General features: G+C 45.0%; 7 protein-coding genes and 1 pseudogene across 9 annotated transcripts; 3 read left to right on the top strand and 5 right to left on the bottom strand.

Moving 5' to 3' along the window:
* Window positions 1–22,729: 22,729 nt before the first annotated feature.
* LOC118515232 (crossover junction endonuclease MUS81-like) lies at window positions 22,730–30,641 on the bottom strand. 3 transcript variants are annotated; one of them, XR_004906992.1, is made up of 5 exons: window positions 29,514–30,641; window positions 29,021–29,425; window positions 26,071–26,326; window positions 24,196–24,530; window positions 22,730–24,130 (listed from the first exon to the last, which is right to left on the bottom strand). XR_004906992.1 is itself a non-coding variant. In XM_036061917.1 (2 exons), the coding sequence occupies exons 1-2, from the start codon at window positions 30,516–30,518 to the stop codon at window positions 29,042–29,044; spliced, it is 1,389 nt and encodes a 462-aa protein (XP_035917810.1). In that variant the 5' UTR covers window positions 30,519–30,641; the 3' UTR covers window positions 28,963–29,041. The 3 variants fall into 3 exon arrangements, 1 of the variants encoding a protein (XP_035917810.1); XR_004906993.1 differs by lacking the exon at window positions 26,071–26,326; XM_036061917.1 differs by lacking the exons at window positions 22,730–24,130; window positions 24,196–24,530; window positions 26,071–26,326 and having other exon boundaries at window positions 28,963–29,425.
* On the top strand, window positions 23,650–24,612 carry LOC118515236 (hypertrehalosaemic prohormone-like). The gene is made up of 3 exons (XM_036061921.1): window positions 23,650–23,901; window positions 24,012–24,146; window positions 24,219–24,612. The coding sequence occupies exons 1-3, from the start codon at window positions 23,833–23,835 to the stop codon at window positions 24,255–24,257; spliced, it is 243 nt and encodes an 80-aa protein (XP_035917814.1). The 5' UTR covers window positions 23,650–23,832; the 3' UTR covers window positions 24,258–24,612.
* On the top strand, window positions 26,935–29,482 carry LOC118515234 (venom protease-like). The gene is made up of 4 exons (XM_036061919.1): window positions 26,935–27,272; window positions 27,347–27,580; window positions 27,691–27,958; window positions 28,403–29,482. The coding sequence occupies exons 1-4, from the start codon at window positions 27,155–27,157 to the stop codon at window positions 28,989–28,991; spliced, it is 1,209 nt and encodes a 402-aa protein (XP_035917812.1). The 5' UTR covers window positions 26,935–27,154; the 3' UTR covers window positions 28,992–29,482.
* A 266-nt stretch (window positions 30,642–30,907) lies between the features above and the next one.
* Window positions 30,908–31,876, top strand: LOC118515235 (proteasome subunit beta type-2-like). The gene is made up of 2 exons (XM_036061920.1): window positions 30,908–31,115; window positions 31,217–31,876. The coding sequence occupies exons 1-2, from the start codon at window positions 31,025–31,027 to the stop codon at window positions 31,741–31,743; spliced, it is 618 nt and encodes a 205-aa protein (XP_035917813.1). The 5' UTR covers window positions 30,908–31,024; the 3' UTR covers window positions 31,744–31,876.
* Window positions 31,877–31,950: 74 nt separating this feature from the next.
* LOC118515233 (minor histocompatibility antigen H13-like) lies at window positions 31,951–34,555 on the bottom strand. The gene is given in 3 exon segments (XM_036061918.1): window positions 31,951–32,948; window positions 33,028–34,034; window positions 34,036–34,555. Coding segments are annotated over 3 exon segments (1,230 nt in total). The 5' UTR covers window positions 34,132–34,555; the 3' UTR covers window positions 31,951–32,821.
* Window positions 34,556–35,063: 508 nt separating this feature from the next.
* LOC118515229 (SET and MYND domain-containing protein DDB_G0284059-like) lies at window positions 35,064–37,744 on the bottom strand. The gene is made up of 4 exons (XM_036061915.1): window positions 37,302–37,744; window positions 36,843–37,038; window positions 36,185–36,769; window positions 35,064–36,095 (listed from the first exon to the last, which is right to left on the bottom strand). The coding sequence occupies exons 1-4, from the start codon at window positions 37,600–37,602 to the stop codon at window positions 35,222–35,224; spliced, it is 1,956 nt and encodes a 651-aa protein (XP_035917808.1). The 5' UTR covers window positions 37,603–37,744; the 3' UTR covers window positions 35,064–35,221.
* A 194-nt stretch (window positions 37,745–37,938) lies between these two features.
* LOC118515231 (SET and MYND domain-containing protein 4-like) lies at window positions 37,939–40,722 on the bottom strand. The gene is made up of 6 exons (XM_036061916.1): window positions 40,352–40,722; window positions 39,378–40,137; window positions 39,164–39,316; window positions 38,927–39,100; window positions 38,509–38,848; window positions 37,939–38,430 (listed from the first exon to the last, which is right to left on the bottom strand). Exons 1-6 carry the CDS (start codon window positions 40,656–40,658, stop codon window positions 38,215–38,217), a joined length of 1,950 nt encoding a protein of 649 aa, XP_035917809.1. The 5' UTR covers window positions 40,659–40,722; the 3' UTR covers window positions 37,939–38,214.
* Window positions 40,723–48,067: 7,345 nt separating this feature from the next.
* On the bottom strand, window positions 48,068–54,115 carry LOC118515237 (annotated as a pseudogene).
* Window positions 54,116–57,666: the final 3,551 nt, after the last annotated feature.

Raw genomic sequence — 57,666 nt, 5'->3', positions numbered from 1 at the left:
GGTGTTTGTGTTGTTGCGTGCTCCATGTGGTCTAATTTGGAACCGGCATAGATTTGTTCCTTTTGAAACCCCCATGTCGGAAGATCTTCATCTCAATGGGCCACCATCGTTAATGTCACCGACTGGCTGTTCGGAACCAATCGGTTCCAGAGATCGTATGGATCGACAACGCACACCACACACACACGCCCAGGAAGATATATTTAGACTGACACTTCATCCATTAGTATTAACAGGTTCCAGCTGAAACCGTAACGAGCACCACGCGCGTTGGGCCTAAAATACATCAGATTGATCGCACGTGTTTATTGCCCGTGCGTCTCGGGAACGATCGCTAGCTTAGAGCTTGGGTAGGAATTTGTACTGGAGCATAGTCAACAGCAATATTTATTGTACATGCAGCGAAACCTATCGTGGAAAAGCAATGCACGTGGCGTCAGTGTAGTTTGCCACAGGTTTAAATAATATCGTATAGTAGGATTAAAAATGTAGTGCTAAAAATGTGTAAAACTCCAAAACAGGTAATACCGTATTAAACATTTAAAGTGTGTGGAGAGTGTGCGTGTGTGGTGTGTATATAAGCAATCAGCATAGTGTGTCAGTGTGATGAACATGTTGCCTCAAATAAAAGATGTACTATTTTCCATAGCAGCGTGCGTGTGCTTGTATTTTTACCATTGCAAATGGTGAGAAAGAATCCGCGGCGCGACCTCCCTTTTTTCGATCTTTCTTGTCTCTCGTGTTGCTTTCCAACTGACAGATCGTTGGGAGCCCTACAAAGTTTCCAACATACACCTGGAAGTAGTAAATAAAAAATCAATAGGTGACAATTTTGGGTTTAAGCTTCAAACCAGAGCTCTGCGCATTCGTTAAAATTAACGAAGAATATTTTCAGGATAATTTAATATAGACAATTTACACAAAACAAGACGTCTAAATCAAAGCCTTCGTTCCGGCAATCACTCAGAAGCGGCAAACAGAGGATGTGAAAATATATTACTGATGGTTGGGTTTTATCAGATTTCTGTAAAAGGTCAGTTGATCAGAGTTTCAGTGAATTCTGTGTAAATAAAGTACAAATTAAAAAAACCGGATCAATTAAAAACGATCCAACGATATCCAAACGCTTAATCTGAGAAGATACGATGCAAAGCAAACGCTTAAAATGTGAAGCGTTTCACAAAGCTTTTTCAGAAAGCTTTCAGCATTAAAGTATGCTTGAGCTTTTGCTGTGCACAGTTTGATGTTGTGGACATGGCTTGGAATGTAATGTTTTATGGAAGTTGAATTAACTGAAAATGTTCAACAATTATAGATGTTTTGTTTTTTACTTAAAAATAATTGATATTCAAGCAAACGGGAAGCAACATATCGGATAACAATATTTTATGAATTGAATAAATTAAACTTACTTACTAAGCTTTCTATTAACACACACACACAGTTTGTAATAAAACACTCCATGATTAAAGTCACTCATTATCTCACTATCACTGTATTGCCCCTTCTTTATTATAAAGATTATTGCGCTTAAACAAATTCAACCATCATAATGCAGCATCAAGTGGATTTGGTTGGAGTGTAATTAAAATCGCAAAAAAAAGAGATTGCCTTGGCATGGGCCATCGTTGAGCAGTGGATGAAGATTTTGCACAAATTTTGTGCATTCGTCGACGCGAAGCAAAAATCGCAAAAAATCGGAAGGAACAAAACGCAAACAGTGGATGTGGCACAGTTCCATCCCGGACGGCTGGCTGGTGGGCTGGCTGTCTGCCTGGAGCTTAAGCGTTTACGATTGTGAACGCATTTTTATTCATAATAATTCCAATCCTATCCCTGGCTTCCTCCCCATTTCTTCCAACGAACCGAATGCTCTTTGTGCTTTCGAGAAAGCGTGGAAATTTAACAGCACTCTACCAGTGCAGCACAACACAATGCGAGAACACTTGCAGCGTGCGCATAATTGTAGGATCCTCGCCGGCGCGCTCTCTCTCTCTCCTCGGTAACCCGGGCAGGCTCAGTGGGAAACGATGACAAATAATGGAAGCCGCAAGGATTATTTGCCTGTCAAAGGACGTACAAACTTGCGACGAAGCTCAAAAACTGTGAACCATTTTTAGTTCCACCGATGGATCGGGATGAGTTGAGTGGGAACGCCGAGACGAAATTGGATTATATGAGTATGGGGCGAAAAATTAATTATCGTTAATTGAAACGACATTGTCCGTCCGGAGGTGTTTGGGGGAAGTTTTGAATGTGCAAAAGATGAAATTGTAGAGATAAAAGGGAAATAATAATAATAAAAAAAATCACACAAACAAGTTACCACCTCAGCGGCCCTTGTCTGAATAACACCTTCAGCTGCTCCTCCTCCTGCTCTTACTGACGCTGAACTTGGAAGTGTGGGAAAAGTTTTTGCTCCATAGGAAAGTGTAGTTTGTGGGGAATTTGTGGAGACGTACATCCCGATTCCGGCACTCGAAAGCGAGGCAATTCTTTGGCACTTGTAATGCGATAACCTCGGGTCGTTGGACGATTGATTCTTTGGGTGAAATCGTTTTGTGGTTTACTGAGTGAAGGAAGCTCGGGCATTTGGCTTCAACAGACCGACTAAAGAATAGTCTTCTACATGCCGAGATGAAGAAAATCGTTGCAAATTGAATAGGTAAATAATAATTATAGTACATCTTCAAGGCATCAAGTAATTCAAAGTTATCAATTTCCAAGAGGCTTTTGCTTTAGCTTGCTTGGCCCGAACCTTGAGAGGCGTGCTGTTTATGGTTTCTTTGACTTGATTTTTTTATTATTTATAATTTCAGTATTACGGCAAGACGCCGTATTGTCATTGACTTGATTTAAACGTATCTGAAAAATCAGTCTTACATACCGAGAGAAACGGTGGAAATTGGATTCGAAACCGAGTCCGGCCTTGTGATGACTAGATTTCCTTTGGAACACTGGACATCCAAGAATCTTCTTACACAAAAAAATGTAATCGCTTCTCTTGTAAAATAAATGTTGAATTTTGGCAGCTCTTTCATAATTCAGAGGATCAATTGATACTTCTTCTTAGTTTAAGAATCATTCAATAAGGTCCTCCGTAGGGGTTTGTTCAAAATTATTGTATCGGTCTTACAATATTGCTGAGATTAGCTGAGTGTCGGTTTGATCGATCGTCGAAGAGATATTGCCTGTAAGCAGATTTGCAAGTGGATTACTTCTACTCAGACATGAGTTTAAGTTTACATTTGAGCATCTTATCCAAGATATGCTTTAGTATTAAGAATTGTGTCCTGAACCCTTCATCAAACTTTACAACGATTAAGCCGCCAAGCGATCGGCTCACCATATTCGATTTTCTCACTAAACTGTTACCTTTAAAGCGTCATACAATATTGTAGGAATAGTCGTTATCTGTCGGACTGAAACAATTGCCAACAATGTAACGTTTCATCTGTACCCAAAAAAAAAAAAATGATATAACAGACAATGGACATTTGGTGGCATTTGGTGACGTTAGGACATTTTCTAACTTTTATTTAGCGCATAAATTTTACCTAGAGAGAATATACAGTCCTTTATACAACTATACAAACACATTTTTTTAAGAATAAAAGAAGAACTAGTAGAGTTAACTAACATGAAGTACTAGTAAGTAGACCAGAATCACAAAAACACACAAAAGTATAATTTGACACATATTATAACAATTTATTTTGGCACCTTCAAAATTGCTCCACATAACATTAAAATTAAAATTCCTCCATAGCCATTGTCAAGAAGTGTTCCTAGCCGACTTGTGCAGTGGGTTTATTTTTGCTACATTTTTCCAATAATTTGTAACATTTTACCTTTCTCAAAAACAGACTGCCTTATTTTTACACTAAGTTTTCGATTTTCTATTCGACCCATGTAAAGCTATGTATGTCCTATATTTTTCATTTTCGCTTCGCTTATAAATTTCTATCTCCACTTATGCGTGTCGCTTCTTCAATACAAATACGCTGTTTAAAAGGTTATCAAACAAGACTTATTTCATAAAAAAATGGAATGAATACATTCTATATCAAAATAGTAAAAATCAAAATATGAAAAAAATGTGTCTTTTCTAGAATATCTGTATGGCAACAGGGAGCCAAAAACGTTTAGTAAATTACTTCAAAAATATATTTACGGTAATAAAAGTTGTCTTAAGCTACTAGTATTTTTAAACGATTGTTAAAGCCATTACTATAATGGAGGAAAATATTTACCGCAGGGGGTGCTACATGTTATATGTAGCAATTTTGCAGGTGTTCGTATAGTAGTGTTAAGGACTGTATAAAGTGTGTATGAGTATAATGGGTGTTTTCTAGCCGAATGAACTATGAACTATGGCAAAAATAATTATGTAACACCTACACATCCTAGTACATCAACTACTAATGAATGTAATGAAGCATAACCAAAAATGCATTTATTTTTTTCTCTTATTTGAAGTTCTTTTTGATCGCTTAACGTTAGCTTACAGTTACCAATTATTAGAGGAAAAAAATACAAGCTTCAATACTTCACATATGAATCGAATAAATAGTAATGTTAATTGAATACCAGTTACGAAATAATAGAAAAACTCTTTTAAACCCACGCGAAAAAAGAAAAAACAACCCACACAAGAAAGCCTTCATCAAACACCACTTGCGGCACATTAAATAACAATCTTAAAGAGCACGTGTTTTACTACTACATTTCCACACACTCTGTTGCAATCAAGTGTAAGGCGCTCCTCATTCATGCAGCTCTCCACACAAAAAAAAAACACGAAAACGATCCCTGAGGTTTCATTTATGGCGAAAGTTAGCCCTGCAGTAAAACGTTCCCACCGTTCCCACCAACTGGCAGCATGTCTCCATTAGCATCGGGGCTGCACGGCTAACAAACGGCGCTAAAGTTCTCCCGCTTCAAGAGCCGGCGATGCCGAACGACGGTAGCCAGTTTGGGTAGAACGAAAAGTAAAATACACCAAAATGCATATGAACTGCATCATGGCGTGCCTGGCCGTGCTGCAACGGTGCAAAGATAGTATCGGCGAACCGATGCACAGTGTAACTTTGCACCGCGCACCCACCGTTGGCGTCCGCAAAGATGAAAGTGCAAAGTTTCGCGAGTGGTGATGCGGCAGCCAGCAGTAAACCTCAGCCAGTCGCGGCGCACACCAATCCCACCGCCGGGCCAGGGCAAAAGTTGCCGTCGAAACGTCAAATCAAGTGCTCTTCATCTTGGCATTCTGTATCTCTCTAACACGCGCTGTGTATGTGTGCGCTGGTGAGTTGCAACGGAAAACGTCAAATGGAATCAGGATTTTTGTGCTAGTGCTGCTGTTGTACACAGCCCCTATCCCGCGTGGTTTTTCATGTTTGTCAACATTTATTGTTTGCACGTGACGGGTTTTGCGCCCCATCGTGACATTCGCAATCTGCTCCATCGGTGCAGCGCCCCCGTTCGATGACTGCATTTGGCAAAAGCGGACGACGACGAGATCGGTGACGCGAATGTTTTACGGCACACTCCTGACACCGCTTCCCGATGGGGTTTTAAGTAATCTTTTAATAATTAATTGCTTGTCCTGATGGTTTCGCTGTTCCGGTTGGAGGGGGTAAGTTCTAAAACTCGAAACGACTAAACCCACTGTACTGGCACTGTGCTGGATCGTACACTTCTTCGGTACGAAATGGAATTGAGGGAGGTGCTTTTGCTTCACAGTTTAAAGGTTAAACATTATTTTTTGCTATTAGCACAAACAATACATAAATCAAGAGCGATTCTGGTACTTCTTATCCGTAAAGCGATCTCGGTTGTTTTCTACGCATTCAACGATGTTTGGTGGCTCTAACACTAGGTGGACTTAGCGGCAAAGGTAGGCTTTGCTAGAGATTTTGAAGGACTCCCTTAAATATTCTGCAAAGACACTTGTTGCAGCAGCCACAAATGATGATCTAGCTGTTGCAGGTGCATGCGCCACAGCATGACTAAAAGCAGGATTAGGTCCTCACGCAGCCCAAGGGTTTAAAGTAACCAGCGCAACATTTGAAGTTCGGATTCGCTCACATGAGCGACGATCTACTCAATCAAGACGCGTCCCGACTTTATGAAGCGGCGAAAGTTCATGAGATATCGCTTGAGATGATTTTGCGTAGATTGTGAATAAGGTTTGTGCCTCCGAGAGGACTGAGAAACAATTCAATTACTAATTGTGGTATAATTGTGGTATGACCTACAGATGAGGCTGACGAACGAAGCGAAGTTACGCATGACGATGAGCTCGCAGTTGAATGGCTATCTCGAATCCTTGATGATACCAACAGCGGACCTCAATGATAAAGGGATTCCTGATCTCACATGAAGGATTTCTGATGCGGTATTGGTATCTCTGCTCGCGGGTTTCGTAATATTTGAGTATAAATACTTGATCCCTGATTCTGCTCGGGGATCACAGGAACATTATTCTTTCAGCTACAATCCCTACATTTGGAATTCGCGCCATCGGATTCCGGAATCGTGATATCTTGTGGAAAAAATAGAGTTCTCAGGATTCAAAAGCAGCGATTCTGAGATCCCAAATGAAAGAAATCAGACATCATTAATCAGTGATTCGAAGGTGGAATTCAACAGAATATTCCGAAAGCAGAAATCCCGGGAACTGCCTGGATCTTAGGATCCCCATATCAGAAATCCACGATACGAGAGCATTGTTCTGGGATCACAGATGAAGGATGTGGGATCTCAAATCCGGCTCAAATTTTGCAGCAAATTTTAGTGTAAATGTTAGTTATTTAATTCCAAAAATGTTAACCTCATTTTCATGTTTTCAGTTCATTCGATTTTTGTATTACACACTGGTCCCAGTACTCGATCGAAATGACCACATACATTCTGTTGGAGCACTTGTGTTGCACAACTGCAGCCCGTTAGCTTTAAGTTAGCATTTCTCTTACAGCAACGGGAGGCAAATCAACAACAAGCAAGCAGCAGGGCCACGATAATAGATGTGGAAACCTTTCACCACGACGATTGTTGCTCAAAATATGCGCCATCGAAAAGCGATTAATTCATAAACGACGCCAAAATGCAGCTAAATACCGACGCAGTACGAGCAAACCCATTATGAACCCCGTGTCCAATGGAGAATGTTGCTTTGTTATGCATTTCCCGCCAATCCATGCACCGCACCCGGCCGAACAGCAGCAGCACGATCCCGGCTCGAATCGACTCGTGTGTAACCCATAGTAACGATTGGTTTGCTTGTGGTGAGTTGTGTTTGTACAATTAATATTCCACAAACATTTGAATAGTTGTCGATCGAATGCGAAGGTTGCGGGAAGATGGGAGTGCGAGACGAAATTCGAAACTTGTTCAATTAAACTCATACCGAGCGGTATTAATAAATTATTTTCACGTCTCCGCAAATCAATTTTCACAACTTCCCGCCCCCCTCCCAAACCGGTGTCCCGTTTTTTGTCCCGACGACCGGCTAAACAACCGGTTAGCAGTAAGGTACCTGGACTCAGTTATCCTGCCCGTAGTGTAAAGCGTTTGCCTGGTCTGTGTTTGAACAATTGAATGCAGCAAAATTGCTCGGTCAAGTGGTGCAGTGCAATGCATCGACAAGCGAATGTAACAAAGCGCATCGGTTCGGCCGTAGAGCGGCACATGGTTCCGTGCAGTCAAACGTCGACTGTGGAAGCTATTTGCCCTTAATTTAGGCGGTGTTTTACCAGTATTACAACATCGTGTACAGGCTGCCCCGTGTAAACCAACAGCGAAGTCGTGTTGATGCGTGTGCATTTAAATTGCAATTTTATCAGTTGATTTGAAGCCAGCTATAAGGCAATTTTTGCTTTCCCAAAGCTTTCACCATTCAATATTGTAACTTATTTAAACCCTAACAGGGATTAGCTTCGTTCGGTCGTCGCCATCACCGCATGTAATCGCATGTAAACTCATCGACGCACCGAACGCATTGTTACAATCAATCCCATCCAATTCCATTCCATTACACCGCGGTCGCAATTCCACCATTCCGGCAGCGACAAATGTAGTCGCTTCCACGTGTGGTCTCGGTGGTTCGGCCTTGAACGATGCACCGGCTCGCTCTGATCTGTCCGGCTAGGGACTGTAGCAGTTTGTCGCACCATCGCACACCACACACAGGATTTATCCCCATTTGCATCCTTGCTGGTGGCGAACAGACCCAACACGACGGAAGGTTGCTAAATCAAGCTGCGGTAAACGTGCAGATACGCGCTGTAAACTGTACCGTTTTGCAAAGCTTCCAGACTGCTTTCCAACTGTTGATGACAGACGGAAGGTAGCGGACAAATATTTGCAATGGATAAACAAGCATCCTCATCACAACACACACACACACACACACACACCAAAGGGCCAAAGTAACAATGGGCCGGATTTAATCCAGCAGTAGTAACAAAGCGCCAGAGCGCAAAATGGTACAGGGAGGAAACCGGGGGAAATGCTTGATGTGAGTAATAAAGGGATGCAAATGAACACAAACATGTAAATAATGGTGTAGTAGAAAGGAAAAAAAGATACCGGCGATTGTCTTCATACGCTTTGATTGGCTAAATGGCTTATACTAATGTAAAATGGAACGATGGATTATTGTTTACAGAAACGTGACAGCTGTACACGACAATACACGGTTTAATTCTAATTCACCAACAATTTTTTGGTATTATATTTTATCTGAGTTATAGAGTTATAAGCTGAGTCTAAATGTTAACCCAAAGCTAGATTAAGTTGATAGGGCGGTTCGGTGGCCGAGCCGACAGCGAACCGCAGAACCGAAGTTCGAATCCCATCCAGACCGCCTGTCTTTCCAATCGATAGGCCGACTACTTTGCTACGGGTAAATTGAGACAAAGAAAGCCAGAAATAGCAGGTCGAGACTGGTCGATGTTTTAGTGCCAAGGAGAAGGAGTTTTCTTGCTTGCTTGCCAATCCGTGATCTGGTGAATACATTAAGGCTCTCACTTCATCCCAATATGGACATGTTGGCTCCACCGCTTATGTGGACGAACTAAAGACTTTACTGGTTAAGTCATCCGGTGTCATTATCCCGACATGATAAGCTCACCAGAGCCTAGTGAGTCTAATTCGATACATACAGAAGACCAAATATCTTTCTAAGTTCCATAGTCTGGAACGCGTCTAGTGAGTTATGAAATATGGCCGACGTGGTTCAGTTGCAGAAGAAGCAAGTCATTGCTGGTCAGTCAACACCTTTTGAGGTTGTAGAGCCCTTAGAAGAAGAAAAATACGACTGGTTGGTTTGCAAGACTTCGATGACTCGAATGTAGCAAATTTTGTTATGGACGGCTTCAAAGATGTGATTACTCCTGAGTAAGCATTGCGTATTAACTAAAAAAAAAACAAAAGTTATGAAAACCACGAGAGTAAAGGTTGGTTATAAGTTCCGAGGATTTATTTTAATCATACAACAATTTAGGAAGCACAATTTTAGACACTCATCCAGACCCCTAGTAATGAGAACTGACTATCCAATTCGATTGTATTGAGAAGTTTAGTTAGCCATTAGATAGCCTGCGTGACTTGGAACGATGTTAAGCCAAGATGAAGAAGAAGAATCAACATATTCGAATTGCGGACCATTGGTAATAAACAATGACCTCTTTCTTCTTCTTTCATGGCCTAACGGCCGCTTAGGCCAGCCATTTCTGGCTTATTACACTTATTGTAACCGCATGGTTGGATAGTCAGTCCTCACTATAGAGGAGCGGCCCAGATGAGACTTTAACCCCAGTCCTGCCATGTGAAAACCAGCACCGCTGTCGCATCAACCACCGGGCCACCACGGTAATAAACGAAGACATCTTTTTTGTTAGAATTTACTCAAATGTTTTTTATGTCATCATTAGCTTAGCATTTTAAAATAACAACAAACATTTTTAAAATTATTGCACAATTTGAATTTAAGACACACAATAAACCAACCAAACCACCTTTAAAGAAACCTCACGGTGCGTTACCGTTGAATGCCACACAAAAACACACTCACACACACAGAAACCCGAACAGTGAAGCTGTACAATTGCATTTGCAATGATTTGTGTTTGCTAAATTTAATTCCAGCTCAACGAACTGCTAAACGTTAGCTACCTACCTACCACAACCACCACCACCACCATGCTGCCCAGGCGCACACGGTGTCGTTACACGACAGCTTCCGGCTGTCTCCCCGGTTACTGCGGGACATCCGTTCGAAGCTCCCGTTTTTGTTTTGCTGAACCACCGATCGTAGGCGACTTCATCCGGTTGAACGATTTTGTCTACTACTACATCATATTTACAGTGTGTGAGGGTATAGAGCGCCCAACGGTGGGACACTCGCCATAAAACAATTCACTAACTGGAGGGGTTTGACAGTTTTGTTGCACTTCTTCTATCATCTGCCTGCCAGTAGTGTACACTAACTTTTCCCCGGTGCACGGTCAGCATTTTTCATACACCATTTAACATTCCTGCCAAAAGGATCGTTCGCTTCAAAGCGGCAACATCTCTCACCTTTTCGCAGTGCAAAGCGGACGTCGATTTATTTATTGTGCTCAACCTGAGTGGGCCACTGTGTCCGTTCTGTTTGCTTCATCATCCGGTCTAATGCTCTCGCCGTGTGGGAGGCCCTCTGGGGATCTCTACCGGTGCAATAGCAGGAAAACTCTGGATGCATTTCTTCATACCACCCCAGTAGCAATCACCTGCCACATCCTCGAGGAAGGCAGGACAAACATTGCACCACTGCCCGTCCATAACCCTCAGGTAATACGGGGAAAGGGATAAAAAATTAAATGAGCCAAAGAAAAGGGCGCACAGATTCCCATTTCCACGCGCCATTGCACCGGGCATCTGCAGTGTGTTTGTGGTGCATCCATTCTTTTCTCGAGCAATCGAAAGATTCATCCAAGATTTGCATATCAAAAGCGGCGAATAGCTGAAGAATGGCGGGAAAGTGCACCGACATGAACCAAACAAAAAAGGCAACGTGACAACGTCACTTGAAGTTGGTAGCTCATTTCCATTCTTAATGCAACTACTTAGTGGAAAAGTTAGCTACCTCGGCAAGTTCGCCGCCGCTCGCTGCCCGAACACGGACACAGAAATGGTGAAAGAAATGGGGTCAGCCAGTAGAAACAAAAGCAGTTTTCCTTCTTCTTTTTTCCTTCCCCCGGGCGCTTGTATCACTCGAGGAAATCCATCCGAACATCCTTCCTTCTTTTTATCCCTTCCATTTGCTGCCTTTCTGTCTTTAAGTTAATTTACCTGACCCAAGCGAGCGGATACAACGGACATTTTTTTTTGCTGTTGGTTGTTTTGTGTTTGCTAGAAGGTTTTCCCTTTCGCGAGGAATAATGTTATCGCTAACACCCCCGGATCGCAGTGCAGACGCGCCCTGCTGCTGGCTAGTGTTTGCTTAAATGATTAAAATCCGTCAAACGACGAGTTGAAGGGAAAACTAACTTCCCACTATAAATTTGCTCCCTGCATCCAGTGAGGCATCCCCGGTGTGATGAACATGGTGGTGGTGATCTGCAATGCACCATCCCCATTGTGGGTAAGTGAGTGGATGCCTTTTTTATGCAAAATTGGCTTCACTCGGGTCACCTTTACTTTTTCACACCGCTTTTGAGATGAAAAATGATAAGCCTTTTTTTAAACTTGTAACACCGGTAGACCTCAGCTGACCTAATCATTAGCAAGCGGCTGCTGTTCTGGGAAAATCTTTAACGCTTGTTAGCTTATTTCTTGGAAGGATTGTGCCAACCTCCCCAGTGGCAACCTGTTGCACTTCACTTGCTGTGCACCATCCTATATTTCCATTTCCATGAAATATCAGCCCCTTTTTCATTCCATCCCTAGGGCGAGGAGGCATTCCGGGATCGATCCGCAACCGTTTAGTGCAGGCACAAAACAATAACAAAAAGTCGGTGCTTTCTGTCGAACTACAAGTATGCAAAACAAGTAGTGCACACAAGCGAGCTTGTACTGTAATAATTAGAAACAATCCTTCCTAGAACTTGCTGGGAAGTTTCACATCCAACGCATTATAACTGTTATGTTGTTTTCATTCGTGTATGAGTTGAGTTGTTTGATGGGGATGGGGATTAACATTACACAACAATTAACTCAATGCAATGGTGGTGTAATGGATGGTTCAGTGAAGTAGATTAAGTAGGAAAAAGTGTGTTCTTCTTCTTCTTCCTTAGCACTACAACCTCGAGAGGTCTCGGCCTGCCATTTCTGGCTTTCTGTGTCTTGAGTTTACCCGTAGTAGCAAGTACTCAGCCCTGCGTGCGGGGAGGCGGTCTGGATAGGATTTGAACCCCGGTCCTGCCGTGTGAAGACCGGCGCCGCTGTCGCCTTGGCGGCCAAGGCCCCTATATGTTCGCTATCTCGGTTATTAACTATTGGCAGAATTTGTTGATTTTTATTGAATTTTTGTCCTAATCCGGTAGTTGCTACAACCGATACAAAAATAGGAAAACAAATTATGAATTTACCGATGTTGGAAATAAAACCAAGTACGAAGTGTAATATTTTGATCAGTATTTTTGGTTTGTTGGCAGGATAATAGGATATGGAATATCTATTTTTAAACAATACGTCCCTAGCAATGAAAAATGTGTGGGTCCCTGATCGAGAGGCTCGCTCGGTAATGTTCCGCAAGTACATTACCTTCGAAATGAGTCTGTACATGGTTCGAGTCTTTTGCATACCTTCAGGCGGTTTCAAAGCAAAAATACATCAGTAAGCCTTCTGAAGTAAATGAGGCGAACGGTATTTGAACCCCTTTGCCGAACCCCCTCATTTTCGTCCATTCTCTCCAACTCACCAACCGGCATCCCCCATCCCCGGGATTGTTTGTGTTTTTTCGCCAAATATCATCCAATTCAACAACCGTGAGTCCACCGCCATCACCTTTCACCATCAACGATGAAATGAAAATGAAAATCAAACACCCCACTAGCCATGTCTGTCGCTTTCTGCTTATTGACACATGACACATACATCCCCTGTTGGAGCCCTGTTGGAGCCCTGTTCGTCACCATTTGTTTGCCCTGTCACCTTTAAGCAGTAAGCTGTTCAGATGTGTGTCCCCAGCATCACCTTCTGATGCTCCCTCCCAACTTAGCCCATCATTACGATGATGGAAGGGGGTGTGTCCCCAGCGTGGGACACAAGATGGAAAATGTTTGGTGCAAATTGAATAACAGCAGCACGTTAAATTATTTAACCCCCCCAGATGGCACCAACCGGCCTTAATTTCTTCGCCCACCGGTGACTATGCGACGGGTAAAGTCCTTCCTCGTTTAAAGCGATACCGAGATTCGGTGCTTGTTGAGTGAGTGAGGTCATCGATTTTATTTTAACCTGCCTTCGTTGAAGGCCATTTTGTTGAGAGGACAACATTAGCACGTGGTGTTTTTCATCCTTCACACCGATAATGGTCACACGAACGCCACAAATCGGAGGACACACGGGTTGCTCATTCTTTCACCGGCCAGGAAAAGCTTCATAGTCAAGCGAGACACCTTTTACCAGCGGGCACTTAAAGTTTTGCCATTTCGTACGATCCGCTCACTGTCGATAAGCATTGGGCTGGCTAAGTGTACGTCCGAACGTCCGAACGATGAGCAAGGAGGTTTACAAGTTTTACAGACATTTGCGGTCGATAACTTTTCCACCTTGGGGAGCGGGAGGTTATTGACATGTCACTTGGTGTAATAACTGTTGGGTGGCAACTTTAACCATCATCGTTGTGGTTGAATAATAATTAAAGCAAAAAGGTGCACCGGGCTCCGGGATTATACGAGTCGGAATCGGCGAGTGATCCTATCGCACCGCTTTATCACAAACAGATGTAAAACACAAATTAACACTTGTTTTAGAGCTGTGAGTAATACGCACCCAGCATCCGGGGTACTGGCCACTGTCTCACTTCTAAAACCTCACCGGCCAGCGGATGTTAATTTGTCTTTACCGGGTTACCGAACTGAATCATTTTCGCATTAGCACTTAATGATCCGCATTACCAGCTGATTGCTCATTAAATTTCCGGGTGCGCCCGCTCGTACACCTCAGCCCCCTGTGTTGGCTTTACGTGAGGTACGTGGGAGCATTCGGAAGGGATTGGTTGTGCAAATAAGTGGATTAAAGCAGAAATCTGTACGCATCCGAAATTAATTATTCTGATGATGTTGTACGGTGCGATTTTTTTCTGATGATGCGACTGGATACATTATTTAATCGTTTGATTATTTAGACAGGGCAATACGTTTACAGTTGGATAGAGTAAAAAATAGAAAGGTGGTTTATAATTATGAGCTGTGTTTGTTGGAATGTTTGTTTATGCGAAAGAGGTGTCAGTGGCGCACGGTATTTTGTGGCTTGAATATTGTAACTTAGTGTCTATAGTATATTCCCATTTCTACCGATCTTACTATAACATACTAAAGAAAGAAGTCGAATTCTTATACTTACTTTGCTTAGCTGCTATTTATAGTATCTATAATGTATGAAACAATCTATATAGAAGTCCTTAAATCCCTGCGTCCATCATATGAGAAGCCAAGTGAGCCTACTGACAAAGTCGTTACTGCCGATAGCAACTTAAAATGGCGAAAATGTTCAGGAAAATAGTTGAACCTCATGCTAGTGGAGCTATCTGACTGGGCAAACATCCTGGCCACAGACGGATACGATCAAGAAGAAACTCCGTCAGCGACCCGTTCTGCACGAGGCTTAGAGGAGATCTGGAAGAATCATGACTTCGTATGAGGTCTACGACTTACAGCTCAGCTCTGAGTTCTTTATACAATAAGAACCATAACTTGTGAGTGATAGATGCTTTGGGTCTGACGCTGTATTTGAAAGAAACTTCAAAGGATTGAAGTACGAGGACCCGAAAAACCATGGGTCCTGGACCAGGATGAGAAAGGGACGATTCTCGTCGAGGAACATTTTCAGCAGCTGAAAACAGATCTTGAGTCACACCAGCATCATGGTGGTTCGACGAAAATGTGTAGGAATTGTAGTTATTAAACCATTTACAAAACGTTCTTATTTAAACGGTTTCTTATTAAAACACTCGTAATAAAAAGCACTGAGGTGGTGTGTTGAGATTGATACGCACAAGATTGAGTGCCAAACACTTCTTCTTTCTCGGCCTAACGATCTCTTTGGTCATGCCTGCCATTTCTGGCTTACTTGACTTGATGATACCGCATAGCCAGTCCTCACCATTGGGAAACGGCTCAGATGAGACTTGAACCGCGATCCTGTCGTGCGAAGACCGGCATCGCAGTCACATTTACCACCAGGCCGCCCGAATGCTAAGCATAAATACAATTAATAATCTAACCAGCAAAGTTCAATCACAAGCTCAAAACGGTTCAATTAAAGATACATTCAAGACCCATTACGACCACTTGATGTTATTCACATAAAGAGTGGAGATAATTAAACCGCCCGGTACTGACAGGCATGCTGTTTTTTTCAGTTACATACTTTACATAAACCATTTTTTGTTGTTCAATAAAAACCATCTCGTACACGAAAAAAAAGAAGTAAAATCCTGCCATTACGATGCTTTGAAAATATTCACTCTCGTTCCCACTGGAACCCGATCCCAACCAGTGTCGAGAGTGTGAATAATGGTGAAAGGGGATCATCATCAGCATCATCGCCGCCGCATCACGCATCACGAAACATCAAAGCAATCCATTCCACCATGCTGCTCCCTCAGGTTGCCTTTTCACGTGTGTGCCAGGACGGTTTAGCCACATTTATTGATCAAATCGATCATCGACACACACATACCCACACTTCAGTACAAACATGGCAACCCGAAACGCTCGCGATCGTAAAAAAGAAATTTAAGGTAGGATAGGCGTGTTTTCCTAAATCGCGTCGCCAAGGGAACCGCCATCGGATGGGTCCATTTTCCACCCGGTACGTTTGAGCGACAGCGTACACAATCGGTTAATATATCGCTCCACGGCGAATCCTCGTGGCTCGGCAATGGCCACTATGAAATGAATTCACGGTACAGCGACCAATTCATCGATCTCATCCGACAGGTATACACACCACACATCATCATCATCGTTATCATCATTGGTCACCAACAATCAAAACGGCCCCAAAATCCCGGAGCGTGTATGTGTGTGTGGTGGAAATTTCAATCGAACGAAACTCAACACCCAAAACTCAGAACGCAGAACATCTTCTCATGGTGCGGAGAGGATGAAAACAACGTTCGACCCTGGATAGCGAAACATAAATATCAATTTTCTCTAGTCCCTCAAGGGAACCACGGGTACGAGCGCGGACAGGATTGCAATTTTCAACCGTGAGCCGCAAACTCGTCATCATCCCGACCATCATCGTCATCGGGTCACACGGGATGCTCAGCTGGCTTTGGACGGTCGCTAAATTTGCCGAATCCATCGTCACGCTTGCCGGAGCTGGCGGATCGGTGTTCAGAATTAAATCGATTATTTCAATCATCATCTGGCAAAGAACGCGTGGGGGAATGGTTTTAACAACTCTCTCACTCAACGGATGGAACGAGCGGATGCAAAGGGAAGGTCCGGAATGACTGGATGAAAAATCACTACAGTTTTCCGGCCAGAACGAGCTTTCAATTTTTAGCCATAACAGCTCCAGCAGGTTGACCAACAGAGATAGAGTGAGTAAAAAATCATCATGTCGTGGGTTTCGGTTGTAGTAACTATCCCGTTATCCGGGACTAAGGGAACCTAAACTCCTAGAATGTGTTAACATGGATAACCCTTTCTGATGGCGATTGAATTGTAATACTTGTAATGTTATCTCTTTTATAAAAAAATCACATTTGATAAAAGGATACAGACGGAAAGCATCATCTGTGGACAGGTAGCATTAACTCCGGATGTTGTTTCTAGAGCTCTGTTTAGGTTCGACCGTTCTGCAAACAGCTTTGCGATCTCTAGTCTGATGTTAAAGTCCTCTGTCCCCCTAGCGATCGAGGCTTGAACATTAATAATTTTAAAAATCTTTTTTTACGGTAAAGTCATCATTCAAGCCTGGGGAATTTCTTGGACCTTATTTACCCCCAGCTGGATAGTCAGCCTAACGGCAAGTTTAACCGCTCGACTTCGCTGTCTCCAGCAGCGGGGGCATCCTTGTCTGAATAGCCCCTGAATAACTTTCTTCTTTCTAGAAGTGGGTATCCCTTTTAGAAACCACATCTTTCTAAGGGCTTTTGGCGTCTAAGCCGTCGTCTGCCACTTGATCTCATTCAAGAAACCTCGTCTACCAAGAGATGTTTAAGTCTCATGTGCCGAGAAACAAAAACTAAAATAGGGATCTCCTCGACTATGGTTCATCTACTAAGATATCTCATACGAACTTGAAGGGACTTTATCTACTGAAAGACATCGAAGTTAAAAAGCCAGCTAAGCTTCCTCATCTGCCAAAAAACCTTGACGCCAAGGGGTCCAACACCCTTGCCTTATAAGGAAAACTTACAAACCGAACCTTAAAGGTTTCAAGAGCCATACGAAGAGGCTCTCCCGCCAGAGAGCTCTGGTCAGGCTAACCACTGATCAGTCAGTCAATCCACTGTCTGGACTACTAACACAAAACGAAACTACAGTTCTTTAAAGTGACTAAAACCTCGCAAAATGCTCTCCATACTTACAAGGATCATATAATGGATTTTCATCCCGTTCATTCAACAGCTACCGGTATACTCCCGGAACCTTTCGAAGGCATTTGTAGCTGCTTGTTAAGAGCGGAACTCGCTTTTAGTTTCTCATGCCATCAATAATTGATCATACACGATGTGCTACTCTACTGCTACTTTGCCTATATTCCGAACCAACCGGTCCAGCTTCGAGTGTAAGTCAAAGCATAAAAACACTAAGGTCCATGACATTGCTTTCCCCTTTTTTTCTCGTCTTGCTTTTCTCCGATTTTTTTTCCTCCGAAGCATCCACCGTTGTCCTTGGTTCGCTATTGTTTGTTTCTTTTGTTTACATTTCATTGCACCGCACTCCACACAGCGAAGGATTTGACCGTGGCTTGGTGACGGGCTCGCAATAAAACGAAGCACAAGATTAAGATACAAACATCCTTCGAACCCGCCGCCCAAGGGCCGTATTGGGATCGAATATTGATTTCTGTTTCGTCCCGTACGGTAACTTAACATTTTATTAATGGCTTTTTATTAGCGTCTGTTCGGTACCGGTTGATGCCTCACCAGAATCACGAAGCAACGAACAAACAGCCAAAAGTATCGATGAACTCCACTGACTCTCCAAGCAGCGTCCCGGGTGATCTCTTCCGGTGTTTTTTTCATTCTTTTTTTCTTCCTTTTGTTCCTCTTCGTCGATTTCTATGTAGTAATTTTCCATACAATTTGCTTTAGATTGCATTGCATTATGACCCTTTCAACGAACCGAGTATCGCGCCGCCGCAGGGGATACTTCAAATGATTTTCACCAGAATGATTTCATATTCTGCGAGCAAACAAGTTAGGTTTGTTTTTTTGTCTGCTATCGTGCTGCTGTAACGGGTCCAAACAAAAAAAAGGGACACATAAAATGATGACCAATCTATGCCAAAAAATATTAACCCCCGGTACGTAAAACGGAGAAAGGCATGAAAAAAACCACTCACCGATAGAAACCGAAATTCAAACAGATACCGATACAAAAGTAGTAGCAGAGCAAAACGGAACAGACAAACAAAACGAAACGAAAAAATCCTTTCGACGACATGCTTTAAAATTCCAATAACGGATGAACTTTTGCGAAGCTCAAGAACCACTTCGCAGAAGCGAAACAAGTTTCGTGCTTTGGAAACGGTGTTTACCACGACATTTTAAGAGGCGATGATAATGTAAGGATGCTGGCTGGTTCCAAACACACAGGTGTGGAAAATTCCAGTAAAAGTTCTGTTTTTTTTTTGTTGGTTCTGTGTTGTCGTTTTATTTCCTTTCGTACAAACTACCAGGCGCCTCCACCAGGCCTCCATACCGGGGAATGCTTTTTTTCATTCGATAAAATATGCAAATTGATTACGTTCGGAAAAAAACACTCGATGATGCGCATACGGTAGTAGTTTCTCTCTCCCTCTCTCTCTCTCTCTCTCTATTTCCGATTTCTATTTCCCAAGTGTCGTTTCGCAGAAATTGCCTTAAACCATCAATTAAACATATCACATTCCATTTCCATCTCATTGAACCGTGCGGGCACGATATGCGTGATTCACACGCATCGTAACGCATTTCGAGGTAATAAATAACAAGCCGAACCTTTGCTGGACAATTGAAATTCTTCCCAGTTTTTTCACCCCCAGCCCCAAATTCCTTGGAAATCCCCTCTTTTAGCTCAGTGATAAATCGGAATTTCATGGCTGCACGAGACCGATTAATTAGTTGGATTTTACTTGTCCTCCACCGTAACAAATACCTTATCACCGCTCCCCGACTAAGCCGTGCATTAATATTCCACTCGAAAAGTAGCGTTTCTTAAGCTCTTCATTAAGTCGTCGGCCGTTATTGGCGCCACGGATGTACCTACTGTCGAAACCGCAACGTGTTGTTGCATGGCTGAGGAATGATTGAATCCGGAGACGGAATGTGGAGGGATGGGAGCGACGGGATGAGGATGCATTAAGTAGCTAAAGTATTATGCAACCTGTTCAAAAATCGTTTGGCCAATCGGTCCGGGAGCGCCGGAACAACGGAACGGGCGAGATATTTATGAGGCAATTTGAAGTACATCATCATCCCATTAGCATCAATTTTACGACCGAAAAACGATCGGGGCAGTAAGGAATTGACTAAAACGACCCGGGACACTTTTGATCTGGCGTGGCCGACAGTAGGGAAGGATGCGACACATGCCCACGCTCTCTATTGGAAACGAGTTGGAAACAGAGACGTGAGCAAAGACTCGAGTCACGTGGTGGTAGTTCCTGGTCGAGACTTTGCAGCAACTTGCACAACTGCGCTTTAAAGTCCCACCCACCGACACTCTTAAAGCTCACCGCCCGTACTCCTATTGAATTACTAATCCCTTGACAGACCCGGAAAGAGTAGTAAAGCTTTCCATCGTTAATTAATCCCTTACCACAAGCAAAAAAGCGGCCAGCTGCAATTGTACTGATGTTTAAAGTAAGCCGATGAGCAACAAGCATGTGAGAAGAATGCATCCCCAGTGCCTGGCTAGAAGCTGCATATGGAAGAAATAAACCTATCGTGCATCAAAATGGGGATGGGAACATGCAAACAGAACTAAACCGCACTAAAACCCAGCTTGTTTTTACGAAAAGAAAAAACCGTAAAGTACAGATTACCTTCGGTGTGGGGGGTTTTTGCTGCAACCATAAGCAGGCAGCAAAACTTCAAGCAACATCAGCACCCTAGCTTGCTGGTGCGCTTTTCCGCCAACTAATCGAATCCACGAACCAACCTGTGTCTGCGGCCGTGACGTTAATATGCGACTTTATAACGAAATCCGACAGCTGCCGATTGGGGATGTTGGGCATGAAAAATTCATAGACCGACCGAACACTCCTCGGTTCGGGTTTCTCAGCAGACGCGCGGCATCCTCCCCGGCACGACACACACCTCGGTGAGGGACCGGGACGTCAGCATAAAGTTTGATTGTAAGCATGGATTGGCGCAAAGACTCGACGGTTGAAACAACAAAGTACCGTAGCTACTTCCATTTCAGTTCCATTTCCTTGTTTGTGCCCGCGATTTAGTTTAGCCGTGCCTTCCGCATCCGCCGGAGAACTGTGTATGTGTGTACATCGAAGGAGTTGGTCTATCATCGACTCTGAGGAGGCGTCGAGAGACAGCCAGAGCGATATCCGCCGGCATTCTTCCTGACAGTCAATGTTGGTAAAGCGCAACCAGGCGGGCAATTGTTGCTTTGCATACCGTTACCCTGTTTACCGGCGCGAACCGATGTGCAAAGCCAAGGGGTTTCACTTTCCACCGCCTGTCCAATGGCAACGGTAGGAGAACACTCGTTTTCTTATGGCGAAAACATCCCCATATCCGTGTCAGCGTGCTCACGCTGCTAAGCGCGGACTCTACACCCGGTGATGTTGGGAAGGCAGGGCGAAGGAGCATCTGTTGTTTTCTATCCATTTCGCTATCAGCTGACCGGGCAGTAGGGATGAACCTTCGGTTTGGAATGAACAAAACGGGGCACACAATTTCGTTCCGAATCCTTTCCGTTCGGACCGTTCACTGGGCAGAGTTCGGGTGAACCGAGAGGATATGGTTGTAGTGGTGCAACAAATTACCAGTGTATTGGTTGGTCCCCTCTGTGAAGTGAATCAAACGTTTGCGAAAGGAGGGAGATTCTTGATTTCCCCCCTTGCGCATGCGTTTGATTCGATGATATATTTTTGAATTCCATGTTCGAAAACTTTTAAAATGTCCCCTAAAAACATCGCCAATAGGGATGTTTTTATAATTCCATTGGAGTAGAGATATTTTGCGTAGGGCTATTTATGGTGAGTCCGGATACTGTTTCAAGCAGTTGATCGCGGGACGAAGTGGACTTAATCCTATGGTCGTTATGTGCGGCAACGCGGAAGGAGTTATCCTTTTTCTGGAGTTATGCTGGATTTGTTGGAAGAAAATCGACTCTACGGCAGATCCTATAGAAATGTCGAGGGCATCAGATCCCCAGGCATTCACCACCTGTTCATTGACTTCAAGACCTTTGACGATACCATAGATCGTACCAAAACTATAGAACACCATGCAACAGTACGGAGTCCTTGGGATGATCCGTAGAAATCGTTCCAATATCATCGAGGACCGAAAAAGGGGATTGAACCCTTCATTTTGGTGCTCAACATTGCTTTGGCAGGTGTGTTTTGCGAACCGTAAACTTCGACTTCCGGGACTCAATTTTCAGACGATCTCTACATTACCTTGGCTTCGCTAATCGCCACTATTAAAACGCAAGTATCTACTGAAACGCGAGGGTCATATGGTTGGATTGAGGCTCAATACGACGAAGGCAGAGTACCTACTAGGCGGAGGCTCTGACCGTGAAAAAGCCCGCCTTGGACGCAGTTGACGGTGATGAACTCGAGGTGATAGATGAAACTCCCGCGATCCAGTAACCCAAAATTGCTAGATGTATCGCACACTGACGCGTAGGGAATTCACTCTACGGGCATCAGTTTCGAATTATGCTGACAGAGGACGCCAATGCGCCTGCGATGGGGCACGTGACGTGGGGCATGCAAGCCCCACTAGGAAGTTGCAGGCTTGTTGGCTGGATTAATGGGAGTCGAATCGGAGGCGGAGATCAGAAGTAGTCGTGGTAAGAGGCCAGCAGCCCTGGAACGGATTTTTCTGGAAAAGGATTGGCGAGCTGCCCATGTCTAATAGACGTCCTCTACCCTAAGTAGACCAAAAGGGAAAAGAAGATAATCCGACTCTGACTGTGACAGCACGAGCAGCAATACAACTTATTTGTCAAGATTTTAGAGCGAGGAGAAGAAAATTATAGGTTAGAAGATGCGATTAGGAATTTCTCAATTTATTCTTATATTTATCAAACTCAAAATATATTTTCCCTTCATAAGAAACGACCCGGTGGTAGTGTAATAAAAAAAAAACGGATATCACAACTTATTTTGTTTTATATATTTTAACAATGATTTTCATTCCCGTTATGTTTTAACATTAAAAAATATATATAATACTTTAAAAAAACACTTGAACGAACAATTCAATTGAAGGAAAGTCTTATACATTCTCTCTCACAAACGCATTTCATTTATGCTTCATGCATAATGTATCTTAGACTTCTATTGCCAAATGATCGTACCATAAATCACAGTTCTACATATTTAGCTTGATCTATAAATAAAGAAATTCGCTCCCAAATGGCTGTCAAACAGATCCTCCGCATTATAAGAGCGTTAAAATTTTATATTTTTGCTTAACATTATTTAACACATCATTTAAATGGGCCTAAAGAAATCATTTTCTTTTCTCTAAATAAATACGAATTACAATTCTTGGAGAATACGGCCAGCAAAAAATCTTTAACTTGGAATATCAGGCTATTGCTTTGCGTTGCATAAACATCATGCATGTAGATTTTTACCTATGTTTGTGGGACTTAAACAAATCGTACCGATTACATATTGATTTACAACATCTAAAGCATCAGCTTCGATGCTTCACTCTGGGATACATGACGAGTAGCAACGCAACTCTGGGAAGCAAAAGCGTTCGATGAAAGCATTGATAATTTAAAAAAAGAACTAAATATCGAACAACCTCCCAGCATCACCACATTCGTACGAATCGCGACTAAGTACGTAAGGACACCGTGCAACTGGAAGCTGGATAGATCTTTAATTACTCCCGCTCAATCATAGGAGCCAGTTTTTTCCTTCCTAACATCCTTGTCCTATGTCCGGGGAGCGAATAAGCATTGCATTGGCTTCGGAAACCGTACAAGGACTGGCTGGCTGGCTGGCTGGCTGGCTGGCTGGCTGGCTAGGCGTTTTGGTATAAAAAAGCACACCGAGCGACCAGGCAGAATTCAGACACGCCGCATCATTCAATCGGAACACGTTACCGCAAGCACAGCCACGCAGCCATTCAATCCGAGCGCCCACCACCACCGGGGTACACCGAGCGTCCAGTTGCAGCGCGGGCAAGCAAACATTAAAAAGCAAATAACAAAATTCTAATTAATCTACCGCCGAGATCTCGCAAACGATATGGATACCGTGAAGCTGTTGGGCGTCCTTCTGATTTGCGCCTCTTTGATGTTCATCTGCGAAGCACAGGTAAGCACAGATGGATGTTTACCGCGCGACCCGAAAACCCTCGGCGATGGAGCGAAGTACGCGACCGTGCCCTTAAAGATGAGGCTAATGGAATACCGTTCGTTCCACAGCTGACCTTCACGCCGGCCTGGGGCAAGCGTTCGCCAGGCGCGATGGGAATTAATCCGCTCGGCAGTAGCTTCGGGCAGCAGGACGCGTGCAAAACACCGGTTGACTCGCTGCTCGTCATCTACCGAATGATTCAGGTTGGTTCAAGCCCGCGTTGGTTGGAAAATTCGTTGCACAGCTACTTACTTAACCGTTCCTATCCGACACAGGCCGAAGCTCAGAAGATTGTTGACTGCAGCCAGAAGTAGACGGTTCCACCATGCAGTTACGTCGCGGTTGAAGGGGATGCGATTGTGTCCCATCTTACACGGTTCCGGATTCCTCTTGCCACTCCAATTTCGTTGTTCGAATACGACAACGAAAGGCTCACCATCACCGGCAGTTTTCTGGCAGGAAGGATGCAGATTTTCCTTATCCCTTCGATTCGATTCGTTCGGTCAAGAAACCATCTCTTGTACGAAGGACTTCACCATCAGTTCAGCCTTTGATGTTACGAATGTAAATAGAGGTCGTCTCGCGTGCTGCTCCATCACCGGCGCGGAAGGATTCAATGTGACAAAACCACCACCAACAACAAAATAAACAATATGGCATAAGTTATAACGATGGTACAGAAATGCACCACTGAAGGGGGGTGTGGACAAAAACAAAATGAGAAATCTAAAATAGGATTATTTTACATTTTCTTCACGTGATCAGAGGGAACCATGAATCAATGCAACGGAAAAGGTAGCGAGCGGAGACAAACTTGAAACGATTGCTTGAAGCAAACAACCGGCAATCAAGTGTCTGCAAACGCTGCAAACCATTTTCTAGCTTGACTCGAACGATTCCAAACTTCATCATTCCACGTTACAACTAGTGGTCTCAGATTGAAAACTATGAGAATCACACTGAGAAATCGTACCGATATTTAAGCGATACGAAAACGTCGTCGCTTCCAACTAGTGGAATGCCGACCATTTTCGATCGCTCTCAGTCAAGCGCTTTCTTTTCTCTTCATCGACCACCGCTAAGCACGATCTGGATAAGGGAGCATCAGTTGGATAAGGAAAAAGAATGGGTTGGACTGTTGTACACTGGTGATTACACCACACCGTCTAAGATTCCGATAAGACGGATAAGACGATTAAGACACCGATAAGAATTAAGAAAAATTAATGACGCCAGTTACACACACGGAATAACAGCCGAAAAGAGCAAGAGAAAGGGAGAGATGAGTTCCCCACACGAAATTTTTGGCAAGATGGAAACACAATATAGATACATATGCTCGTCTACTTTTCACAAATAAGCGATAACTTTATATAATATTGTATTATTCAATGACTCTTTACCTTATGGATTTTGTAATCGAGATGAGATCTGATATAACAGGCTCTAATAGAGGTAAACGTTAATAAAGTTAATTACAATGCCAAAAAGAAAGGTCTTTGGAATGTCAGAATTCGATATGGCCGTATACACAAGTTACATCGCCGGTCAGATAACTAACTGATAAGAGCCTCGGAATGGCAAATGGTGATCTACGATTTAGGAACGAAAACCCGACTCGAGTGTGGTAAAAGATACACAGGAAATGATTTACTATCGCCATCGCGAAAATTATTGGCAATTCATACATTAAGTCGCTGTACGTGTAACCGAAAATTGGAAAAATGATAAAGCAAAGGCGTCGAATTTGAACTACTCTCTCGCAGGAGTGTTAAAACATCCCGCGTTTGTCTCTTTAGCAGGTTAGTCACGCTTGCTTCACCTGCTGTGGCCATGAGTTCACTCACAGAGACTCTAAAAAATAAATGGACCATACATGTTGTCTGACGTGACGGTCTAGGCCGCTCTTATTGCAGTCCCTCTAATGCGTATTGGAAGAATGCACGAACTTCTAAGGAGCTTTATCCATGAAATCCAAGATGATTCATGGGTACATTTTTTTCACATAACACTGGGCCTTCTGAATTTATACACCTAATTTTTCAACTAGTTTTCGGTAAGATATTGTGTGATTTTTTTTAACGCTAGAACAATCGATCTAATTAAAAACGAGAACCTACTACTTACTTATCTTGTCCTGTTTCAATTATCCTCGATACCGCACACGGTCCAACGCACCGTCGTCTGGCAATCGATTATCCCGGCCGTTCTGGCCGACGCATCAATGCCTTCACTCCATCTCAGTTTGTGCCTACCTATTAAGGGCTGAATCGTCCGGTGTCATTTTCATAACATGACCAGCCCACCAGGGCCTGGCGAGTTTAATTCGGTGCACGACCGTACAGCACTTAGAGCTCGTCTTTGCAGCGGCTTCACCATTATCCTTCATCGAGAATCATATTTGTAATAAAGTATAAATTGCAACAAATTTTCTTCAAAGTAAAAAAAAACCGTGTTAGCTCAAAAACAATAAATTTCATTAGAGATTAGCCAAGGGGAGCAATTTATTCATGATAATCATATAGTTTCAAATCATCTATATGTTTTAAATAAAAAACAACAACAAAAATAAAGCTTCAAGAACGAATAGAATACACGCGTAGGCCGTAACCTCTTGAACTCTTTTTCATTATCGCACAACTGAAATAATACAATGCAGGGCACGATCACGAACAACAAGCATGGAACCACCAGCTGTATGGACAGAACACCACCTGTACATGTACTTTAAAACTAAATCAACGTTCATCCAATGTAATCGTGAGCGCCATAAATCACCCCAAACATGTTTTAAGGGAAGTACGAAAACCGGCATACCAACAAGAACCGGACAACTCGTCTGAATCCACTCAAAAGAACAAAGACTCCACCTCACATCAAGACTGCGCCGTGCGTAAGGTGCATGGCAAGTGCAAAACCTGTTCTTTCCTCAATTCCTCTATCTAAACGAGCGACGAATAACGAAACTGGCCCCAAACAGAAATACGAAACGCCGGGAGGAGGGTTGAGAGTTCTGAATCCACCCAGCTACAGCTTTCAACAAGCGAATTTGAACTGGCGGATGAGTGTGGACCGCACGTTTCTATCAAATGATTGTTTGCTGCGTGAGAACAGTAAAGCCATGTTGTGCTCACCGCTACACGCAGCCCCAATCGAAGTGATCGCGATCGCGAATCGGGCGCATTCGTAGCGCTGAACTGGAGCAGTGAAGATGGGTTCCCGCATCGACGTACGTTTCCGGCATCGCGATGATGCGTCATCGCCGGCGCTTCTTTCGATCGTGTTGCTACTGTTTGCCATCGGAGGTGTGGTGCGTGCAGATTTAGAAGGTAAGCTCGTGGCTAGTAGAATAACCCACGAGAATTGGAAGCATAATGGTTTTATCCACCTTACGGCTTGACAGTCGGTGACAAGTGCACAGTGCAGCGTACGAACGAACCTGGTATCTGCCGACTCGTTTCCGAGTGTGCGCCCGTAATTGATGATATTCGCAATCGACGGGGAAATCCTACCAAGTGTGGCTTCATCGATCGTGTACAGATTGTTTGCTGTCCGCAGGCGGATACCACCACATCCGTAGCATCGACGACTCCCCAACCCGCAACGACACGCAACAATCATCAACGGGTCGCGGAAAGTACGTTGAAGGTTTTTTTTTTTGTTTTATAATATCCAAAAGAAGAAACTGTTTTGTTCACATATCTGGCTTTGTTCTCGACCCGGCCTTTGGGGGATGTTTCACCACAGAGTGCGCAGAATACGGACAGGCGGTATTTTCAAAGGAATACGTTAACACGCTAACCGCAGCCGAGCCAAAGCTGCAAACGCTTGATAAATGTGGCCACACGGCAGTGGAGCTGATAGTGGACGGTGAGCTGGCAAAAGCGCGTGAGTTCCCCCATATGGCACTGATTGGTTTCGGCGAGACACCCGATATACGGTATCTGTGCGGAGGATCGCTCGTATCCGACCGGTTCGTGCTGACGGCAGGGCACTGCCTAACGTCCAGCAATTTGTAAGTATTAGTTATTTGTGATTTGCTTATTTTAGGACTTTTCTAATATGAAAGTAGTATAAAAACTTTCCATTTCAAGGCCCCCGATGGCACGGGTCGGTTCATGAATCGGTAGTCCAGTAATGGCTGAATTGTTTTTCAAATCTCATCCAGTTTGATGCGATTAATTGGTTTGATTGTAATGCAGTGTTAAGGGACGCAAGAAGATCAAACTTGTTGTTGCAAGCAAATTGATCTGACCTTCGGAGCAATGGTTCGGGAGAATATTGCGAGCTCCAAATAGTGATTCGTTGTTGCCTAAACATTTGATAATTAATCAAGCTATTTTGTGGGCAAATATTGTGAGTGACGCGTTGTCAATTTGATAAATAATTTATAGAGATTTTCGATTCCTTGCTCTTAATCTTGAGCTTTTCCTTTCCCTTAAACCCGTTTCAATTTCAGTGGACCAGCCACCATTATACGGCTGGGCGAGTTATCGTTGAGCTCATCGACGGATGAAGCCTTCCCGGAGGATTATGACGTCGCCGAACGCATTCCCCATCCCGAGTACAAGCAAACGTCACACTACAACGATATTGCTCTGATCAAGCTTAACCGTAAGGTGATCTTCAGCCCCTACATACGTCCCATCTGCCTGCCAGTGGAAGAAATCTTCACGCAGCAGCGTGCCATTGCGACGGGTTGGGGTGCGATCGGGTTCGGTCTGGAGCAAAGCAGTGCACTGCTCAAGGTGACGCTGGACAGGTTCCGGTTCGACGAGTGTGCAGAGCTGTTCGAACCGACCCGTAAACTGCGCACCGGACTGAACGCCACCACGCAGATGTGTGCCGGGTCGCGCAATTCCACCAAAGACACCTGCCAGGGTGATTCCGGTGGACCGTTGCAGGTGTACAACGATGCTAACGTGTACTGCACCTACACCGTGATCGGCATTACCTCGTTCGGGCAAAACTGTGGATTGGCCGGTGTACCGGCAGTGTACACAACCGTCTACCCGTATCTTTCGTGGATAGAGAATTTGATTTTTTAAAGCAAATCCGTAACGTAAATGCACAGTACCTTTGCTTAGGGCAGCACGCGCTAGGAAGTGTTGTACCGTTCGCTCATCATTAGCTGGTAGATGATTTTGCTCAGCTTCTCTCCAATCATCCGGTTCGTCGGTCCGTACGGTAGGTTTAGCAGGCGCTGGCGTTCGGTCTCGCTGGGGCACCGCTCGTACGCCCGGAACAGTCGCTGCGGGGTCGGGTACTTATCCACGATCGCGTTCACCTTCTCGATCGTCAGCAGCTTTATCTGCAGCAGCTGCTTCATGAAAACGTCCTGAACGGTGCTGTCGCGCGTTTTCGCCGATTGTTTGTAGAAGTAATCAAACGATAGTAGCGGGACCGTTTGGCTGGAAAAGCGGAAAGCGTCGCGCGGATCATCCGAAGCGGGTCGATCGGTAACGTTCAGGTATAGTTTATCCTATAGGAATAAGCATGTAACGCAAGCTGTTTGTTAATACTACACGACAAAAAAGCAGTCCAACGCGTGTCCGTCTCTGATTACTTACCTTGAGATAATTGTTCAGAAAGTTCGTCATCACCGAAAGGTAGAGCACGGTGTGATGATGGTTTTCCGTGTACTTTACCGTAAACCCCTGAACGTAGGTGTTGAGCGCCGCCTGCGTTAGCGTTGCCTCCGGTACACCGACCTGTCGATTGTTTCCCAAATGCTCGATCAGGTAGATCACGTTTGGCAGTCCGCACTGCTTTAGACGAAACTTTTGCTCGTGAAACCGCCCGTCCTTGATGCTGCTTGCCAGATCATCTATCCGCTTGCGCTCCAGTATGTACGGCAGCAGAAACTCGCGTCCGTCGTCGGCTTTTACGATCCACGCAAAATCACCCACGGTTAGCCGGCGGACTTCATGTGCGACGGAGTGCTGTGCCAGCTGTTGCAGTGTTCGATCGAGACTGCTCTTCGATTTGCCAATCGTTTCACACGTGTCTACCAGCAGAATCGCTTTCGGGTGCGATATACGAACAAAATCCCCATCTCCTAAGCTAACAGCAGCAACAGGTACGTGATCAAATATGGAATCGTTTGGCATTGCTTCTTCTATCGGTTCTACTTCCTGCGCTGGTTCTTCTGCATTTATACGACAAGCTTCAGTTAGCTCACGGTAGTATTCCGCCTGTTCGTCGTTCAAGATTGCCTCGATGGCGCCACTGTGATCCGTCGTTACACGCCCGCCGCTGGCAAGGTATGCTTTCAGCCGTCGATCGAGGTTGTCACAGATTGTTTTGCCGAAATCCATCAGCACAATACAGTCCCGTCCCGATGCCAGCGGAAGCGGATACCGGCGTAAGGAGTTGAGTGCTTTCTGGAGCGCTATTTTACCCATCGTGTTTTTTTCCTCCGCTTTGGCAATCATCTCTTCCAGCCACACTTCGAACAGCGGGTTCGGACGCTTCAAACGAACGCCTATTCGTCGAAGATTTGCGTTCTGTGTGGTGCATTGTTCGATGGTTTCACCTTCCCTTACTAACTTCACACTGTATTTGGCTGGTGACATGGCGTACACAATTTTAAATTGATTTTATTTGCAACAAACTTAGAACCGGATACTTGTTTGCTTGAAGCCGGTATTCGTTTTGGCGGTTCAATCAACACAGCTGATATGCGAGCGTCATCAAACAAGATGCATACAATCATGAATCGGTGAGATATCACCCTCATTTTTGTGTTGTTTATTCCATGTAGTTTGCAGTTATTTCTTCCTTCGACTATCAATAACACTTTTCTTAATATAAATAAATTTAAAAAATATATAAGCCAATAAAAGTCTTTTAATATCATAAAAAAGCTGGATTGCTTGGGCCAACTTTCAACATGCCAGCCCACCCCGATATGTTGAAGTATATACACCTTGGTCAGCATCGGCAACGAAACGTCAAGCGAATGACAATAAATTTCTTGTTTGTCATTCTCACGGTCTCATCGGCATCTTCACCGAAACAACTGAACGCCTGTAAACTTAATTTCATTGCGAAGAGATCTTGCACAGTGTTGTTTTAAAACATGGAAGCTTTAATGGGAATTCGCGGTCCGGATTTCGTGATGCTGGCCGCCGATTGCACGCACGCCCATTCCATCATGGTGCTGAAGGACGGTAAGTACCGAGCGAACTGACCGCCGCCGATCAAAACATATCCGCTCGTCATTCTTCCTAACCTCTGTCTGTCCGTCTATTTCTATATCATACTACTGTAGACGAAGACAAGATCTTGAAGGTGTCCGATAACCTGATGATGGCCACCATGGGCGAGGCGGGCGATCGTGTACAGTTCACCGAGTACATTAGCAAAAACATACTGCTGTACCGAATGCGCAACGGGTACGAGCTAGGGCCGAAAGCGGCGGCACACTTTACTCGCCGCAATTTGGCCGACTATCTGCGCTCCCGCACACCGTACCATGTCAACATTCTGGTCGGTGGTTACGATGAGGTGGATGGTCCACAGCTGCACTACATCGACTATTTGGCCAACTCGCTGCCGGTTAAGCATGCGGCACACGGTTACGGTGGCATGTTTGTGAACAGTATCTTCGACCGGTACCATCACGACAAAATCACGCAGAAGGAAGCGTACGAAATTTTCCGCAAAGGGGTGACCGAGATTCACAAGCGGTTGATTTTGAACCTGCCCAACTTTAAGGTGGCCGTGATAGATAAGGAAGGCGTAAAGTATCTTGACGATATTACGCCGGAATCGCTGAAGCAGGCTTCCGCTGCCTAGGTGACACAAACACACTGCGCGACCGTTTGCCTTCTCGGGGGCGTTCTATGTTCGGTGTGGGGGGAAGGATTTTTGTCTTGTATTCGGAATAAAACCAATCTACATAAAAGTTTATAAAATGTATCAATCCAAATTGTTCGCATATAATAGAAATAGTGTGTTCTTTCTTTTCAATCGTGCACCAACAGGTCATCTTCACAAAGCATCCTCCGAGAGATTAAAATACTTTATTGGAACCGCAAATTGTGAATGTTTCCTCCAGAGGTTGCGCTGCCCTCAATTTACATTTATAGTATTTTACATCCCACTGCTGCACTGCTGGTGGGGTGGGCATTCCCATTTGGCCCACCCCCGGTCTCCTAGTGGCGCTGTATCAAAATTTGCCTATGATTTTTTTTTTCTAGCACGACTTCGCCAATCGAATTTGGATGCCAGTTTTCATCCACTCCTCCCATGTGGGGGGATTGTTGTTTCAATTCGACGGTTCACTTCTCAGTCAAATAATATAGGATTTTCAGTCAAATAGGTTCCTCCGCCTCCGAGCTGGCTGTATGTCTGTGTACTGTGGAAAACTTTATCGCTTGCTAGAAACGCGCCCGTGTAAGTAACTTAGTAAGTTTGTGCTGTTGGCGTTTTATTGTTATTGCACACGAACTATTGCTGCTGCCGGGCAGTAGTAGTGGTAATAGGTGTCGCGTAGATAAATGAAACAAAACCTAAATACCGACACTAGTAATAATTTACATCCCAGAATCACTGCACAAAAGGGTGGACAGAAAGCCCATCAAATGTCTAACAAAATGGTCCTAAAGGCTGCGGGCTTTGCACACGCAATTCCTCTTCTTCCGATAAGTTTGAAAAGTTGCATTTGTATACGAATGGAGCTGGTTTTTCTTCAAACTTGTACGGTGATTGTAGATTTTACGGTCTTAACTCTCACTTGCACTATAACAGAGGATACTTATAGCATCTAAAGAAGGTCACACAATCAATCCTTGACGAGCAAAGAGTTGGGAAGAGAGGGAGAAAGAATTGGAGAGAAGAAGGATGGAGCGGTTGCCGGACGTTGAGATCGAGTTTACTTGGCCTTTTTCGCTTCCTTCTTTGCTTTCGTTTCCTTTTTCGCGGGCGGTGTAGATTTTTCCGCGTTGGCGTTGTTTTCTTTTTTCGACACCTTCGGCTTCTCCTCCGGGTGGTCTTCGTATCTGCAAAAAAAAAGAAAGACACATTCCAGGATATCACCCTTGCCTTCGTACCAGCGAACCCGGCGTTTGATGTACTTACGCTAACAGTTTCTTCAGATCACCCTTGAGCACCGCGAGCAGCAGCGGGGTACCTAAGCAGGCCGGCACCAGGTACAGCAGCGCAGGTTGTGCGTGTTTGAACACGTGCATTACGAATATCGTTGCCAGGAGACCGACGAAGTACGCGATGAATGTGGCGTAGAAGTAGGTCTTGCTTTTACGCTTCAAGCTATTGTCGAAGCGCAGCAGCAACGCAATGAAAATGCCCGGTATGACGATATCGCCCAGCCCGAGCACGGCAAAGTTCGATGCCGACAGCCCGTTCGTCATAAGGTCCTGGGGGAACACGATCTTGATGGGCGCCTCGAACGATTTCGCCACCGTAACCATCACGTTCGTGCCAAACACCCAGAAGATGTCGTACACAAACAGACCGCACAGCAAAATGCATCCGGTCGCGATGTTGTTCAGGTGCAGCAACTCGACCCCATTCACGGCAAACGACAGACCGAGCAGATTGTTGGCGATCCAGTGCTTCTGCACCAGATACCACACGCTAATGATGAGTGCCACGATGAAACACACCACGTCGTGCGTCGTGAACCGGTAATCGATGAGGTACTTCTTTTCCTTGCTTTTCTTTTCGCCACCCTCCTGCGGACCCTGCACGAACGACAGGTGGTACGGAATCTTCGGGATGGAGGCCGGAATCAGCGAGCTGATGACCGGGCTAAGCAGATGCGACAGGGCCATCACACCGAGGAAGAAAAAGTAGCCCGTCAGCAGGTAGTTGATGTTTTCCTTCGAGAAGATCTTGAAGAACATGTACAGCCCGAACAGGGCGCACGATGCCATGATGGGGAACATCATCGCGTCCTTGGAGGACATCGTGTCCGGCTTTTCGCCCGTTTTCGCAAAAGCCGTCGACTGTTCCTTGTGATGCTTGACGGAACGCAGTGAGCCGAAGAAGATTGGCAGCAGGGCCATCACGACCAGCGTGCCATATGCTAGCGCCATACCTTCCGGCGTTGATGGCGTTTTCCCCGGTTGCGTTCGTTGCGGCTCCTTCCTCGACAGCCCCCTCAACGGTGGCGGTCAGATTTTCCTGGATCTGTGCGATCACTTCCTCCACAACCTCGGCCATGGTGTCTGCCTGATCTGCTGTGGTTGTGTCCGAACTGTTGTGCTTCCCGTGCTTCCGTGAACCGATCCTTGTGCGACAAACTGCTACGCTCTGCTAATCACGGCACACGTAGTGACACGTACGTCGTTTCTGCACTATTTGCCTACGATGAGCGGGAGGGACGACACATTCAAACACTCACATGCGCCACAGATAAACAAACAAATGCGAACGATGAGATTGGTTTGTGTGGTGAAGAAGAACGCCAAACAAAAAGCAGATACATTTACTACGCGCCTCTACGTAGGACACCGCACACCAAAAAGTGGCCCGAGTGCCGCGCGTTCGTTTCGGTGAAGAAAAGCCACCTCACTTTTCCGATGCTGCTGCTATACGCGTACGCAAAACTGGTTGTTTTCTCCGGCTGGCATAAACTGAATGCGTGTCAAAGAGAAGTCAACGGGCCAAGGTGTACAGAGCGCGCCATGGATGAGGTGGGACTTAGACGAGGTGGTTTTATTTGCTTTTATTATTTTCATACAACTCAATCGATGGCTATCTAACGTGGCGCATTTTCAGTTCAATTTTATACAATACCAAAAATATTAATGATTCGCAAATGGTGCTCAGGAAGGGATGGTTTCGAGTTATTATTCTCTCAAAATGGACAGCACCCACTGTGCACAATATATGGTTACCTTGCCTGGCAATCGTGGCACTGAAGTGAAAAGTTGTTTACCTGTGCGTTTTTCAAACAGAATATTGCATACCCACAGGCGTTGTATCGTCGCTTGGAAACGTGCACTAACGGCGTTACATTTAGTTACACGACAATCTTAGGCGATTTTTTATTCCTTCTTTCATGAAAACAATGCAATGTTTAAGTCCTTAGTTTGCCTCCCCTCTCCGCTTATTTCTTTAACATTCATCAGTTGGTTTTCTTACGCACCATAGTTAAATCCAAAAAAGTGTTTATTGCAATCAGGTAATGGTAAAATGTTTAAAAATGTACAACGTTACAAAGCAAGCATCACCTGGGTGCATCTTAATCAAGCCGCAATTCAATGCGTGCAGCAAATTGTCTTCCCTAGCGCAGAGCGCCAGCTTGTCTTCACTTTTTTGCCACCGTTTTGGTGTGACGGTTACCAAACTCCAGCATGCAGGCACGCAGCCCCTGCTGGCAGAGATGATAGTCCCGGTAAGGTGGAACCAACACCTCACTCATCGTTTCCATCATTTCGACATACTTCCGTAGCGCTGCTTCGTACTCGCCAGCCGAATGGAGCCGGGTGGCCGATTTGAACAGCATATCCGTGTCCTGCAGCGATTTTAGTCCCTTCATAATGTTGGTATGCTCACCACACTCGGTACACTGGACCATGAAATCGTTCACTTCGGCCGGTATGATCAGCACGTTCGAGCAAATCTTGCCACCGTCACACCGGAACCGGATAATGTTCGGGTCCATCTCGGTAAACAGTGGCCAATTCTCCGTGCACGGCACACACTGGCACGTGAACCGGTACTGATTCAGCAGCGTGGCACGGCGCTCATCGCGTCGCACCTGCGTAAACAGGGGGCCATAGTTTTCGGCCACCATCGCGCTTGCTGGGATGTTTTTGACCGTGCGCACACACACCTGATTGCCCCGATAGTAGCGGGTAACGCCCGGGTCACACGAATGGTTGAACAGGGCCAGCGTAGGATAAAGTGCACCGCCGATGAACGTAGACTTGCCAATATCGTCCGGTGTTTCGCGTATCATCTCCGACACCTCGTGCGCGTTGAACTGCAACAGTTGCAGATTGTGCACCAGCAGCCCTCCGATGAATGCTTGCTCCTGCGGACAGTTGCCATACCCGCCCAGCGTGAGACACACGTTCAGCAGCGTCGCCATCAGCGTTCGCTGGAAAAAGTCCTCTGGCGATCGTGTTGACTCATGGGTGACTAGCTTGTACACCTTGCGGTAGTCATCGACCGGCAATCTGGGAATGGGAATGTTTTGAGACGGCATTAAATGGTGCATAAATTTCCCCGTTCCCCGGAAAAGGTCAAGCGCGTTTGCCGTACTTACTTATCGATCTGCTCATTAGTCAGCCCGGCTAGTTCCGGCTTCATCTTCATGAAATATTCCTCCGACTTTTGCGTGATCATGCGCAGCGCCATGTGGCACGTGATGGACGCACCCGAACCCCACAGAATTGGGAGGAAACCGCACTCGTACCGGTGGTAGGTAGCGTTCGCCTTCGCCTCACACTCGTCGGAACAGAACACTACGTCGGCACACAGCGGGCATGCGATCGGTACCGAGACACGCTTGAAGCAGTGCGTGCAGTGATCCAAACTGTAGTCCTCCAGCAAAGCCGACACGTGCGGACGCTCCAGCAGCAGAATCGTGTTCGGTTTCAGGTCGGCGCTGGTACGCGCGAAACGACCCTCATCCTGCGTTTCGTCGAACCACAGCGCTTGGTCCACGAAATGATCCGGCACTTTCGGTACGGGTTGGGCCGCACTAGCTTTGGCCGATGCCTTTTTCTTGTGCTTCCTTTCCGTCTCGACGTTTTTGGGCAGCACGTTGATCATGATCTGTGCGTCACGTTCCAGCTTTTGCCTACGTTCCAGGGGCAGATTTGAATCGTCCAGTGCGGTGACCGTTGCTCTGCGGATGGATAAAAGAGGATACCTGATGAAGCGCTGGGCAGACGGCGCACTTTCCAGGATTCGAAACGTACTTGAAACATTCGAGCGCGGCCTCATAGTCCTTCTTTGCCAGATAGCAGCGTGCCTTCCGTTCCGTTAGCTTGTACATCATCTGTTTGGGATACTGATGGGCCAACGCACGCTGGATATCCCTGAGCGCGAGGTCATACTTTTCCAGATGATACAAGGCGGCGCTCCTGTTGGCCAGTATGATTGATTTTTCTTGTACTGAAAGTCAATCGGAATGAAAAAAACAAAGGATTCGCTATTATTCTAAAATACAACAACATGCAGCATTCATCAGTTTCGTCCACCTTCCGTTCACAGTCCGTCCACCATCCGCAACGTCTACGTGGTCCGTTCGTTGATGCCACACACCTGACGCAACTGGGTGTCACCAGCCGATAGACACAAAACATTGCTTCCAAATATAGCTCGCCGGTTCGCGAGCGATTGAGGTTATGTGCATTCCCGACTGTTGCCACACTTACCATTTTCCTTCGGGGTGGACAGATAGCACTTGTTGTAGAACACGAGAGCCTCATTCCATCGTTCCGCCTGAAACGCCTTATTGCCGAGCGTTTTCAGCGCAACGGCCTGCTCCATACCCTTTCCATTGTATTCTCGCTTCAGCTGCAGCTCGTCCACGATCGAACGTAACCCACTGACAAACCGGAACCGTTCCTCGTTGCTAGTGAGCTGGGCGAACTCTTTGAACTTGTTGGGATCGAGCGATTTCCGTACCGCTTCGCAATACCTAGGAAATGTTCCATCTTTGTGATAAATTTCCATCCTGTCCTGCTCGGAGGGCTGTGGGTGTGCACTGTGATAGAACGTGGACAGCGACGATCAACTGCGGTGATCGCCTATTGCTCTAATCCCTAAGTCACGAAACGTCACCCGCTGAATGTGGTCCGCGGGACAATACTGTTCTGTCTCTCACTTTTCCTCGCCCTCGATGCAGCGCGAAAAGCGAAAGCGAGGGTTTTTTCATATATTTTTAGAACTCCCGTTTGAATGTGCCTGTGGCGATTCTAATGTCGAGTAGAGCAAGCGAGATCATCCTGTTGCGGTTTCGGATGGCGGATGGTGTATTTGTTTACAAAATCGAAACTTCAACCGCGGGAATCGGTGCGCACGCGTAAGGCCAACGGCTCATTGGAGCTGGCCGGTTTTATTTACGCAACAGCGCAAACAGGCGGAAGTTTTTCGATCAATACGTCGGAACGTTCCGGCTTAGTGGAGCTGTTCGTATAGAGGCACAGGTACGTACCCATGACAACGCGTCTTCTGCGTACCGTTGTAAACAACAACCCAACAACCACGTGTTCTGAACCGTTCGAATGAATGTGATCTTTTTGGTTTTTTTCCTCTTCTGTTGGCAGAATGTTGGAGAATGATGTGTTACTTATCGCTGCCGGGGCACGAGACGTAACAGCTTCCGAGATCGAGACAGCAGCGCCGCATACCCTGCTGGCACATGTGATAATCGCGATACGGTGGTACGAGCACCTCGTCCAAGATCAGCATGATCGCCGCATACTTGGACAGTGCGTGCTCTAGCAATCCTACCTGATAGAGATGGCTTGCCTCGTTGAACCGGCTGATCATGTTCGCTTCCTGCGGGAGAAACACCAACGAACGCATCATCAGTATAATGGTGCCAGCTGCAAGGTCAACGAGACTTTCTCAACTCACCCGTAGCAGCCGGATCCGTTCACCAACGTCTACGATGTGTCCACAGGCGCCACACCGCACACCCTGGCAGTCCGAGTGAAGATCGTACGGTACGGCCTCCCGGCAACCGGCAGCCCCCGTACACCGGAACCGTATTAACGAGTGGATCATGTTCGCGCACGTGGGCCAATCGGCCGCACAAGCCTGACAGTTGCACTCGAACATGTAATTGGTGGCCAACAGTTGGCGACGCTCCGGGCGGGACATTCGCGTGTAAAGTGGTCCATAGTTTTCAGCGATTATCGCACCGGCAGCGATATTCTTAATCGTCCGAACGTGCACGGTCGTGCCGGTGAAGTACCTGCGAACAAATGGCCAGCCCACAGGTCACACCACGCAATAGAGGCAAAAAGGCATGCTAATGAGGAAGCACCATTACCGCACAATACCGGGATCGCAGGAGTGATTGAACAGTGCCAACATTGGGTAGAGCGCGGCTCCCACGGCGACCGACAGTCCGGTGTCGTTCGCATGCTTGCGCTGCACCTCGGACACGTCATGCGCATTGTAGTTGACGATCTGCAGATTGTGCAGCAGAAGATATCCTAGAAAGCTGAGTCAGAATGGGTATGTTAATGGTACTTATTGGTGATGCTTACCGTTTTGCCATACTTACTTATCTTCCTGTGGTTCTTCCCGGTAGTTCGACATCCTCAGGACCGAGTTGAGCATGGTAGCCATTAGCGTCCAGATGAGATTGTCCTCCGCGCTACGCTTATCGGAGTGTGTGACGAGATTAAATATCTTCCGATAGTCATCATCCGGGAGCCTGTGAATAGAATACGCGTGACCCAAATAGCCCAAACTTAGCTGGTGCCCCCTATACATACTTATCCGTAACGCTGGCGCTTAATCCCGGCAACTCTGGACGTATCTCGTCGAAGTAAGCGGCAGGCTTCTGCGTTACGATTCTCAGTGCCAGCAAGCTAACGATAGTAGCGCCGGACTTCCACAGCGAGCCCAAATATCCGCACTCGTACCGATGGTAGCTTCCACACCCATTCCGCTCACACCGGCCCGAACAAAACACTACGTCGGTACAGTTCGGACAACAGTACAGCACCTCGATCCGCTCGAAACAATCGCTACAGTGCGTACCGCTGTACTCTTTCAGCAGGGTCGCCGCGTGTGGTTTCTCTTTCAGAATCGTCTGATTAGGACGTAGATTTGCCTTGGCCGTGGCAAAACGACCCTCCGTCTCGGTGCTATCGTACTGCACGTTCCCGTCCAGCTGTGGTTGAAACGGGCGTGTGCCTTTGGGCGGTTCTAGGTACTTCTGTACGTTTTTATACTGATAGTACACGGTGTCGGTGAGCTTTTTCAGCTCCTCAATCCTTGCCTCCCGTTCCGCCGGCGTTAAAGTGGCACGATGCGCCAGATAGTGGACCGCCTGGTCGAAACACTCGACGGCCGTTTTGAAATCCTTCTTGGTTTGGTAGATACGCGCCTTGCGCTCCCAGATCGTTGCCAGCTGTTCGGCTGGATAGCCGTAAGCGATTGCCCGATCTGCATCCTCCAACGATTGGTCGAGTTTGCCAAGCTGCAGCAGTACCCGCGATCGATTATCTAGCAGGTACGCTTTCTCGAGTGCTGGAGATGGAATGGAGATTGATTAGTTGCCAAAATCCTACTTCAAACAGCTAACTTAATAGGACCCCATAGAAACCCGTTGCGTGCTAGGGGCATATGCTTTCACACGCGTCGCACAGCTATAAAACCGATTTTATTGACTGAATTTAGGGGCTTATAAATGCATAAAACTTTTAATGACTTTATTCCTGTGAGGGGGCCCCTTCTTACTTACCGCTTTCTTCTGGCAGCAGTAAATAGCTCTGATTGTAACGCTTCAGTGCCCCAGCCCAATCCTCCTCGCGCTGCAATCGATCACCGTGCTCCTTGTGGTGCAGGGCTTGCTCCAAGCATTTACCCTTATCTAACGACTGCTCGAGCGGTAATTCATTCACTACGCGCCATTTCAGCTCGTTCACAAACGCGAACCGTTCCTGATCCGTCGCTAGGCGGGCGAACTGGTCGAACTCTTTCGCCGTCACCGTCCGGCGGAACTTTTTCGCGTACTTGTGGAAATATCCTTCCTCCGTGCTGACCTCCATCGCATGCACTGGAAAGCTAGTACACAAAACTCCGTTAGACCGTTTGCGGTTCACAATCGCCCGATGAATGAAATGTACATCGTTCGCTCTGAAGCGTTCCGCCAAATTTCTTTGTTTTAATAATAGTCACAAGTGTTACGGGCCGCGTGTAACGTCTACCAACGTTCCTTGCGCAACGCTTGATAAACGCATCAGGGTGCGCAACGGATGTTCAGGGTGCGCATGATCAGACGCAATGTTTGTGTTCACTATGATGCAGCGCGTTGGTAATGACACGATTCGGATGCTCGTGCGCAAAATTCATTCATGCATTGATAGGGAAAAACCTGTTTGTTTTTTTCCTTTTTCACTTTTCTGTTGATAAAATGAACCAGCTGGGAAGCCAGGGACATTTTCATGCTCGTGCGGGGGTGATATTATTATCCCGTGCGAGCAATGGCATTCTGGTTTAAATATTTCGGATGTTTTTTTTTATCACTAGAAACGTTTGCTTTATTATCATTAGGTGGGCATGAAAATGATCTCATTCTTTTTTGTTTTTGGGAAAGAGCAGTTTTATTGTCAAACGTTGCTGTAATTTTTTTCCCATCTTTTATGACCGAATAGAAAGAGAAGTTGATACGAATAACTTGGCGCGAGGAATGGGAATTTTAATATGTGGAAGTTATTCTAATGCATCTTCATGTACTCATATTTTCTCCTAATAAATGTTCCCAGTGACGGTCCCACCATGAGGTGTCATATTGTTTACGGGATTCCCATCCAATTTAAATTCTCTTAAAATATAAAAACTTTTTAAAACTTATAATATATAAAAATGACCAAAGTTTAATCAACTCAGAGAGTCAGAAAACATGAAACTATCTAAATATGATGTCTCTAAATGATAATTAATTCATCAAAAATGTTGAAGCCTTTTAAATATTTGTTCCACTGGCCAAGTTAATGTTATATAGGATAAGTCCAAGAATTGAAGTAAACAATCGGTGCCTTGGCACGACAGGACCAGATATCGAATACATCATCTGGACCAATTCCACGTAGCAAGAACGAACCATCCGATGAAGGTGGTGTCAATAAGCAGCCTAGTAGATCAAAAATGGTAGGCATAACCAAGCATCCGGTGGTTGAGGCGACAACGACACGGGTCTTCATACGATAGGACCGGGATTCAAACCCCATACGGACCGCTCCTCCGTATTGAGGACTGACTATTCAACTACATGGTATAATAAAGTCTCGTAAGCCAAAAATCGCAGGTATAGCATAAGAGGTTGTTGTTAAGCCAAGGAGAGAGAGAGACAAACAAGCAAGCATGTCGTTAAGAAGAATCATATATCTCACAAAAGAAAAAAAATCACAATTAGTTTTTTACTGAACGAATTAAATATTAGGATGGAAAAATAACAATTGGCAATTATAAAAAAATCTTGTTTAAATTGGATTTGAACGATCATTCCTGTGTTAATCTATTATAGAACCTAAAATGAAGTGTGCAAACATGGCTTTAAAAACAATCAAATTTAAAGAGAAAATGAACATTGGTTCGGGATGCATAAGGAAAACCTTCTTAAACCGATCTGATCTTTGGTAATCTGGCTCAGTTCACCTCAAAACGATATACTAAAATAAATTCAATAAGTGGTAAAATACTCGATGCAGCAACTACGGTCTACTTACTGCCAATAATTCAAACTTACTCGTGCACTACTTAAACTCTGCGCAGTGAAGGCAAGTGCCTGAAATGTACTGCAAAGTGAGTACCAACAACGGCTCGTACTTAAAGGCTCATATTATTTCTTACCATTAGTCACAATCTGGTTTGCACTTCGAAACCAAGCTATCATCCTGCTAAACGAATTAAGTTGAATTTCTCACCCAATTAAGCACAAAATACTGGAACTGAAAATGGGCAAGACCGATAAAAAAACAACAACTGCATATTACAGGATGAGGATGTTTACACTCATAATACACCCCATTTTTCCACCGGTGGGTGATCGGGGTCCCTTCCCCCCCATTCCATTCACTTTACTTCACCCTGACTGAAAACTTTAAGGTCGCCCCGACCATCGTCATGTTGCCACTGTCACTCGAGCTCTGGCTGTCTCGAACGTTCTCGCAGTGCATACAGTTTCCGAAACTTTCTACCCTGCCATGCCGGTAAGGACCGGTAATCATGGTGTGTGTGAGTGTATGTGTGTGGTTTTTGGATGCTTTTTGGCACATATTTCAGTGGACTATTTAAATTTTGGCCCGCGCAAGAGAAGGATATCGGCGTGTGTGGGTAGCATTCGAATATTCCTTCGCCTAGATGTCGTCCGACCATAATACGTCCGACCGTAGCCGTATCTGGACCGTGATCTTGCGTCATTTTGTTTTGTTTTGTAAATGTGTCCGAAAATCTGTGGCAGCCGTTGTGGGGACACAGAGTAAGTTCACACGGTGTGGATGACGCTGTACGACTTTTGGTTTCTATGTCATCGAACGAGGGAATCCCAAGCAGATTACTATCGCGGTGAGGGATTATTCCTATTTAGTTGGGTTATTTTTATACACCTGAGCTATATCGACACATACGATAAATTGCACGACAGAAGATTGTAGACTTCTTGTAGCCAGCGGGACAAAAATAAATCAAAGTTTAAATTGCACTATGGGAGAATCTAGATGAATCTCATATGCAAATCGTATCCCGTACACAATGTTGCATGCATTGAAAAGTAAGAACGTCACAGACGAAATACACAATGCAAACGACGGGCAAACGAGGGGTATACCCTTTAGCGTAGCAAAAGCCAAACAATAGTCAGCTGCTGAATCACCACGCATCTGACATTCACCCATCGTGGTCAAGCCGAGGAAGCTTAACCTTGCCGGAGGATGCGCTGTGTGTGATCATGCGGCCGAATCAGCCACAATTGGCCACAAGCGATCGATTTTCGATGCCGACGACATTACCATGATGGCGGTGGTGTCAACAGAAAAAAACACAGACAAAATGGACATAAAACATCACGCGCATGACCATCGGAATCGGACTGTTGTCCGGCGATCCATCAAATTTATCTCATCCGTTAATCACATTTATCATACGCTTCCACCCACATTAGCCGGGATTGCGTGATTGCGAGGTCACTAGGGAATATGTTCGATCTCGTGGGCGAAAGTCGTGTCACGTTGGTTGTCAAGGCATGGGGAATCGATCGGATGGATGTTCCTCTTCTTCGAATGGCCGCTTCCACCAGCCAACACTCACAGAGAAGATAATTGCACTTCAAATTTGCTATTGAGCATCCTTTCAGCTGCCAGGTGTGCGTGCTATTGAACCGGCGGGAACTACACTTCCCAGCCCAGGGTTTCATCATTGTGGACGGCACTTGGCCAAGTGCGGCCATTCTTCTCGTGTGCTGTTTTCTTACCACCGACCACCAAGTCCTCTTTTGCCTTCTAATGTCATCTATTTCGTTTCGCTAGGAATACAATCAGCAGGTGTAGGTGGTCCTTTCAAATATTCGCGCCATGACGACGAACGAGTTGGTTTTTGTTGTGTGGTGCAAAAAAACGTTAATAACAAAAGCATAGCGGAATCCATCTCGATGAGTGGCGTATCGTCACAGAAGAATGGCAAAGGGTCGCTGAAATAATGAGAAGTGATAGCTTTGACGTAATGGGGGATGCTTGTCCATGTGCCGATCACTCGAAACAACATTCCTGCCATCCGCGACCTGCATTGTCAGCATCATTAAAGGTGAACATGAACGATTGGGGTTTGTTGTACAAGTGGCATCATGTACGGGAGAGAAAATCAATAATATTTATTTATTGCCATACACAATATGTTTGTAATGGCGTTGTAATAGCTGCGGGTAAAAGTGTGTTGGCCAGCATAGGTCAGGTTAAACATTATGTGATGATTTTATTTACCATCGACTGTCCTTCGCGAATTCTAGATTTTTAATGCAATGTGGAAAATAATAACGTTTCTCGTTTATAATTAACTTTACTTTCTTGTTTTGTACAAAGTTGCTAACAGCGTTTATGAGTCCTTAAAAAGCTTCAAGAATTCTCCATATCGTGATCATCGATCGTGAATTGTCCATATCGGACGAGTACGGACTGCAGGAGTGCTTTGACAGGTATGATTCAGAGCATGGCTTAAAGGACCTTTTTCGACGCTGTCAAAAACATGACCTCATACATCCCAAGGCCTTTGATGGAAGACTACAACGTATCTGATATACGAGTCCCTGACGATTAGGAAGGCTTTAATTAGAGCTTTGCTGGGATGGTCCAACAACAGATACGATAATCGGCCGATACGATACGGTCTCAACATGGCAGAACCCGAGATCGAATAACGTTCGGACTGACCATCCAGCTATGGTAAAAACAAATCAAGGAAGCCACGAGGACTCTCCAATCAATGAATAACCTTAGGCTCCCTCTTAGCCGGATGGCTCTTAGTACCCGTTAGCTGTATTTGCACTTTGTTAAACCCACAACTGCTCAAGAGGTATGATCGGCAAGGTTTTCTTTACCTTAGAAATTAAGAACCTGGTTAGAGTTCTCATTATAACATGGCTAAAACGAGACAGCCTGGGTGATTTTAGTGATTACCAAACTGCCTGATCATTGATCTCCAGCAAGGACTTACTCTCCGCCTCTCCTTGCAGATGATCAAGAATACGACAATCCAAAGAAATATCTGCTTGCTTTAATCGGGAAGTTGACCCTTCTTATAGTAGTCAATCTCAGCTGCAGAGAGCACTTAACAAGCAAGTCTGATGGGTATGTGTTTTCTCAACCTTTTTGTAGTAAAACCTACTCCCCACTTTACCCCCTATTTTTGTAGTGATACCCTTCTCAATGTGACTGGGAATGGTTTTCGAAGTTTCTTGATCTTTTTTTAGTAAGTAGAAAGCTGGAAGAATCTCGGAAATTTTTGCCAAGTCCTTGTGAATGGATATTCTCTTTTGTGAAGAAAATAGATCTTTAATTCTTTCACATATCCCGATACTCTATACCCTTTTTCTTCAACATCCTCCCGAAGGGTGAAGCTTGTATTATAAGAAAGCACATCACAACCAGTCATCATGAATTAAAACGAAGCCATCGTTTTTATATCCTCAGCAGCAAAGTAAAAAAACATTCATATCGTTTAACATTATTTTTATTCATTTAAAGATCTTCTCTCTTTCTCACCACACACTATATCTCTCTCTCTCTCACTGCCCACAACAACACTATTTTGGTAAATTCCGATGTATATGATACATAAATAGAACTTACGGATAGAATCGGATCTCCCTAATTGATGGATGATGTTTACGGATACGGATAGCGTGTAACATGTTTTTGTTTGTTTGTTTGTTCGATTTTTTGCGTCACAATTTGCTCTGCTTGAAGTGGGATTAATGAATTATCTTTAAAGATTTCTTTCCTGTTTGCATTTGCTGGTTGAAAGTGACATAATAAGCATTGATCCTTCGGAAAACGGTACTATCGGCAATTCTGGAGCTACTCGGTAGGCCATCAAGCTACTATCATCATCATCATCATCATCATCATGCTATCATGTCTACATTTATGCGCAAACACAGTGGACGATGTTGTTGCATGCATGCAAAGCTGCCTATCCTTCCCAGTTTTAGCCTGCTCTAACAATAGTCGTGAAGTTCATTTTAAATAATAACATAATATGCGATAAGAATCTTACAGAGAACGAGTGTGCGTGTGCTACAGTTTCAACAAACACAGCAGTAAATAAAAACAATAAAAATAGAAAAAAAACACAACAAAACAGAACGAGACGTGGAGCAAAAAGGAGCAACCTAGACAACATAACCCCGACCAACAGGTGTAAGGAAATCGCTCTACAGTTTAATCCCAAAAATCTACTGCCTTGCTCGCCCTACCCGGTTCGCTTGTGGTCCTTGTGTGCTTGCCATAGTGTGATGAAGCTGATCAAATGTGCATTTGCAGTTGGAGTACGTTTGCAGGTGGAACAGGAAAAATATTCAAACCAGCTATTGCTTTACAATTTTGGTCCATCCCTTTTTGCTAGCACGGTGGAAACGTGGTTATGGTGTCAGTTGAATGTATATTAACTACTACCAAACAGAAACGCTAAGCTACTGCCAGGGTTAGTTGCTTCCTGCCGTGGAAAACGCACTACGAATACATGTGTGGTGTTAGTGCTAATATCAGTGATAATTAGGTTTGGTGTTCATCTTTTGCCCGCTGTTAATTGATAGTTAGTCAGATAAGCCATCCTTAACAAACACTGTTAATACATTGATTAGGCATGAACTTGGAACGCCTTCTGCAAATTCTCTTCAGCAACCGAGGTTCCTTGAAGCCCCCCAATTGGTAAGGAGTTGGTTAGCGTTGAATCATCAAATCAGAAGGTTTAGTAGTTCCAAATCGGCTGTGCATGTTTGGCGCTGCATCGTTATGCATTTTGGGATGTGTTGCATCGGTAAGGCCTATGTCACCAAACTCCAGGTAGTCAACAGTCAAGCTGAAGCTCCACCATGTTAGGATCGCTTGATCCTCATTATAAGGCCAATGTTTGGATGTATGGTGAATGCCGTAGTTGTTATGAGTTGTGATGCTCTTCCCGAGGTTTTGACACCCGGAACCGGAGGACACACGGGACGTCAGGTTAATTGTAGTAGAAGCTATCGAGATGGGCTAGCGGATTACGCTCCGGGCTAAATGTACTGAACGTCGTTAGTCACTTGTTCACTACTTTGTTAGTGTTCATCTGCAAACCGGGCGGAAGTTAAACGAGAAAATGAGAAAGAAAAACACACACATATAAGAATTATGCATTAAAATGCATCCTGTAAGGACACGCGACACAGGATTGTGTTGATTAATTCAGCTGGGACGGGAATGAATTCCAACCACGTAGGGGGTAAATGAGTTTTTTTTTTTGTTAGATTGATTGAGATTCCAGATTCCAAATGATGATGTCCACACACGCACTTAACACAAACACGAACATTTTAACATACACACACACACAACAAGACATTAAAATTTCATAACGAATCATTTGATAACAAGGACGAAACAATGATTTCAATCGCCATTTTTTCAGTAGCGCACAAGGACGATTGCTGGCGATGGTTCTGTTCTTGCAATTTGCTGGTCGGTCGGAAATGATCTACACAATTTATGTTGCCCTTTCTTAGGGGGGAAGTTTGGGAAGAAGGGTTTTTAAAAATCGTATGAATTTGATTCCTCGTCAACCTTTTCTTACTTTTGAAGAACAGACGATAGACGGCACCGGCGACAATGCCACCGACAATCGGACCGACCCCACATAAACCTACGGATTGGAGTTTGGAGAGCAAAAAGAAGAAAGAAAAAAAACACAAGGTCCATAAAGGATATTAGCACTACTAATGGAAGAATCACTCTGTAATGGTGTCAAAGGCCATCCCAACTTACCCACAGATCGGTGTAATTACCCATCACAACGGCCGGTCCGAACGAACGGGCTGGGTTCATGCTGGCGCCGGTGTACTTAAATCTGTTGCGATAATATAAAACCAAGCATTAGTCGTATGCAAATCACGGCCTCACCACGTACGTCCACACTTACCGCTGCCAGATGGCCGGCCGTGATCGAAAGCCCGGATAGCAAGTGGAGCCGAACCCTTGATGTCCGTGCGCCGATTATCGCACACGCCATGTACGACGAACACCAGCATGAAGGTGATGAGCGCCTCGATCAGGACACCCTGCCCGGTGGACAGTCCCGGGGCGATACCGGTCACACCGAGTCCTCCGACCACTTCTGACGGGGTGGCGGCCTGTGACGAAAGCAAGCAAGTAGAAAAAAAAGTGGAGCAAAACAAAAGAAAACAAAAAAGCGTCAAGCAAATTCATGAAAAGGGATTCTACTAATGTCGGAACGATAGCCTTCGACACGGAACGGAAACCCGAGCGTGTCGGTGTCCTTCGCCTGCCCGGTTAAATATTTAATGTGGCCGGTCAATTTATTCGTTCCCGAACGGGCGAAATGTGGGACCCACCTCGTGGCCGGTTATGTATCATTATCTCGCACAATTAATTTAAACCTGATTTGGTACGCGCTGGGCGTGATCAATTGCGGCCTTGCGCGACCAGTGTGTGTGTGTGCGGGGGGGGAAAGGTGTAAAATTGACGAATGTGTTTTGGGATTGAGTTGTAATGATTTATCGGTTTAAATTGTGTATATATTAGAGGAAACGGTAGTAGTAAAGGTCACGTGAAGTGAAGTTGAATGCCAGCTTTTTTTTTGCAATGATTTTGTGGAGCATTACTTCGCGTGCATTGTAACATTCATGTGGTTGAACCAACTGGCAAATAAACATGACAACAATAAATTAATATAATTTTTAATGTATGTTTTCATTTAAACTATAAATCGTTGTATGTTACGTTTAATAACGTAATTTGAATAAATTTCTATCATTTGAAAATGTTTCAGACATGTTGTCACCAGTACAATACCAAACTAATTTTTAACGACGATAGTATTCTGGTAAACAACTACAAAAAAAAATTAATAAATTTAAATAATTAAATAAATAAATATTTTAATAAAATGAAAGGAGTGACCTTGAAGGTATCCAACAACATTTTTGAAGAATTTTTAGTTGTGCTTCAATGACCGAGCCATTCGAACCATTTCTGGACACTGTTTAGGATCAATTGGAGCAGGTTTACAGGTATTACGGAAATCCGTTGAACTTACTAGAAACTCTTTTCACTGAATGGGCATTAAAATATCCCTTGCCTGCACTAGAGGGTGGTAGATGTGACAGGGGCGCCGGTCTTCACACGGCAGAACCGGGGGTCAAATCCCATCTGGGCCGTTCTCCATAGTGAGGACTGACTATACAACTATGCGGTATCAACAAGTCTAGTACGCCAGAAATGGCAGGCATGACCTAAGAGGTCGATAATCCGAGAGAGATAAGAAGAAGATTTCTCTTACCATTGGAGAGGAGATCCTGTCTTTGGAGAACCACCGAGAACCGTCTACTGTTTCGCACACCCCCCCCGAAAACTTCTTAGCGCCGAATATTGTTTACCTAATTTCTTACAATACCATATGCGCCCGCACATTATTCGTGTACCACCAGCATGTCCGCCCGCTGGTTAACGATTTTAATTGCTACCATACAGGGCTGTTAAGATCGTTCACGATCTACAAGTGGGCCGTTGAGACGATAGGCGATGAGTTTGCGCGTCTAAAGGCTAAGTAAATTAGCTCACCACAACGCACCCGATTGTGCGCCATACCACCCAGCATTCTTGGCACGGCTACGTTAGAACCTAACGCACAACACCGAACCCGAACGCAAACGCAAAACCATTTTAAGCAGCAACGTTTTAATCGAAACTCTTGGCATTACGGCAAACAGGGTAACCATTTAGCACGTTCACGCCGCAAGATGAGAGTGTGTTTGAGCGTGCCAATTAGCCATTAGAGTGCAGTACAGTACAGGTGCAGATCGAAGGTTGCCAATGAACGAGGTAATAATCGATCGCCCGGAATCGTTGGACGGTATCCGAAATTCAATTACCGAAGAATCGGTTTGCGATAAAGTGACGTAGGGTTCTGCTCGAATCCGCAAGGCGAACAGTAGTCGCTAAAGGGGTTGATCTTAAAAGTTTGCTCCCCAATGACCCAGGTGAAGGTGGACATAATGTAATTAAAATAGATTAGAGAAGACATGTCACTAATGTCAGGTCGAGCTCTGTTCAGCGGGTGATCGAGGGTACGCAAACATTAGATCGGCTCTTGTAAGCTACCGGTTGAGTAGCATCTTGACACTGCAGGGTTTTACGAGCCGTTTTGAAAGGCTCTGAACTTTGCAGCTCAGTCAGGCAGCTTGTACAAGTGGTTAGCATGAGGTGTCGTACGAAGCAGATCTCTCGCTCAATAGATGCCGATACAATGTTCCAGTGGAGCAAACTGGCAGCCGAAAAAAACATAAAACACACGTCAACATAACACGCTCCTACTCCCACGGCAATGTATGCTCGTCGAGGGCCGATAGGTTAATGCATAGGGGTGATCTTTATAGTCTGTTTTTTTTCATTCGCTTTTAAACTACTCACACGTGAGTGTCTTGTGTTTTTTCTTCTTGTGGTAAATCAAAATTGGATTGATCTCTAGTGGAGGTCCGGATCGCACCGGGGACCCTCACTTTTTTTTGAGTAACCGGTTCGGCAGGTCGGCTTTCGGTCAAGGTTTAGGGCAAGGGGAACACACTAATGAATAGGTTCCGTTCCTTTAGCGAGCCCGTTTGCTGCACGTCATTTCACGTCGGTTGCATACGCTGCGAAGCTTTTGCGTTCGCGCTGTGTATGCGATTATGTCTTCCGAAAATTGGATTAGGGATTCGGGCCAAAACGGGCCAAAAACGGACTATTATTAGCGCCTGATGGCAAATTTATCGGGTTTTACGCGCGTGTTAACTGCGTGCGCTTGTTCGAGCGACTTTTGGTACGCGTGCGAGACAGCGTGTCTCGCGTGAGGTTCGCTCGTGCGGCGGTGGTTTGATTGATGGCTTGAGGGAAGATTGTCATTTGGATGTCGAAGGCAGACGAAACGACGCGTCTCGGTGCGCAAGGTGGTGGTGGGCCGCACTACGAAGGTGGCAAACTAACCTCCAAACCGTCGCGCTGAGGCACAAGTGCTCGCACGAGCCAAGGAAGTAAATCATTTGAATCGATTACTGGCAGCGCAACCGTTGCAGAGAAGAGGTTTATTGAAAAGGGAATCATTACAAATCAAACTTATGGATAATTGTAATTTAATGGCTAGTTTTCGCACAGGAAGCTGGAACTCTCAAACAGCTTAATGGTTGACATCAGGTGACATTTTACAAAAATTTTAAAATGGGACAACCAAGTCACAACAGTGAATGGGAACACAAAGATCACCTCATCACTCGTGTTTCGGTGTTAAAAAAGGAGGTTAACAATAATGGTTAACCTCCTGCTCGGCATACTTAATGACCTCCGGAAAGAGAAAAGGTGAACGTGTCAAAGTTTGTTTGATCCATTTTTACGCAAACATGCAATTTTTGCTGAGGTGATGCTTAATGAGGTCGGGGTCCATGCTGCTCGGGGTCCACTCACGTCCTGCCCGTTTCCTGCTCCCATTAAACCATCCGGGCTGGTACTTGCGCACCAGAAAGTGACATGATTGATAAAAAATATGCTTTATGTTTCTCCCGTTGCCATTTGCCGGGTGCCGAGAGTGGCGGGTACGAATCACACGAAACACACTGTCACCTTTGTGAGCACCTTCAGTGTGTTCCGATCTGCAAAGGGCCAGGTACCTTGGCATTTCGAGGCAATTGTCTGCTGCATAGTTGGGGCACAGAATGGGGTCACCTCAAAGAAGAGGTGGCATAGGTGGCATAAGTGTGTAGTACACCGACACACACACGCACGCTATCTGTCCGTTGGTTGCGATCGATCGATCGAGCATTGCTGTCTTCGATCGTTCGCGTACACTCGCATTGACACGAGCCTGACAGCAAGCAAATCAGCGGCCGTCGCTTCCCAGGTCGTAACAAGTGAGCTGGAAACAAAACGGCGACAAGCGACGAACCCGCATCGAGAGTGTTCTTGTGGCAGCGCTGCCATTCCATCACATTGGTGCATAGTAATGCAAAACAGAGCGTTTGAAATTGTTGTTTAAATCACGGTGACAAAGCATGAAACACCCATGCCGGGATGCGTCCACAGGGAGGCCAAGAGGGAAGATAGATCACCGTCTATTGTTATTCCGATGCACATGCACACCTATTGAATCGACGCCAGAATGCTTCGATGGGTAATTTAGGTTATGTTGTCACTGCATCCAGTTTGCGCTGAGCAAACTCTCGGATTGCACATTTTTAAAATCCAGCTCAGCCCCACGCTGACGGGCCACCGGTATTTTTGTTGTGTCTGACAGCTGAAAAGAAGGTTTCATCTTTGACATCTGCATTGTGCAGCTAGGGGTCTGCGTTGATGCGTTGTTTTATTCTACATCCCAGACGCGCAGTCTCGTGTACCTTTTTCCCCCCTGTCTATTCTTTGTTACCCCTAGCTATTAGTACTAAATGGCACTTTTATTGAAGCGTAGCAAAGGCGCACTTCAATCACATATTCGCTCACTCGGTAGACAAGGCGTTGTTTCCGTTCCGATTCAATACAGACGACAACCCGAGTGGTGTCCGTGTGGTGTGGGAGAAAAAGCGAAAAGGGGTTTTTGAAAGCGGGTGAGCATGTGCACATGGGACTGCACCAAAACCGGGTGCCTGTTGACACAGTTTTCCGCCGTTTAAAAATTCAACCATAGAAGGGAATAACAGATCGGGTCGTTCGGGGGGATGGGGAATCTCTGCTATGCATGCACGCACGATTTGTTGGGCGTGCAAACGGTGCACAACAAGAGCATGCGTTGATGGCGTTTTACTGCTGTTGAAAAAAATCGATCGAGCATGAACTGTTTACGAGAGTACACTTGGGAATTGTGAAGAGTTTAATGATCTACTGAGCTACTTAGCTGGTTCTTTAGTGATATTTTCATTAATAAAATGTATAGAGGTGCTCCAAATTAAAACTGAACGACTAGAAGTTGAACTGCTTTGGCATGTTCTTCACTACTTCACTACTGCGAAAGTGGAACTCTATATAGGGCATTTATAGTCACTGTACGCCTCTGATACATGATTGATAAAGACTGGCGAAACCTTGTTAGCCCGTTGGAGATGAAGATGCTCGGAAGGTTCTTTGGCCCCGTATGTGAGGATGAAAATTGTAAAAGAGGCTACAATGGCGAAAGTCTATAGTTCTTTTATGGAGGCCACAAAGAGAGAGAAGACGTGGTAGACCGAAGCTAAGATGGAGTGATGGTTTTGATACGTCCACCAGAAAGGCCGGGATATTGGATTGGCAGACTAACTCATGCGCGGGTCAGCGAATCTCATTGAAAAATGTGTTGACTTTTCGATTACAATCTCTTAGGTTTAACAGATTCTATTCAATACTTCTTGGCGAGTTTATTTTTCTGGCGAACCAGAATATACTGTAGTAGAATAATCTTTTTATTCAAGACGCTACTATAATTATCTTTAAGAATATTTTTAAAAGCGCTTAAAACGCCCGAATATAGCAAATTTGTTGATGAGAGGAAATTTGCTTTGTGTATCGGACTCAATATTTAGAAACAAAAGATGGGGCCCTTAATCATACAATGATACTTTCAAAATACGCCTACGAACGTACCTTAATGACGGCTGCTCCTGCGATCGCACCGATGCACTGCGAAACATGTAGAAAGCACCCTACCCTTCAGTATGCTGACGTCGGCAGTTACCATCAGCCCGATCGTGACGGCCGGATTGATGTGGCATCCGCTCACGTGCCCGAAAGCCTGCAAAAAAAACGACACAATAGAAATAAGGTAAGGTGAGAAAAAAGATTCAATCAGCGATCGAAAACGAGAACGAAGCTATGAGAAATAAAGCACGCGCGATCCGCCACAACACGTGCTCCACATATGCTTCTGGCGGGACTGAGGCCCTCGGTGATGGCGATGGTTTTCGCGGGAAGCATGCGATCGAATTTGCCAATTTGTTACGCTCATGCCCTGCAAAACCTAACCGATGTGTGCGATGGATTTATTGTGCGGACGCGAACCGTGTGTTGCTGCTTCTTTTGCGATTTTCTCACGCGCATTTGTTTTTTGTTTTCACTTTTTTTCCTCGGTTTTGTGGCGTTTTTGTTTTCGTTTGTGCCTTCAAAAACCGCCCCCAAACGGATGGCGATGGGCTCGTGCGCCATAAATGTGCCGGAGCACACTGCCCGGTTAGCACGCCCCTAGCCGGTCACGTGGGCACGATTTTGGCGCGAAAGGTGTCGCTGTGGTTGATCGATCATTTTTCATCGCGCTAGGCGTGAAAATGAAGATAAGTGTTTATTGGACGTGTGTGTAAAATTGCTAGCTGGTAGAATTATTGACGGATGTAAAGTTTGAGCTAGCATAACTAGCATTAGACACATGTAAGCCTACCGTCAATGGGTCAGCTGAGCATGTGACTGGACTATAACGTGTTATTGCTCCAAAAACATTAAACTTCTTTCTAGCTTTGGTTTATCCCTTAGAACCATTTGACCACAAGTCCTAACGTTTCTTCACTGCAGTTGTGATTAATAATAATTATTGCTTCTCATGCATTTGCATCATTTAACCGAGGATCGAAAATTAGAATGCGTGCGTAGAAGATTTTAAAAATACATCCAATCAACCACTCATTAGCCAATCCACAAGTCATAAAAGTAAACAGTGTTCGTGGAGGCGGTAATTAAATCTGTACACTTTCGGCTCGATACATGCACTCGTTCCCGCGAGGAACTCCCTCTGCTCGTAGGTGCTTATGATGAGAATTAATTACATGTTTGCTCATCATGTCAAAGTACTGCCATTTGCGATGCACAAATAAATCAAGTACTGCCGGCTCGATCCATTGCTTCTTGCGTCTACCCTATTGCACCCTTTTGCATGGCGAAGTGTGTGCGAATGTCAACGATTGCAATCGATACTGTCGTATGGAGACGCACGGTGTTGACGAGCAGTAAGGGCTCGAGTACGGTGAGCTAATTTATGCGTCATTAGGAGCAGTAGAGTGGTCTTGAGCAGTATTCATGAGATATTAAGGAGTGCTGAAGACTTAGACTTAGTGTCTGGATTTGAACTTCAATGGGGATTGCTGGTAACGTATGCATTGAAAGGGAAAATAGACTAACTTCAAAAGGCAATTAAAATACTACAGAAAGCGCATCTTCTTACTGTTTGGAACAACAACCTTGAAAGGTCGTGACTTGTAAATTCTGGACTCAGTAGCTTTCCTCGATTCCTGTATGAATGTAACGTTCTCCACAATATTGTCACCCCATCTGGCGCAGCCCTTTGAAGTTACGTGTATTGGCTACAGAATGATTGGAGAAGGTCCTCTGATACATGATTACCTAAAGAAGTCGTTAGAATAATGCTGAGGCTGACTGGAAACCTCTTCGACCAACGATTCTCCATCGCTTATTCTGAGTGCTTTGTCTAAAGATTTTTTCTGGTGTGGACATTAAGTTTAGTATAGCAATGCCAATATTGCTCAGGATTTTCTGATTCTATTCAAGATCTGTATAAAGGATTCGTACAGATTAATCTACCAGACTGTAAAATCTGGCATTCCGTAGTCTGCTGCAATTTCTGTAGCACTTGGGTGATCGGAATCCATCTGGATAGTACGAACAAATGTTGAATTGTAATTTCAAGACGGTTTTATTTAAAATTTATTCTCTGAATCTATCGATAATGGGTTTGTCTGACGATAGGACACAGAGTCGTTGAATAAACATCTGTAACATCACTCTTTTTTATCACTCTTAAATGTTCTAATAATCATACCTTTGATTATATTACAAAGTTTTACTTTATAAAACAATAGCCAGTAAATCAATTACTGTTTTCAACAAAGCATTCCCATTTAAAATCCATCAAACAATCCCCAACTACTTCAACGAAAAAAGCTCACATCCGATTGCGATTCATTGGACAACACTCATCCGTTGTACGAAACAGAGGAAAACTCCTTAATTAATTTCTCTGCGAAATCAGCTTGACCACATAGGTTGACCGGACGGTTAAACCCGGAGGATTTCTGTTTCACCAACCAATTCGGTTCGGTTTTTCCATTGTCCGCTCGTTCCTTCGCTCCTAGCTTAATTTTCTCACGCGGTACCTGCCAGCATAGAGAGCATCAAGGCATGCATTGGAACGCGTCCGCGGCAAAATTGCATAAGTCGCGCAATCGTGCCACGTTTCGCAACGCAAGTGGCTTTTTCCTGTCGGTCGCCGGTTCGTCACCTGCGATCTCGACTCGACGGAATCAGATCGGATCGTTGACCGCGCGACGTTGTGCTGTGTCACACTCACGCATGCCAGCCCGCCGGGAGATGCTGATTAACGCGATCAGAATTACAAATGCGCATTAAATCGCTGACACGAAGGTGCATGTGTGGTTGTGTGTGTTTGTGCATAAGCCCCAAGTCGGTGCAACAATCGTCGTTGTCAGGCGGTTTGTGGAGTATCGATGGATGGAGAGTTGGCCGAAGCAAAAACACTCACGCGAAGCAAGAGGAAGCTTAGTAACAACCGCCACGACACTTCTCTGAATGAAAACGGTTTAATCATTCATCGGTGCCTGTTTTTATTATTACTATTACCACCAGCTCAGCCCTCTGTGCACTTAAGGTATCGGCGGTTGGTAGGGAGATAGAAATGGGAGCAGCGAAGAGTGGCTGTTGCCACCAACCGGTTTCCAGCGAGCCTCGCGACGGTCAAACAGCCGACCGAGAAAACTGACTAGCCGTCGTCTAGCCATCGATCGATGCAGCGGACGCATCCGAAACGCGTGCATGGTGGGCGAGATGCACGTGCCGTGCGGTGATGTGGTCGATGGCGGCCGAGAACTTCTGGCGCACTGGTCCTCCGGGCGGGCGTCAAGGTTCGGACTTTGGGCCCGTCATTTGTCACCCGGCTGCAGCAGTCATCGGGTGTTGCGATGGCGTGGCGTATAATTAGTTCACATTATGCGCTAATCGTAAACGTAAGCCTCCGCTGGACGGCATTTCGTATCGGGCGCTCGCAATATGTGATACCAATAAGCCTTTGTTGCAACATGCCATCGATCATTTTACGATCGAGACGTCAGACCAGAACAAGCACCGGAGTGATTGCGGTGTGGTTGTGTTGAAAAGCGATCGTTTTTATTATGTCTCGATTGCTAACGGTGGATGTTATTGATCGTCCATGATGGATGGATGGAAAGCGTTCGCGAGATCTCTGGAATTTATTTACCAGTTCTCTACCCACTCCTCAATTTACGTCATTCTATTAAAATATTCATCGTTTTAAATGCTCTTAGAGTTGATATTGAGCTTC

Source organism: Anopheles stephensi, unplaced genomic scaffold (genome assembly GCF_013141755.1).
Source record: "Anopheles stephensi strain Indian unplaced genomic scaffold, UCI_ANSTEP_V1.0 ucontig10, whole genome shotgun sequence".
NCBI classification, from domain to species: domain Eukaryota; kingdom Metazoa; phylum Arthropoda; class Insecta; order Diptera; family Culicidae; genus Anopheles; species Anopheles stephensi.
This window is presented reverse-complemented; position numbering and strand designations above follow the sequence as displayed.

Coding starts and splice junctions, on each gene's coding strand:
- LOC118515236 (XM_036061921.1), top strand. CDS start 23,833: ATGGATACCGTGAAGCTGTTGGGCGTCCTTCTGATTTGCGCCTCTTTG. Junction 23,902..24,011: donor TGTTCATCTGCGAAGCACAG/GTAAGCACAGAT, acceptor TTCGTTCCACAG/CTGACCTTCACGCCGGCCTG. Junction 24,147..24,218: donor TCATCTACCGAATGATTCAG/GTTGGTTCAAGC, acceptor TATCCGACACAG/GCCGAAGCTCAGAAGATTGT.
- LOC118515234 (XM_036061919.1), top strand. CDS start 27,155: ATGGGTTCCCGCATCGACGTACGTTTCCGGCATCGCGATGATGCGTCA. Junction 27,273..27,346: donor GGTGCGTGCAGATTTAGAAG/GTAAGCTCGTGG, acceptor ACGGCTTGACAG/TCGGTGACAAGTGCACAGTG. Junction 27,581..27,690: donor TCATCAACGGGTCGCGGAAA/GTACGTTGAAGG, acceptor GTTTCACCACAG/AGTGCGCAGAATACGGACAG.
- LOC118515232 (XM_036061917.1), bottom strand. CDS start 30,518: ATGTCACCAGCCAAATACAGTGTGAAGTTAGTAAGGGAAGGTGAAACC. Junction 29,426..29,513: donor TTCTGAACAATTATCTCAAG/GTAAGTAATCAG, acceptor TTATTCCTATAG/GATAAACTATACCTGAACGT.
- LOC118515235 (XM_036061920.1), top strand. CDS start 31,025: ATGGAAGCTTTAATGGGAATTCGCGGTCCGGATTTCGTGATGCTGGCC. Junction 31,116..31,216: donor CATCATGGTGCTGAAGGACG/GTAAGTACCGAG, acceptor ATACTACTGTAG/ACGAAGACAAGATCTTGAAG.
- LOC118515229 (XM_036061915.1), bottom strand. CDS start 37,602: ATGGAAATTTATCACAAAGATGGAACATTTCCTAGGTATTGCGAAGCG. Junction 37,039..37,301: donor GTCCACCCCGAAGGAAAATG/GTAAGTGTGGCA, acceptor ATTGACTTTCAG/TACAAGAAAAATCAATCATA. Junction 36,096..36,184: donor ACTAATGAGCAGATCGATAA/GTAAGTACGGCA, acceptor TCCCATTCCCAG/ATTGCCGGTCGATGACTACC.
- LOC118515231 (XM_036061916.1), bottom strand. CDS start 40,658: ATGGAGGTCAGCACGGAGGAAGGATATTTCCACAAGTACGCGAAAAAG. Junction 40,138..40,351: donor ACTGCTGCCAGAAGAAAGCG/GTAAGTAAGAAG, acceptor TTCCATCTCCAG/CACTCGAGAAAGCGTACCTG. Junction 39,101..39,163: donor GAAGAACCACAGGAAGATAA/GTAAGTATGGCA, acceptor ATTCTGACTCAG/CTTTCTAGGATATCTTCTGC.